The sequence below is a fragment of the Salvia miltiorrhiza genome, chromosome 5 (genome assembly GCF_028751815.1).
Source record: "Salvia miltiorrhiza cultivar Shanhuang (shh) chromosome 5, IMPLAD_Smil_shh, whole genome shotgun sequence".
Classification (NCBI taxonomy): Eukaryota; Viridiplantae; Streptophyta; class Magnoliopsida; order Lamiales; family Lamiaceae; genus Salvia; species Salvia miltiorrhiza.
In genome coordinates, this window is record NC_080391.1 from 44,819,156 (window position 1) to 44,891,244 (window position 72,089).

The 72,089-nt window shown below is 37.4% G+C and overlaps 1 protein-coding gene and 3 long non-coding RNA genes across 4 annotated transcripts; all 4 read left to right on the forward strand.

Moving 5' to 3' along the window:
• Nucleotides 1–6,605: 6,605 nt before the first annotated feature.
• LOC131026188 (uncharacterized) lies at nt 6,606–8,788 on the forward strand. Its single transcript, XR_009102208.1, has 3 exons — nt 6,606–6,795; nt 8,134–8,202; nt 8,296–8,788. It is a non-coding gene; the product is annotated as an uncharacterized LOC131026188 (long non-coding RNA).
• Nucleotides 8,789–23,086: 14,298 nt separating this feature from the next.
• Nucleotides 23,087–26,179, forward strand: LOC131026482 (uncharacterized). The gene is made up of 3 exons (XR_009102318.1): nt 23,087–23,370; nt 25,490–25,552; nt 26,063–26,179. It is a non-coding gene; the product is annotated as an uncharacterized LOC131026482 (long non-coding RNA).
• Nucleotides 26,180–33,828: 7,649 nt separating this feature from the next.
• Nucleotides 33,829–37,036, forward strand: LOC131026483 (uncharacterized). The gene is made up of 3 exons (XR_009102319.1): nt 33,829–34,112; nt 36,231–36,293; nt 36,804–37,036. It is a non-coding gene; the product is annotated as an uncharacterized LOC131026483 (long non-coding RNA).
• Nucleotides 37,037–43,122: 6,086 nt separating this feature from the next.
• On the forward strand, nt 43,123–44,041 carry LOC131024482 (uncharacterized). The gene has a single exon (XM_057953990.1). It carries the CDS (start codon nt 43,391–43,393, stop codon nt 43,844–43,846), a length of 456 nt encoding a protein of 151 aa, XP_057809973.1. The 5' UTR covers nt 43,123–43,390; the 3' UTR covers nt 43,847–44,041.
• Nucleotides 44,042–72,089: the final 28,048 nt, after the last annotated feature.

Here is a 72,089-nt window from a genome sequence, read left to right on the forward strand (position 1 = left end):
AACGGAACCCGTACACGAACAATCACAATGCACCATGGAGAAATCATCCCAATTTTCGTTGGAGGGATCCGGAGCAGAGGCAACAACAACAGCTACCAGCGATGCAACCGCCGCAGCAGCAAAACTACCGTCATCCACATCAAAGGACGGGGTATTAAGCTCCACAAACTCAGCAGCATCCTCCCGAAAAGCAAGGCAAGTCGCTTGAAGAGATGATGGCGGATTTGATAGGCAATCAACAATTTTTGCAAGGTAATGTTCAGCAGCTTCAACAATCTCAAGCCGAGCAGAAGGTGCAAATCGAGGGATTATCCCGTCAGATGTCTCAACTCGCTACATCCATGAATCAACTCAAGGGTCATCAAGGTGCTTTACCATTACAAGTCCAATTGAATCCGATGGAGAACGTTAGTATGATTACTTTGAGGAGCGGTATAGAGTTGAACGGACCAATACCCAAGAGCTCTCAAGATGGACCGCAGGCAGATTCTGGAGTCGAATTTCGTGTTGAGGAATTCGAGAGTTCTGTTGGCACAAAGGATTCAGTCATTCAGCAGGTTGAACAGCCCGGTTTGGCCAAACAGAACAAGTGCACCAGAGCAGAGATGCGCTGCAGAGAAATGGATTCCCGCCAGAGGAATCAACAGTCAGAGGAATCGCCAGAGGAATCAACAGTCAGAGCAGAGACGCGCTGCAGAGAAATGGATTCCCGCTCTGGCGACCTTCTCTTCTCTGCAGCGAACAGAGGTTCGACAGTTGATCAGAAGGGCAAGGGAGCAGCACTTGAGTCCACCGAGGAGGAGCAAACCAAGGTCTTTAAACCTTCGAGCCTACCTGATCTTAAGGTTGCAATATCAGTTCCCTTTCCAGGAAGATTGGCGAAGAAGAAGCCGAAGGAAGAGCTAATGGATTTCATGAAGATATTTGGAAGGTTGGAGATTAATCTTCCTTTCCTCCAAGCACTCAAACTCCCTTATCTGAGCAAGTTTTTGAAGGACTTCATCGATGGAAAGTCTAAGAAATATGGAAAGATTGTGATGGGCGAGAACGTGTCAGCAGTGATACGAAAAGAGTTGCCGCCCAAATGCAAGGATCCAGGTATGTTTTCTCTGCCATGTTACATCGGTGATACTAAGATTGAGCATGCTATGTGTGATCTAGGAGCTTCTATTAATGTCATGCCTTTAGCTGTTTATAATAGTTTAAATGGTGTGAAGTTGGTAGATATTAAAGTTGTGATTCAGTTAGCCGATGGATCATGTGTGCACCCTGAAGGTTTGCTTGAAAATGTCCTTGTGAAAGTGAATAATTTTGTTTATCCTGCTGATTTCTATGTGGTGAAAATGAGTAGTATGCAGTTGAAGGAGTCAGCTGGTGTTCTGTTAAGACGTCCTTTCTTAAGGACCACTAGGGCAGTAATTGATGTTTATAGTGGTACTATTTGTTTGGATTATCATGGAGAAAAGTTTACTTTCAACATTGATGATACCATGAAAAGTCCCCATGTTGTTAAAAATGTTTGTGCCTACTAATGTTACTGACCCTTTTGTCCAAGAACATCTTGAGACTAAATCTGTGCAGGATAAATTTCTTCATGTTGACCCGAAACTTGCAGGTTCTGGACATACGGACTGTTTGCCCAAACGGAAGCCACGCGACAGAAGTCTGCATTTTGATGTGGAACCACCCGACTTAAAAGATAAGTGTGTGGAGGAGCTTCGTCTTGAAGCTTATGATGCCGCGATGTGGTATAAGGATAGCACCAAGATGTGGCACGACAAGAACTTGCAAGGAAAAACATTTACAGTCGGCCAAAAGGTACTTTTGTTCCAGTCAAAGCTGCGGTTGATGACCGGAAAACTGAAGACGAAGTGGATTGGCCCCTTCGTGATACAGTCTGTTTGCCCAGACGGGGCGTTTGAGATTCGCAGTTTAGACACGGCTAAGATATTCACCGTGAATGGACAACGTTTGAAGCCGTTCTATGATGCCTCCTCTTTAGTTCCAGCGGAGTCTGTTTCGCTGTTGGTTCCGGGCATTTTTTGAGCACTTGAGCAGTCGAGCTGGCGACTTTCAAATCTAGCGCTTGGTGGGAGGCAACCCACCGTTGGTTTGTTTTTAGTTTTTATTTTTGTTTTTGTTGTTCTTGTTTTATTTTTAGTTGGTGTTTTGTTCTTTGTCCTCAGTTCGGTTGCTATGCGGATACTATGATTATGGAGGTGTTCATGTTTCTGCAGCCCTGCCAGCGAAATGACTCTCTACTCTGCCCTGCCAGCGAAACCACTCTCTCCTCTGCCTCGCCAGCGCCACCACTCTCTACTCTGCACAGACCGCATACTCCACTCTTCACCGCCTCTCACGATGCTTCAGTTTTTCATTACCGATAATCAGGGACGTTTTCTAAACTCGCCTTATTTCTTTTATGCCCTGAGGACATGGCATGCTCTAAGTGTGGGGGGGGGGGGTGTTTTGTTGTGCTTATATTTTCAATTGGGCGAGATTAACCTTTCTATGCTTAGTTTTGGTCTTTATCTCGTGCGAATTTTTATGAATCGGTGGAAGAAGAGATGGTTTTTGATGTGACTTTCGGGTATGTGAATGAATGGTAGTTATTCTTGTTTTACCTTCGATATATGTTTCTTGATTGTGCAAAGAATTATGAGTTTTGTTGCAACATTTTTGGAAGTTAGTAAAACGTGATTTGTCCGGTAGATGCTAGAAGGAGTGTTGTCATTGTGATTGCCTATGATCGTATCTTATTTGTGAAAATGTTGGACGAATTGCCAACTTTGAAATTGCCAGCTCTGAAACATCTGGCCTGCTCTGAAAATGTGACAGCTCTGAGTCTCTGCTCCTCTAGTTCAACTATGAGCATGGGAAACCACATGAAAAGACTTTGGATTACATCCAAATAGTTTTATTTCATGAATTATGGCTCAACTGTCGAAAATCTTAAGCACAAAAAGTGTGAAAAATGGTGATATTGATTATAAAGGCGATCACATTAGGGAATTCACTTCTAGCGGAGAATTGGGTCTGATCGAATTACTTGCATTACTCTTTTGTTGCTTCTTAAACTTTGAGTTACTTGCATGATCGAGAAGATGTGTGTTGATTGTAAAATCTTGACTTGACTTGTGAATGTTTGGATTGGAAATTAGCATTGTTGAAATCAATCTCTTCCTAAGATTCATATGGATTTTGCTTGAGGACAAGCAAAAGGCTAAGTGTGGGGGGGTTGATTGATGCTTACTTGTTCTAATTTTAAGGGTTTATATGAGCTTTATTTTAAGAGAATCTTCTGGAAATTGGTGCATTTTATGGCTTGTTTGATGCTTTGCAGGAGATTTTGGTTTTTAGATGGAAAAATACAATTTTGGAGATTTCGGGGCTAAAGAGGGTGTTTTTAGCATAAGCTCTGTCGCCAAAGCCCGCGCTCCAGACTAGACCAGAGAAGTCAACCAGACCAGAGGAATCGAAGCCAGAGGGATCGAAGCCAGAGGGATCGAAGCCAGAGGAATCAAAGCGCCAGTGCAGCGAAATCAAAGTCCAGAGCAGCGAAGTCAACTCTCCAGAGCAGAGAAACCAATCACCAGAGAAATCACCATTTCTCTGAAGAGACAGAGAAATCGCCATTTCTCTGGCGCGACCCGTTCCCCTGGCGATAGCCATTTCTCTGGTGAGGTCCGTTTCTCTGACGACAGCCGTTCCTCTGGCGAGAGCTGCGATTTCCGCCAGAGTGGAGATTACTTGCTGAGTACGCCAGCTGGAAGTTGCCTTATCTTGCACGATTTTATTGCCTTTAGAGTTCTACTTTGCATGGCAACTTCCATAGTGATCAAGAAGGATTTGAAATCTATAAATAGGGCTTAGTTTCGTCTTTCAGGAAAATAATTCCTTGCCCTAATTTTCGTCTTTGCTGGAGATCATCTTTCCCTTGGCAGCCGCAAACTTTAGACTTAGATTTATTAGTTTACTTTGATTACGTTCATCCTTTTGCTTTTAGTTTTGAGTGCAGACGATTTCTCTTTTCATTCCAGAGTGGTTATTTTATTTTCTTTGCAATTTAATTTATTCTCTTGTTCTATGTTTACTTTTATTTCTTTGCTTGTTCTTAATTTAAGCATGAGTAGCTAAGCTTTTAATTCGGCGAGAATAATGAAACTCTAATTTGATGATCTGTGAGACCTAATTGGTTTAAAATTGGTTCCTATTGATTTCGATTTATTTCTAGGTTCAATGATAATTCTGATTTTATTTAAGCCTGATCAACTTAGGTTTAATTGGATTATAGTCAATTAGCACCTCTAATCCGTAATTGTTGGAATAGGGCTGATTAGTGACAAAACTACCATGTTCGTAGTAGGAATTAATTGGTATATTAATTATTACTAGGTATCTAGGATAATTGATATAAATGGGGTTCCTTCACCTTAATGCTATTAGAATATTAAATCTAAGACTGGCGTATCCGGCTAGGTTATATTTTAATAAGGAAAATAGACAAGACTAGCGTATCTAGCTGTCTATCGACACAGTAAGTAGTAATTGGGGTATGTCAGTGCGTATCACGGTATCTTATAACTCGTTGGTTAATAGAGATTAATTAATTATTGCGTCGAGGATCAGAGATTAAATTAGTGTGGATTTATTTGAGCCGAATTACCTTTCTTATGATTTATTTCAAGAGTTATTTTAATTGATTTATTGCATTCTTAGTTTTAATTAATTCTTCTCAAAATTAAGGCGTGGTGGCATCACCGTTTTTATAGATTTAGGGATTTGAATGATTTTTAACTGCTCTCTGTGGGATCGACCCTACTTACCATTATACTAATTTATTTTGGTAATTCCGCAGGAATTATTTGGTGGTTGGCGACGTCCACCAACGGGTTTGATAAATTTGCCTTAGACTATCTCGAGTCGCAAGGCTTCACAAGAGTTCCCTTGATCACTCACACAGATGCAGGGACTTCCACTTCTAAAGCTGCCAAAGTGCCCACTGATGCTGCTCCTCAAGAAATATTTGATCCTGTTGCTCTTGATCAACAAACTCCGGTTTCTGCAGCCATTCCTCAAGAAACTCCTGTTTCTGAATCTGCTCTTCACGAAACCCAGTGTCTATAGCACCTGATCAACAGATGACTGAATCCATCAGTCGTCTAACTGAAGATGACACTACTGTTTCTAAAGCTCCAGATCAGCAAGCTTCACTGATCACTGAACCCATCAGTTATCCTACTGATGAAGATCCACAGCTAATGGATATTATTTTGTCTACTCTTGAAAGATTTGTAGAGGACGCATCTGAAGAATCCACTGATGCTCCTGATCAAGAAGAGGAAGTCACCCCCATCTACAGACACACATATTTTTCTCTCATCTCTACTGATGATGTGCAGGTCATTCCTGCCGATCAAGCATCCACCGATTCCTCCAAGGATGCCTCTGCAAACATGGCTTCTGGTCTATTTTCCAAGAAGCCAACTGATGCTCCCTCTGGACCCACAGTCCAAGTCATTGAAGTTGAGCCCTCCACTTCATCTTAAGGAGCTTCTTCATCTAAGAAGAAATGTCGGGCACCACACATTCCTCCGGAGCTGCCCGTCGAGCACATTGAGATCACTCACAAGCCTTATCTGAGATATGACTCTGATGAAGAGTCAGATGGTAGGATCACACACTGGAAAGGGAGAGAACCTCACAAAGTTGTCTTCGAGCATCCTGAAGGTACCAAAGATCCAATCCAGGCATTGTTGGATGTTACACTACTACAAATTTAGGCTATCTCTACACCCCTAAAACTACGGTTTTATAGAAAAAACGTAGTGTATTCGTATAGACTACGCTGTTTTTGGTGAACCGTAGTGTATGAGCGCCATTTTTAAATTTTAGACTACACTGGCGAACAAAACGTAGTCCCATTTGTAGTCTATAGTAGTCTATTACTACGATTCCCAAAAAAACGTAGTGTATGAGCGTGACTTTGATGTTTATCTCTACACTTTATGAATTACCGTAGTGTATGAGCGTGTTTTTGAAGTTTGTCTTTGTTGTGTATGAAGTTTTGACTACAGTAGTTTTATAGAGCGTAGTATATGATATGTATATTCACTTTTGTCTACATTTGCTTTTAAACCGTAGAGTATATGCAAGTTTTGACTACAATATCTAAATTTGTAGTTTATAATATCTGTTAAAAAATGTAGTGAAAATTTAATGCCGTTAAACTTATTATTTTAAAAAATTAAATAATTTTACATTTAATTAAATAAAATTTAACATTAAATTGTAAAAACTAATAAAAGAATCTTAAGAATTTAAATAATAAAATTTGAAAAATATTACAGAAAAATTTAATAATGCATTTTTTACTAAATATTATTAATTCCAAAATGAAATGAATTGCTTTAATTTAGTATTTAATAAATATATATAAGAATGTTTCACTTAAAAAAAATCAAAAGACCTTATTATTTAAAAAAGTGAAAATGACTAATATTTTTATTTTAAACAATGATTTATAATTTAAATAAATAAATGAAAGAATTTTACATATAAACTGTCTTCTCCTCTTCTCTACTTATGCTGCCCCACCCTCACAAACCCTACCACTACCACCAAAGGAAGACACAATATTATCACTACCGTGCCTCTCTCTCTCAACCAAACCAAGACCGTGAGACACCGCCGACGAGCAGGAGCAACTAGTTTCCTCGCCGCCGTGCCTCCATTCTCGCCGTTGTGCCTCCGTTCTTGCTGCCGTGCCTCCGTTCTCGTCGCCAAGGTTTAGAGGTGGGTTTTTCTTCTATTGTGGATGAAATTTGGTGAATATATACTAGGATCATATTGTTAGATTCTGTAAAATTTTCATTACAGTTCGATGACAGGAGGCCCATGAAATCGTCCCTCAAACTGATTATGTCGGACGTTTTCACTTATCTGAGCAGTAAATTTGTAAAAATCTGTAGTCATGGTAAATGGTGTCCGATTGAATTGAAATTTGGTGGTTATATACCAGGAACATACATATAGGTACTGCAAAATTTTCACTATGTTTTGATTATGGGAGGCCTATGAAATCGTCCATCAAACTGTTTCTTCTGGATAGTTAGTGAATCTGAGCAGTAAATTTGTAAAAATCTGTAGACATAGTAAATGGAGTCCGATTGAGTTGAAATTTGGTGGATATATTCTAGGAACAAACAGATAGGTACTGTAAAATTTTCATTCTGTTTTGATTATGGGAGGCCTATTAAATCGTCCACCAAACTGTTTCTTCTGGATAGTTAGTGAATCTGAGCAGTAAATTTGTAAAAATCTGTAGACATAGTAAATGGAGTCCGATTGAGTTGAAATTTGGTGGATATATTCTAGGAACATACAGATAGGTACTGTAAAATTTTCGTTCTGTTTTGATTATGGGAGGCCTATTAAATCGTCCACCAAACTGTTTCTTCTGGATAGTTAGTGAATCTGAGCAGTAAATTTGTAAAAATCTGTAGTTAATATTTTGCATTGAACATGTAGATCGCCATATTAACATAGATTAGTTCTCCAAATAATATTTATTAGGACTGGTGGTCTAGATATGTTCATAACAGAGAGAGAGCATAGAGTCTATATTGTTTTAGACATGGATATTTTAAGGCTATCTATCTTGAAAATCATATAAGTTTAGAATATCTAATTTTGTATATATATATTCACGAGTGGGGGAAGTTGAGTTTGTTAGTCTTGACTTCTTGATCTTTGGCTTTTCTCACAAGTTGAGTAATTTATATGTAGATTATATGCAATGGGTAACTGAAGGTGCAATTTTCAATTGACTTATTGTATGCATGCTGTCAGTGTTGTCATGTAATTGTATTTTTTGGGCAGTTGCACGAATGTCTGTATGGAAAGGGTGCAATTGATTCCACTCACAATCATTTTGTTTTTTGTTGAAAGGGCTATTTTTATATTCAATGCCAAATTGGAGAAAAGAGATAAAAAAAACAACCTATTTGGGATGTTATAAAGGTAATGAGAAATATATTTTTTGTATGTAATTATAATCTTTTACGTACTAACCCTTATAACTATTACGTAGTCTCCAAGACAACTTGATTTCAAGCAATGTGGATTTTTCAGGATGCGTTACATGAAAGAAATTATTGAAGAGCTTATGAAGAATGGTCGCTTTTGCCTATACATTCACATGTAAGTAATTTGTCTTAATTCTCAATTATACGTTTTTCATATAAAACAATAGTTTATCTTTTATAGTTTAACAATCAGAGTTATTCTAAATAGGATATTGATGAAGTTCGTGTTGAGTGGGTAAATCTCATTCTTAGTCACATATAAAAAGTAGAGGTAATATTCTACAACTTTGGTTTACTAATATGGATTTGTGTTATAGATATACTAGTATATGTTTATTTGGTCTATTGATTTTAATGAAAGAAATATACTTTTGAAATAATATATGTTGCAATTAGCTGGAATTTTGTTTGAAATGTAAGAAATGCTTTGTTGACATGATTGTTTTATATGTTTTCATGGCAAATATTGTTTTAATTTTGTGCCAGGATATGTTGGAAATGAAGCAAAAACAGGAGACTTTTGCTGAATTTTCCATGAAGATTCTTCAACAATAGACTACTAGATATTGTTTTGAAAAAAAATATTGTACTCTTTGTTTTGTATATTTAATCTCTTGTCGTTGTTAGCTTCATTTCAGTGTACATTAACAGAATATGAAATATTGTGAAATTATATATGATAATTATAATTTTTTAGTGTATCAATATTTGTATTTCATTTTTTGTTACTTTTAAATAAAATAACAATAATTTTTAGTTGACGATAGCCAACCACTACGACAATAGGCGTAGAGTAAGATCACTAAAAGTGTAGTCTTTAAATACTATAGACTATCATTTCTAGTTGACAAACCGTAGTCTATTCTTCCAATACACTACAATTTCGAACAGAATTAACTACGGTTTCCACGTGTAGTATATGATTACACATAGACTACGGTTTCCACACGTAGTATATGTGCGTCTAAAAATGTAGTCTTAAGTAACTATAGACTACGGTTATAAAACCGTAGTCTATATTGATGGGAATAGACTACATCATCTATCACTACGGTTATTAAATCACATAGACTACGGTGTTAAACTGTAGTCTATGAGCTTTTTTGTAGTAGTGTTATCTCAAATCAACATTGGAGATCGAGCAACTAAAGTATGAGAAAGAACGCCAAGACATCTACGGCGCCAAGTTCTTGAGAAAACTCCTTGAAGTCGAGTCCACCTTGACTGCTGATATGATAGACCACGATGTTCGACTAGGTGTTCTCAATCACAAGCTTCTCAAAATTCGTCAAGACCACTTCTCACATGTTCAAGAACTCATACCAATCAAGGTCGTGGTACCCAAACTTCGAAAGGACCTCAAGGCACTTCAAACGCAGGTGCTGGAAGCTGAACTTCAGTCAAAACAACAGCTTCTTGACTCTCAACATCGTCTCGACAGTCTTCACATCGAATTCATGAAGGGATTCATGATTACAGCCGACGCCCAACTTCTTATTGCGGAAGAGCTTCGACCAATCAATGTCAGAATTACTCAACTCGAAGGCGAACTTCGTGCAGTTCGTGAGTCTTCAAACACTGCTCTCATCTAGAAGATGCTCACCGACATCCAGGACCTTCAAGAGAAAGTTGGCTCTTTCCCTCGTGATGATGCCAAAAAAGGGGAAGAGTACTGGGGCCCTGAACTTCAGTTGGAAGAGTATTGGGGTCCTGAATTTCCTACACTTCCTAAATTTCCTGTACTGTCTCAGCTCCCATCTGAACCTGCAAAAGCTCCTGATCCCAAGTTTTTTTTTAACTATTTGCCGCCCCCTTCCAAACATGCAGAAATTTAATAAATTCATGTGTGAATTATTTAACAAAAAATATATATTATGCTACGATCCCAAGTTTTTTTTTACCTCGAATAATTAAGTTATTTTAGTTTGGTGCTCGGATTTGTAGAACCTGTTGGATTTGAATACTGAAAGCAAGAACTTTTATGCTTGTATACAATGATTCTCGAGTTCACTATCTAATCTCCTATCTGAATTGTTCATAATTACATATGTATGTCCAATTATCTTTATATAAGTAGATTATATGGTGTGTTGTAGATCACAGAAGACCATATAATTGGATTAACCTTATGAGATATAAAATTGATCGCAACCGAGATGACTCTAGGACGAGTTGTTGGTTTAGGATACAGTATATATGGAAGTAGTTTGTCTTGGCTACTTGTCTATACTGGTGCGTGTAAATGCATTGATAGGATCACAGTGAAATATATTCTTCTGTCTGACCTAAGTGAAGAATCAAGATCTCGGTGACTTAATGAGACCTAAATCCTAATAAGATTTAAGGTGTATATATAAATTTGTGTATCACTTTGACATACTATGGGTGAGAGTTACATATTAACTTGCGTACTCTGTATCTTGGGTAAGAGCAATTTATATATGACATTTGGTAATATGTATTAGGTGACCGTATCTAGTATAGGATGGTAACATCCTATTAAGGAGCTCAAAAGGTTTATTGCACTAAACTCTGTAGGTTGATTAAGTTCAGGTGCAATAATAAGGTTGAGTGGTACTACTTAAGGATTAATAAGAAATTAATTAATATAAGCTGTCAGAAGCTTTAATTAATTAACGGATGTTGGATATCTTAAATACAGGGGTTCGATAAGTCTAAATACTAGCCATGACTCATCATCGACAATAAATGGGTAAGTCAATATTGATTCTCTAGTGGAATGAATTAATATGTATGAATTAATTGTGATCTGGGCTGATCATAAGAATTAATTCATTTAAGGCTCATCTATTCCTTGTATTTGATCCTTAGGCTGGCCCAAAGACTCCTGAGCCCAGTAGAAGAAAAATAGACCAACTCATAAGTCTGGCCCATATCCTGTATTTATAATTATAAATACACAGCAGCTCTCAGAACAGAAATAAGATTCACGTAATTTCAGATTACAGAAATTAGGTTTTCTGTGAGAGTTGAGGGGCGCCTGTTGAGTGGGTGTTTTCTTCGTGGAATCCTCGAAGATCGTTGTCCATCCAACGTCAAGGATTGAGGGGGAGACAGTCCAGAAGATCAGAGCTGGAGTCAGAATTTCGCAAGAAATCAAGTTTTGCCAGTCTCCGAAGAACAGCCATAACTTTTTGTATAGAACTCGGATTAAGGCGAAACAGGCGGCTTTTTCGAAGATGAAGAAATCATATTTCTGGGAAAAATACGATTGGAGAACGTTTGATGCTTCAAACGAAGGGTTGAAGTTGGCTAATCTGTTCAGCGACGAATGAATTCTTAGGAATTCTTCAGGTATTTCTGCACTCCTCGGTGCAGTATTTAAATTAATAGGAGCATGTTAAGTTTAATCGATGTATGGTGAATTTAGATAATCCAAGAAACGATCCTCGGACAAATCGAGTGTTAATTAAGTTTAATATTCCTACAGAACCGACGGCTTGGAGTGGCTAGAAATGGCTATAGACGGTAATAAAGCTACGTCGTTCGTTTTCGTCCAATTCAAAATTCTAAAAAAGCCCTTATGTTTCTCGTATACGTCAAAACATAGGAATCGGAAAAGAAACATTGGTTGAAAGGTTAATAACAGGTGGCGAGAGGGATTGTACAATCAACGATTCTTCATGGCTCGAAATAGCTAAAACAACTTATCAATGCAGGTTGTCTATTTTTCACCTTCCCCAAACCCGACAAGTGCTTGTAATTTTTCCGTTCACGTCACAACATTGATTCAATTCATTTTTTTGGCGCCAAGCTTATTAGTAGAAGCAACGACTTGATGCGGCTATAACTTCTAAACGCGACTAAAAATGGTGATAGAGGGTAATAAAGTTATGTCGTTCTTTTCTCGACCTACTCAAAAGTCTAAAAAGGCCCTTATGTCTCTCGTACATGTCGAAACATAGTAATAAAAAAAACATTGGTTGAAAGGTTAATAACATGTGCCGAGAGGGATTGTACAATCAACGATTCTTCATGGCTCGAAATGAATAAAGAAGCTTATCATTTTATATAAAAACTAGCTTTACATATTATTTTTATTTTTTTTGGTAAATTAACAGTATTAAATAAAGAAATTTAAAGGCCGCAACATAGGGACTCGAATCAAAGGCCTTTGGCCTTAGGCATTAACCCTTTACCGCTTGGCAAAAATAAAAAAGTAAAATCACATTATTATAATAGAGTATTACACATTATTATAATAAAGTATTACGCATCATAATAAACATGAATATTTTAATATTCAAACATAAATAAAATATATATATATATATATATATATATATATATATATATTGTTGTGGTTAAATAAATTATTTCTTCAATTTAATTTGGTCATAAAATAAGATATTTTGTACTCCTTCCATCCCGACTATCTCGCGACCTTTTTTTTTTGCACGAGAATTAAGAAAGTAGTGTGTAGGTGAAAAAGTGAAAATATGAATAAATTGTAAAACTTTTGCGAAATAAGAAAATGTCTCAAGATAGGTGGGACACTTAAAAAGAAAAGTGTCTCAAGATAAGTGGGGCGGCGTGAGTATAAATTTTTAAAAATAAAATTGCATTCAACATTGATTTTTTATGAAAATTCTTGTCATTCTTTCGTTCACGTCACCACATTGATTCAATTCTTTTTTTTTTTTTGCACCAAGCGGATTCGTAGAAGCAACGGCTTAAAGTGGCTAGAAACGGCTAAAGGCGGCTAAAAATGGCGATTGAGGGTAATAAAGCTATGTCGTTTGTTTCTCGACCTACTCAAAAGCCTAAAAAGACCCTTATCTCTCTCGTACACGTTCAAACATAGTAATCAAAAAAAGAAACATTGGTTGAAAGATTAATAACAGCTACCGAGAGGGATTGTGCAATCAACGACTCGTCATGGCTCGAAATGGCTAAAACAGCTTGTCAATGCAGGTTATCTGTTTTTTACCTTCCCCAAACCCAATCTTCACCTTCCCCAAACCCGACAAGTGCTTGTCATTCTTTCGTTCACGACAACACATTGATTCAAGTCATTATTCGGGCGCCAAGCAAGTTCGTTGAAGCAACGGCTAGAAGCGGCTAAACATGGCGATGGAGGGTAATAAAGCTATGTCTTTCATTTTTCGTCCTACTCAAAAGCCTAGAAAGACCCTTATGTCTTTCGTACACGTCGAAACAAAGTAATCGAAAAAGAAACATTGATTCTGTCGGTATCAAAGAATAATACGTCAATAAAACTAATCACCGACGGACAATCAACGTCTGACATCTGACGTCGTGATCAAAATTGGTAGATAGTGTAGTGACGAAACAATACTGTTATCAGTGATTCCCGACGAAACTTGCCACACAAATAAATAATCCACAATTTCAGAGCAAAGCAAAATGATTTCAGATTTTAGAATAATTAAAATAAATCAAATTCACCAATACACCAATTTTTTAAGCATAATCTACATGATTCAACAACATACCAATTTTCTAACCAAGCAAACTAATTAAGCAATATAACAATTTTCATATTAATGCAAAATAAAAGAAAGAATTTAGATTTTCGAAAGATGGGTTATTGATTCAGAGGCAGATTTTCAAAGGGCAGAACTTTCAAGCTTTGGCTTCTTGCTGGTGGATGGAGGCTTCGACGGTGGTTGGCTGCGGTGGCGGCTGCAGGGAGGCTTCGTTTTGTTTTGCCGGAGGGAGGCTTTTCACCGGTGGGGAAAGAGTAGAGTGATTAGGGCATGAATGAAAGTGGAAAAAGGGCAACGATGGATTGTAAATTAAAAGCCACTGGCGGACTATCCATGGCCGATGTCCATCGATAAAAAGGCCCTAGCATTCCGTCAGTGTACGTGATAAATAATACTCCATCCGTCCCATAACAAGTGTCATAGTTTCCTTTTTGAGTTGTCACATAACAAGTGTCCTAGGTTCTAAAATAAGAAAGTGGGCTCCACCACCCTTTTACCGTTTTACCTTAAATAATCTCCACATTAATTCTATTCTTCTGACAAAATAAAAGTGGGCTCCACCACTTTTTATTTTTTTACTCTTTAATCATATTCACCTAAATTCTCGTGCCGAAACAAACTAGGACAATTGTTATAGGACATAGAGAGTAATAAATTTGAATTTAAGAATATTTACCTGACTTTATAAAGCGATCAGAGGTGTTTTCGTCGGCATCCCCGTTGATGAAATCGTCGGTAAAGGATGTGTCAAACTCTTGGAACAATTCATCGTTGATCACCAATGACATAGTTGTCATCGGTGATCCCGACAATGTCCGGCAATATTTCTTGTTGTGATCACAATAGACTTGTATATAAACTTTTTAGTATAAATTAATACACGCATAAATTTTTAGTACTCCCTCCGTCTAACAAAAACATGAATAAAGAGAAATGCACGGGTTTTAAGAAATGTTAGTTGAGAGTTAAATAAGTGGAAAATGGGTCCCACTTTAAAAGGTGTTGTGAGAGTAATGAATTAATTAAGGAAAAGTAGTGATGGGCCATGATGTACTAAAATGGAAAGGTTTATGTTTTTGTGAGACACTCCAAAATGGAAAAACGCTCATATTTTTGTGAGACGGAGAGAATATAATATTTATCGTCGTAATAAGTGTACGCACTCACAAAATGATATAAAATGAATGGGAAGGTGTATTAATTAAGGCGTACGTCTATATATAAATAATTGTACTTGTTCTATTGAGGTGGTTTTTTTTTTTTTTAATTAGGGGTGGATACAAGTCCATTTTTACGATCGAGACTGGGTAAGAATTTATAAATTATGTTCGAAGCTAAATAAAATTAAGTTTTCCTTGACCGGATTAGGATTGAAAGCTGGTACAGTAGATTTCTTCCACATCAAGTTATCAAATTATTTTTTACTGACAATTGTCATGTGACTCTTTGTGTACACTTCAATCCCGTGTTTCTTCCGAAGCAAAGCAAATTGCGGAGGTCAATCATACATAATTAATCTAACTAGCTAAATATGTAATTAATTGTCAATAGTTCCGCGTATACCATATTTCCACGTATATTTGGCCTTTGTCACCATTAATGTTAATTAATTCATGACAACATTCATGATGCGATGATGGCGATATGATCAGATTTGCGAATTTCATGTCGGAAACCAAATTAAATAATTTTAGCCCCAGAGAAGTTGCATTCGACGACAAATATTGGATATTAGAGTATTAGGTATTGACTCATTCATGTTTTGAGATCATTTATTAATTTATTCATGCTCTGAAATTATTTATGAATCAATATTTGCATCAATTTGATCCATCCTATTGTTCAGTAGTGGAGCTAGAAATTAATTTGGGAGGGGTTGAATTTGTTCGGGGGCGGTAGCCCTTGAAAAAAATTTTAGACATTCCGTATATTTAAGGTACTCCCTCCGTCCATGAAAGAACTTCATAGGAGGGAGTGACACGGGTTTTAAGAAAAATATTGTTGACTGTATTGAGAGTGAATAAAAGGTAATTGAGTGTATTGAGAGTAGTGAAAATGTATTATAATTAATATTGAGAGTTGTGAAAAGTGAAAAGTAAGAGGATTGTAAGTGGTGGGGTATAGTCCAAAAATAGGTAGGAAGTTCTTTTGTGGACGTCCCAAAAAGGAAAGATAAGAAGTTCTTTCATGGACGGAGGGCGTGTTTTTTTATTAAAAGACGAGTATGATAGTAATTTTAAAGAATAACATTTTCATAGATTATATAGTTTTAATATATAAAAAATTAGTTTCAATACATTACAATTTTTTTGGGCATTCTGTATTTTTAAGGCATTTTTTATTAAAACACGAGCACAATAGTAATACTAAATAACAACATTTTCATAGATTATATAGTTTCAATATATTACAAATTAATTTCAATACATTACAAACTTTTGTTTTTGTCATTTCGTACATTTTTTTGCATTTTTTTTATTAAAAGACAAGCATAATAGCAATAATAACGAACAATATTTTCATAGATTATATAGTTTCAATAAATTACAAGCTAGAATCAATAATAATAAAAGACAAGCATAATAGTAATAATAATGTATAATAGTTTTATAGATTATATAGTTTAAAATAACACAATTATCCTTAAATTAATTATATATGGAAGAATATAACAAGCAAATCAACTTTTGTAAAACAAATTTCGTTTATAATATATATATATATATATATATATATATATATATAATATGACATGGCTCAAATAAGAGCATTTCTTAAGATATAAAATAAGAATCATTTTCAGACCTTAGATCATCAATATCTACGGTTGATTCGTAATCCTGTTGGATGGATTTATGGTCCTGAGTTCGAATCCCAAAGGTAGCAAAAATTTATTTTTCACAATTCATACATTTATACAGCGAATTCATACGTGTTCTACATAAAATTCATACATTAAAAATTGCTCTTATTTCTTATTTTTGGGAGGGGATTCAGTCCCCCTAGGCCCCCTCCCCCCCGGCTCCGCCCCTGCTGCTGTCTCATATCCATTGATTTTAATTTTTATCTTTTTCATTTAATTTAAATGAAAATTTTAATTAATACAATTGTTAAAATTAACATTTCATCAATTTAAAATACTATAGATTAAAATTATATAAAATTAAAAATTCATAAATTAAAAGACATAATTAAAAATGACATACATTTAAAATTACTAGCTTAATTTGCGCCTCTATGCCTCACTAGAATCGCCGCCACACATTGTTAATGAAATTCGAGTTGCTTGGGTTCGACATATCTGTTATGTCCCTTGGGGTCTCGAATAGGTGTATGGGGGGATACCTGTAGGCTATTTTTCAAACGAAAACAAACTGACACAACATTTTTCAGTTAAAAAAGTTTAGCAAGACTTAGGTTGGCCACTGATACTGAATACTCTTCAGTAAGGAGTTATCAGTTAAGTCAAAGACTTTAACTGATACACGTTAGGCTTCAGTCGAGTTTGTAAAACAGAGGAGTAATATGAATTTCACTCAAACTCTCAATTCGGTCGATTGAAAAGAGGTTCGAAAACTTGACAACTAGATTACAAAGAATAGGTTCTCTGTAATCAATAATACTTAGGCTTTGGATATACAATATTTGCCTAAGTTCTAAGAGAATGTATGTAATCAGCAGTGACTGATTTTTGGCTTTATGATTCTCTTCTTCGATTCAAACTTTGGAATGACTTTGAATTGTTGAGTGACGAATTCGGCAGCGTTTCAGCTTATGTAGTTGAATCGGTGAATATTGAAGTGATCCTCGAGCTTTATTTATAGGAGAGGTCTTGAATAGATCCGTTGGCTGAAATGGTCTTCAAGAATTCATCTATTGGAGATAGATTTGAACTTTCCTGAGGCTTCAATCTTCAAGGTTCATTTGTTTGGTGAGAACGGCTACTTTGAGAGCAGGAGATTGGACATCTCTGAAAAGGTTAATAACCAAAAAAGAAGGCTCTGCAGAGAAAGGACGATCCTTGAAATCTCTGCATTTAATGCGGCTGTACTTCTGTAGTGCGTGGCTTCCTTTAAGCTTTGGAGCTTCAGTCCGAGGAAGAATGTTTAACTTATACTTGACTTTAGTATCAGTCCGCTGAATCCACGTGGCTCGCATTAAATAATCAGTCGTAACTGATTCCTGGACTGGTTAGTCAAATATCAGTATTTGACTCTGCCTTAAATCATCAACAGTTGGCAACTTCAGTCTTTAGTCTTCAGTCTTCAATCCTCCGGCTTCAGTCTTTAGTCTTCAGAACAACCACTAAACTAAAAAAGAACTCTAACACTTGAGTTCGAATAGTTCTAGTCTATTACAAGTGAAACTTATTGATTTTGGTATCATCAAAACTAGGATTAGGATATTTCATTAAGTTCCCAACAATATCCATGAACATGATACAGTCGTCATGGATCTCTCTCTTGAGACGATTCTTTGTCTCGTACTTGTCTGCAATTTTTTTGAAGGTGGTGCGTGTCGAGCCCGTAGATTCCACACACTGGGGCAGAGCCTCCGAGCTTTGCGACACCTTATCTTTCGCCTTGCCCTTCGCCGCCACTTTGTTTCCCATTGGTCGGGAAGAAAAAATTTCCTCGCCCGAGGCCGAGGTAGTGAAGTCGCCGTTTTCTGACGTCTTTGTCATCTTGGAGGAATGCATGTCTCCTTCGAGGTATAAGCTCTTGAACTTCCAATTATCCTGGAGAATCCTTGATGCAGTCCAAGGTTCATTGGTTCATGACCCGGTGCATGTTCCTGTTGGTCCGGTTACAAGAGCACGAGCCAAGAAGTTCAAGGAGAGCTTGATGGTCTTAGTCCAAGAAGTGTGGACTCAAGAGTTGATGAAGAAGCCAATCGGAGATTGTGGAGTTGGCGAATTGAGGCCAAGTTTGATTAATCTTATTACGTGCAAGTGGGCCGAAGTTTGAAGACTTCAATTTATTTATTTAGTTTTGTTTTTCGCAGCCCATTAGTTGTAGGGCTTGTTATTTTCAAAATTTTAAGAGTAAGGGCCTTGTTTGGCTGCTTAGGGTTTTACTTAAGTTGTTTCCTTATTAGATTAGGTTTAGTCTTTGCCTATATATATGGCCTCCTTATGTTGGACGAAAATCAACTTTATTATCAATGAAATTTGTGAGTTTTGTTCTGTCTTGAGAATTCTCGAATTCCTCTTGATTATTTCAAGACGAATTCATCTATCGACGTAACGGTGAGTCAACCAACCCTCGTCAATCGGGTGTCATTCATCGTTCTCGAGTTGTTGCGTCAACATAACATTGGGGTATAGGGATTTTATTCGCCTATATAATTCTGTGGGTTAGATTCAGAGGTTCTGAAATTTCCATCTATCGTTCGTTAATTCGTTCGTTTCTTTAGTCTTCCATTTGCGTGTTCGATTGAACGGTCTGGCAAGGATCGTATCAATCCTCTACGCGTTACACCACTTGAATGAAATGCCCTTGCTACGCGATGTGTACAACATTTGGGCCTTTTTTCGGATCATGTTGTTGAAGTGCCCGGATGGCCACTTGGCGTTGGCTTCGACCACGTAGCCTCCCACAACTTCACCTCCGAACTAAAACGGGCCCAATGAGATTTTATTTGTCGGAGGGTAAACGTTGCGTTCAAAAAGGCGTTCACTTTTTCAACGACTCGCCCCCAATAGTGTTCACCTTTTGATTGACACCACAGATGAAATTGTTAGTTTTCTCAACCCACACACGAGCGATGAGATCGGTCCCATCGAGAGTGTAAGAGTGGCACTTCTTATCGCATTGTGGCTCTGCCACCTCCTTGAATGCCCAAGCCTTCCGACGATGTTGCGGTTGTGGTTCCGCCGCGGGTTCGCCTTCGCCCATGCCTTGGGTCTCTTCGCTCAAATTGGTCGCCGAAAGGTCGGGATGGTAGTATGGATCGAAAAGACCACCGGTCCAATTAGGCGAAAAATATTTGGGGGTATTGAGATCGTTGGGATCAATTTGAAATTAGAGAGAAATTGAGAAAGATAGGAAATAGGAATGTGGAAGAATGAATTTGATTGAGGTAATTGGGGGTATTTATAGAAGAAGAAAAAAAAAAAATGAAAGGCAAAAATATCGAGTAAAGTAAAAGAAAAAAAAAATCATTTTTTTGGAAAGTTGACCGTTAAAAAAAGAAAAAGAAAATAAAAAAAGTTCAAATTCGCATGTAGTCGTTGAATTCAAATTCTGATTTTTTTTAATGACGCATGTATAACACGCGCTATACATAAAAGGGATATGAGCCAGAGCTCGAGCCGCCCCAACTTGCATCGGTCGACTTATGATTTGGGCTGACCACCGATGTAGATGCTTTTAGTAGTATGTAAGTAGTTCTTATTTCAGAAAGCTCGTATATGTGGTTATGCACGCACATATAAAATTGGGGTGTTTGGTCTTATATATAAATAAGTGTTAATATCTCTACATAACTATTTTATTTAACAAAAAAATTAATATTAATCATAGAAATAAAAGTATATTAATTCTAAGCACTTTTTATGTAAATAGACCACTTTATCCTTAATAAAATACATAGAAAGAAAAATAAAATTAAGAAAATATAACGAAAACAAAATTGGAAAAAATAAGGAAAAACATAACAACTAAATAGAAAATAAAAAGATGTAAACAAACCCCACCCCCACTCTCATCCCTAGCCCTAGCCCCAGCCCCAATTATTCGTAAACCCTTCTGCTAGAATTGATGGAAGGTTATGCGTTCAGCACGTCGAATTTATTTATGCGATCGGTTCTTCGTAATAATAGGTTTACAATTCTCATTTTGGATGATGTTACATTGTTGAAACTTTGATTTAGTTTCTATTGTTCTGATGTGCTATATGAGAATAGTACACAGTTGGTGCTGCCGGTGGAAGCAATGTAGATGGGTGCCGATGGTGGCGATGCAGGCAGCGATATGGCCGATGAAGAGGGCGCGAGGTCTGGATAGCAGAAGGTGGTGGGGGATTGGATGGGGGAGGCGACAGGAGAATTGGGTGAAGGGTTCTTTAAAAAAATATATATCATTTGATTTTTTAGATTTTAATTTTTATAATTTAAAATTTAAATTTTAAAGATTTTAAATTATGGATAAATTTTAAAATAAAATTAATAAAAGGATATTTTAGTAAAACTATTTATAAATAATATATATTATTATTTTTATGACTATAATTAACTTTTACTTAAGTTAAATGACTAGGTTAGTATTTGCCTCTATTTATATAAATATCCAACTTGAATATTTTAATGTATTATATATACATAATATTTTGGTTTTTGTAGATATGTAATGATTTTGACGAGTGAATTGATAATTTAATAAGGGCTCATTTGCTACGTGATATGTGATAATGTATGATATTTTTTATTGAGAGTTTTTTTAATTTATAAAATACCAATATCATATTTAATTAATAAGATATATAAATAAAAAAGATGTGAACAATAAATAATGCGACATTAATTTATAAAGAGCTTCGATTTTTAAAGAAAACAACATATTAAAGTGTTATAGGTATCTATATCATTCTTGTCATTAGGGGTGAGCAAAATATCCGAAATCCGAATATCCGATCCGAACCAAACCGAAATTTAAAATTTGGTTCGGATTTTTCGGATTTTCGGATCGGATCGGATTGAATTTTAGGCAAATTTCGGATTTTCGGATCGGATCGGATTGGCACCTTAAAAATCCGAAAAAATCCGAAATCCGAATTATATTTATAATATAATTAATATTATAATATTATAAATAAATATATATAATTATTAGTTTTTAAATAGATAAATATTTCTAAATTCTAAACCTATACTCCCATTTTGGTTGATTATAATTAATGACTTGTTAATTATGACCTTAATTTGATTGTAATTATCTAATATGTTAGGTTGACATCTATTTCGGATTTTTCGGATTTTTTCAGTTTTCGGATTTTTTTTTGACATTTCGAATTTTTTTTCACATTTCGGATTTTTCGGTTTGGATCGGATTTTATTCGAAATTTTTCGGATTTTCGGATTCGGATTTTCGGATAATACGGTTCGGATCGGATTGAATTTTAGAAAAATTTCGGATTTTCGAATCGGATCGGATCAGATAAAAATCCGATCCGAAAATGCTCACCCCTACTTGTCATACATAGCAAACGAGCCAAGACTTCTAGTCTGAGCTAATTGTTAAAACATGACTATAACTTTCAGTGTGTTTAGAAATCTTTATATATATGAAACACCAGTTTTTGTTCCCGGCAAATTCTCTATTTCCTGCATTTCTTCACATTTTCTCTTTCCTACATTTCTTTACATTTTCTCTCTCCTGTCCCTATTACACGTTTTTTACTACTCCCTCCGTCCCAGCTTTTAGTATCCAACTTTTCTTTTTTGGTCGTCCCACATTTTAGTATCCATTTCTATTTTTAGTAAAAGTAGGTGGGGCCCTTACTCCACTTTAATTATTTTAACTCTCACATAAAATGTGGGACCATTATTCCACTCACAACACATCAATCACTTTATTAAAACCCGTGCCGTTTTCAACTATATACCAAAAGCCGGGACGGAGGGAGTATTTTTTTCATACAATTTATCTATCTTCCATTCTCTCTTTTATATTTTAGTAGTTTTCTAAAAAAAATTTGATATATGAAAAGATATTCTATATGCATCTTATATTAAAGATAATGACAAGATCTTTAATTTAGTATAAAAATCTAAAATATATATTTGAAATAAATAAGTTATTGTAATTAAAAAATTTATGGTAATTATTTTTCTCTCTCCTCTTTCTTTTTCTCTATTCTTTTATATTTTGATCTCTTCCTTTTTTACACTATTTTTTTTAAGGGTTAAGTATCAAATTGCCCCCTATCGATGGCGTTCATATAGCTTTTAGCCCCCTAAAATCAGGGGGGAGAGCTGCTCACTACCTTAACGTGGCTTTTTGGCACCAATTTCCTCCCTATCGATAGGAGTACCCCCCTCGCGTTTAGCCCCCTAAAGTCAGGGGGGAGATGTAGTGACCCGCTCTTTTATATATTTTAAATCCAGTAATGAGTGTTTATTTTTGTTCATCAGTGAATGAAAACGGTTTTTATCCTAATATGAATTCAGCTTATGATCCTGAATTTATATTGTTAAAGCAGTTAATGATATTATTTCAGAGTTATAACTGACTTAGCAAAGTCACGTTATTTATTTAAGCGAGATGAAATTTGATTTTATTTTTACTCAGATCGTGAATTATTTCCGACTCAGGAAGTTAATTAAATCTGCGGATTTAATTTAGATATCAGAACAACGAACGAATTAAATCTACGGATTTAATTTAGATTCATTTTATAATTTATCGGTTTTAGTGAGAAATCACATGTCGAAATACGAGATTTATTTAAATAAACAGTATCAAGCATATACGAGCACACGATCCATCTTACAGTTACAGAATCACCGAGACAGAGAAAATACATCAATATTTCTCCTCTACATTTTTTTTCCTTTCTTTTTCTTCTCTTTTTCTTTCCATTAATTTTGTTCCCCACTCCATCAACTCCACTACCCTATGCTCCCCACCATCTCCACTACCTTTGCTCCCCATCAACTCCAACACTTCACCCATTCCTTCCATTTCGCACCAGCAATCACAAAGAGAAGGAAGACTTGGCTTAACTACTTTGCCAAGATTTCAAGCTGCTCCAGTCCAGTAGTACCCCAACACTCGAAGCTAGAGTTTATTGGGTGAAAAACCGTGCATGAGGTAAGGCAGCGAATCTGCCATAAGCACACTGCTCCGGCAGTGTTTTGCAAGGCGATTCCAGCCATCCAAACGGTTCCCAAAAATTCCCAAATTAATTGTGTATCATCTTTCATACATTTTCTATATTTTGGTAAAATTTCAGAATATTTAGAGCTCGCATGATTTATTTATGAATTTGTAAACATCACTGCCCATCTGGAATACATTTTTTGGTAAACAATCTTTGGGAGATCATAAGTAAATTTTCACTCGGTGAAAACCTTTGAAACTTGAATATGTCACTCTAGACTCCCGTATCTTTCTTTTGACATCGGCCTCACCATTTTTGAGTAAGGGAAACAACCGGTATAAATTCTTGAAATCTAGTTCTTATTCCATGTACCATCCAGTAGATTTTACAAACCTACGACTTTGAGGTGGAAAAGGCCGACTTAAATATTTGATTCTCAAGCCTATCTTTCTACTGAATATTCACTGACATGTTGGGAACTTACTTGTTCAGTTTTAGAATTTTTGGTGAAGCTTAAAGTGGTTTTTCCGATTTATGTTCTGAATCTGCCAAACTTGAACTCTTTTTGTGCACTGAACTTTAGATAGTCATATCTTCTAAACCATGAAGGTTCTTAGAGTAAATCCAACTGGAGAGTGTTATGATCTCTCCCTAGTTTCCAGATTGACCTTTGGGGTTCCCAGTGGAGTTTTGTAAAGGGAGATATGAATTTTTAAAGAAAGCCCACTGACTTGGTTGTAATCTGGAAATATGAAATTTATAGATTTTTGCTTGTTAAATACCCATCTTTGAGAGGGCATATCTTGCTCGTTTGAATTGTTTTTCATTCGATTCAAATTGGAGAATGATCCTTGAAATGTCTAGTTTCCAGAATGTCTTTTGGAGCCTCATTTGGAGATCCGAGGTAGATTTGGTGTCTGTTGTAAAACAACCCCTTAAGAGCTCAAGTTGTTGAATTATTTTCTATGTATCAAAGTTTATTTTAAAGGATGTTTCGTGAAAGATTTAGTATATGTGCGTAACAAGTTTGGGACTATTTATTTTAAATGAGGTCCGTTCTTTATTTAAATTAGGATGGACTTTTAATGAATATTTTTGGGATTAAACTATTATTTCTTGATTTATATAAATTATTTTTAAGGACTTATAAATATGAATTTCGTAGGCCTACTGACCTACTGTGATCGACGGTTTGTCGATGTCTAACAGCTTTGAAAATTTTATAGCAAGTCCCTACATGAGTCTTGAGTACCCTGGTAAAATTTCAAGCCATTCCAACTTCGTATGATACTTCTTTAAAATGCAAAACCTAAACTGCACATTACTACTGAGAATTTCAGAGAACAGAGAAAAGAGTCATTTATTTCAGTAGCTTCCTGGGTGATCTAGCTTTCCAAATTTTTATGGTATTAACCTTATTGTGTTATTTAGATATCCACCAAAGTTGAGCCCAGTTTGACAACGTTTACTATTTTTCAAAAATACAAGTTTTCGATTGTTCAAAACTGCCGAACATGGTAGATCGTGGTAAAAACGTCATATCTCTCAAACCACTTGGAGTTTTCGACTCTATTTTTTTTTTATATGAAACTAGACTCGAAGATCTTTCTTTTCGGTATGAGTCTCGAGTCCAGGAGATGTCGGAGTCAGAACAGATTAAATTTTGAAGTTGAGTCAGTGTAAAAGCAGAGCATGTTTTGATGATGTTTGATTGTGATTATTAGGCTGCCTTATGTTGAGCCTTTTAATTATTTAATCTTATAACATTACTTATTCCTATTTATTAAGCCCGATTAATTATGAGATTATAAAGCGAATAAGTTGAAGTATTTATTTTCTATTGACTACGAGGAGCGGGGTTTATTTAATTGACGGATTAGAACACCCCGAAGAGAACGGATTAATTTTTGTTAATTATCCGGCTTCATGAGACGAGACTTAGCTTTTGTTTAAATCCGATAGCCTGGATTAACAATAGAAATTCCCTGATTATTATCTCAGAATAATAGTTCATGCATACGAGATTCATGCATAGTTTAATTACGCATTCTCATTTAATTGAGAATTTTCCCTCGATTTAAAGTCTTACGTTATTTTCTCGGATTAAAGGTCGAGCGCAAGAATAAGAGCTCGTCAAGGAGTCACTAATCTGTAGCAAAGCTTTGCTATCAGGTGGGCATTACTTTCATATATATATCAAATGAGTTTAAATGTTACGTTCAAGCAAGTTATTTCATGACTAAATTAATTGAAGTTATTTCAAATATTGTCTTGCCATAAAATGTTTAAATTTCAGTATGATATCTATCTGATGTGACTTTAATCATGTAATCGAATTCGGGTCTTGAGCAGTTGATAGCTATCCTGCCAGGGCTAGTGTACACCAGTGACCGTGAGTCATCTAGCGGGTTGGCCGGTCAAGTGTCCGTGAGAGGTGGCCACCTCTCCGGCACACAGTTCCAGATATGATAGATTACAAGAGAACTTAGTCTGCAGACGAACTTTAAGAATCACAAATGAATTTAGTAAGCTTGGGCCTTTTTAGAGAAAAACTCCCTTGCTGTACTGTTTATGATGGCATGACAATTTACAACTTTACGAAGCATGTTATATTTCATAGTAGGCATATGTGCCCACTGAGTACTTTTGTACTCAGCCCTGCATATATTTCTAAATGTGCAGGTTGAGCAGCTGCCGATGGTGATGAAGTGACGAGCGGGACTCTTTTGTCTTATTATGTATTAATGAACTCTAGGGTTACATGTCTTCATACATGTAATCAGAACCTTATTCCGCTGCGTACTCAGAAGTTTTATGTTATTTTGGACAAGTCGGAGTTATCCGAACTTGTTAGTTATTTGAGTCTATACGACAAAAACTCTGTTATATTATAGATATCTATGTTGTTAACAATGATGAAATACGATCCTTTCTTGTTTGATTATTCCCCTTTCTACCCCGCTTCTAATCTCCCTCCATTAGCCACGATTTCCCGGCTTAATTATCCTTAATTAGGACCGGTCGTGACAGAGTGGTATCAGAGCAGTTCATTTGCTCTGAACCCTAGAGTTAGCCCATTTTTCTAGTATGATCACTAGTATATATGAGTCAGTCAGCCAAAGCTCATCACTTCATCACATCGTCATGCTCAGCAAGAAAGAAGGTGGTAATGATTTTAAAACATTGAGAAGTTCACGTTTTATATGAATGTACTGATGCTTACATTCAAGTTTTATGCTTTATTGATTGATTAGATATCTCAATGAACTTAGATGCGTTAAGAATGCATGATCACTGTTACGAGAAGAACAATAGAAGCTAGAAACTCAGTTATATTTCACTATAGCCATGGTGAAGAGCTAAGAAAGAAAAAGAGAATCCCATGAAAGCAGTGCAAGCGGAGTGCCACGCACGAATCACTGAAGCAGGCATAGTTCTTCATTCAGGTTGTTCACGAGTGACAGAACACCGAATCGACTATTGCCTTATTTGATGATAGATCACGTGAGTCATTGCTCGTAGCAACGAGTGTGACTTATGTAATCAGCTAGCTATCGCATAATGAGCTAAGACTCATTACTAACTCTCGATTATCACCAGTTATGGCATGAAGAGAACCTTCATGATTTATGTTTGAACTTCAGAGTCGGACTCATATGCAGTTATAACACTTTGTGTATGATGTTATAGCATCGCGATTAGAACTGCCAGCTTACAGTTTCAGATATTCAGAACCTTTATGATTACAATTACCTATTATATTACACGTGAGCATGACTGAGAATCTCTATTGATTACGATCACCTACTATGAATCGGAAAGACGAGATGTGCCATGGGTAACTAGAAGTTACCAACCATTATGATTGACTAGAAAAATCTATACAAGTGCGTAAGACGGGAGGAGTTCCTGAAGATGGTTTGGAGTTTAACAAGAGCTAGAAATATCGACAATGGTTCGATGTTAAAGTTAAGAGATTGAGATTATGATGAGAGACTAAGCAGGTTAAGTATGCATACCTTAGTCGATCAGAGACATTCCCCAGTTAGAACATTTTAAACCAAACATTCAGTTTAGTAGCCAGAATGCAAGCATTGACTAAGGTCATTCCATGACTTAGAATTACATATGGGGACACATACCCTATAAAGGTACTCAGATGAGCAAAAGCTATTTCCTTATTGAATGCGTGATGATTCAGAAGGTCTTTTGCAATAACACGGAAGAGTGCTTCAAATTATATGGTTGCATTTCAAGAGCTATGTGAAGGAACACTAAGTACTAGAAGTACTACATTAAGATCATATAGAGGAACATTGTTGAGTAAGGTAGAGCCTACCTTATTTCGCCTTTAGAAGATGTTTAATGATTGCAGTAAACTAGGAGGCAGACTCCAAGTTTGAGAAGCTCTAGAATATTCTCAAGGACATGTTCAAGATATTAAGAAGAAAGTGGTGATTTTAGACCAAATATACCTTTTGCAGCCAAGGAACAAGAATTGCCAAGTTCGGAAAAGTATTTTCGAATGACTGAGAAGTAGTTGTGTCGGACCTGGCCAGTCCACATGGCCAAAATCTCAGTAGTCGTCATATATGGGTCTTTAAACCTATATATTTTAAACCTTCATCTGAAAAGCCAAACGGGTTCAGACTATTAGGTCATTTCGTTTCGACCTTTCAGTCAATTCATTTCTACCCTATGGTTATTCATTTTCAATTGTTTGGCAAATTATTGAAACACTTTGCCTAATTTCCATTTGTGATTTGAATCATTGCGATCTACTAGCTATTGGTAGATTTTCTGTGATCCAAGGACAAACAGATACTTATCTGATTAAATCAGTCAAACACATATGCTTCAACCCAAGGGTCAAGCACGTAATGCATACAGACAATCTCTTGTGCATTTAGTAGGACCTTATTTGTGTATTTCAAAAACGATGATCATTTCGATGCTTTTGTATGCCCCTATGTTGGCTTAGTTATTTTGACTAGTATTAGTACGAAAATGCTGGTTCATAGAGCATTTCGGAACTGAGCTCTTTCATGATGACCTTGCTAGATAGCTAGTTCATCGTATAATGCTTGGATAGATCACCAGATCTATATTCAATTGTTGATGAAATAGTCCTCATTGATACTAATTTCCCATGTCTATGTAGCGACCCTATCAGTCTTTTGCGGCAAGTTACTTCCGCTTTGTTATTTATATACTTTCATGAGGAAGAGTATGAGCGAGATTTGAGAATCAAGAAAATAATTTACAGAATCGATGATATGCATCTGTGTATTACATTGGTGACTATATGTCGACTCATCGGAATGCCAACAAAGCAAAGGCGTCCGAGAGAAGTTGGATAGAACAATAGTATGCCTTGTGATGTTGCATTAACAACTTGTGTTTTGACCTAATAGAATGCCGTCAAAACGAGGACGACCAAGAGGAGGGGGCAGGATTCCCCGAAATGAAGGAAGAGGCCCAGAAACAGGGCCAGAACCAGAAATAGTTCAATCACCTGTTCAGCCAGAACGACGGATTGAAGAATTATTCTTGCGATAGAACCCACCTACCTTCAACGGGACAGGAAACCCGGCAGAAGCTGAAACTTGGGTTCGCGCTATTGAGCGCATTTTCAACTTCCTGCGTTGCACCAACCAAGAGCGCCTGACTTGTATGTCCTTTCAGCTGACTGGGTCAGCTGATTTCTGGTGGGAAGCACGGATGAAAACGATGACAGCAGAGCAGTTAGAAAACCTGACTTGGGAACAATTTAAAGCCGGTATATATGACAAGTATATACCCAAGAGCTACCGCAAGAAAAAGGAGGCTGAATTTTACAATCTGAAACAAGGGAAGATGTCGGTAACTCAATACGATAGGATGTTCTGCGATATGTCTAGATATGCGCCGGAACAAGTTGACACAGAAGAGAAGATGGCTGAAAAGTTTTGTGCCGGTCTGAGGCACGAGATTAGGATGGCTTTGGCAAGCCACGGAGGATTGTCTTACACTGAGTCGCTCAGCCGAGCGTTAGACATTGAGGCAGCCATGCCTGGAGAAAGACCTGCAACTGTACCTGCGCCAGCACCTCCACATGATCAAAGTTATAATCCGAATTTTAAAGGAAAAAGGAGATGGGACAACAGTAACCCGAACCAAGGCGAGAATAGGCCATGGCAGGGACGGGTCTTCCAGTCACAGGGCTATGGAGGCCAGAGTGCACCGAAACAGATGGGAAATAACCAACAGAGGGCCCCACATTGCCCCAAATGTAACAAAAATCATGTGGGAATCTGTAAGGCCGGCAATGATAGTTGCTATATCTGTAACCAGAAGGGGCACTATGCAAACCGGTGCCCGAATAAGCAAAACGGAACGAGTTCAAGGCCGAACCCACCTATCCAGGCTCCGCATCTGCGAGCAATCCAAGCTTAACCTCAACAACCGTATCAGCAACAGGCCCGCCAACAACAGCAGCGACAACAGAAACAACATGAAAAACCTCGTCATGCTAGAGCCTATGCTATGAGGCAGAAGCAGCCGAGAACAACCAGGGAAACCTGGCAGGTATGGGCATGCTACTCAATACTCCTGTTGTACTTCTATTTGATACGGGCGCATCGCATACTTTCATTTCAAGTACATGTGTTGATACATTAAAACTTAAAATGGAAAGAGCTGACCAGGAGTTGAGTATATCATCACCTATAGGAGGGATGACGACAGTAGATCATGTGTGCTTGAACCTAGAACTGAACATAGGGTCACACAAGATTGTAGTGAACAACTCCTATGTTATACCGATGGGAGATGTGGACATAATCCTAGGAATGGACTGGCTAGCCGAGAACTATGCCACCGTCCTTTGTAACGAAAGACGGATATCGTTTCGACCCCCAGGAAGGGAGCCGTCACATTTCCACGGAATTAGTATGGGAAGAAGAAAGATGATCATCTCCGCCCTGCAAGCAACGAAAATGATGAAGAAGGGATACTCAGCTTACCTCGTATACTTGCACGGAGAACTAGGTACTGAAAAGAGTATAGAAGATGTAGCAATTGTACGGGACTTTTCAGATGTATTTCCAGAGATTCTGCCAGGGCCACCACCGGACAGACCAATTGAGTTTACCATTGATTTGGAGCCCGGGGCAGCTCCCATTTCGAAGGCACCATACCGAATGGCTCCTAAAGAGTTGGAAGAACTCAAGATACAACTGCAAGAACTTTTAGAACTTGGATTCATTAGGCCAAGTGTATCACCTTGGGGTGCACCCGTACTTTTTGTGAAGAAAAAGGATGGCACATTGCGAATGTGTATAGACTATAGAGAACTGAACAAAGTGACACTGAAGAACAAATATCCTTTACCAAGGATAGATGATCTCTTCGACCAGCTCAAGGGAGCAAGCGTGTTCTCGAAGATTGATTTGCGATCTGGTTATCACCAGCTGAAGATTCGACCAGAAGACGTACCTAAGACGGCATTTCGAACTAGGTATGGCCACTACGAATTTGTAGTTGTGCCATTCGGACTAACCAATGCGCCAGCTGTGTTCATGGACCTCATGAATCGAGTGTTTCATCCGTACTTAGACAAATTTGTCTTGGTGTTTATAGATGACATCCTGATCTACTCGAAGAACGAGAAAGACCATGAGGAACATCTGAGAATTGTCCTAGAAACGTTGAGGACGGAGCGCCTTTATGCCAAATTCAGCAAGTGTGAGTTTTGGCTCAGCGAAGTCACGTTTTTAGGACATATTGTATCATCAGAAGGGATTAAAGTGGACCCTGAAAAAGTGCAAGCGGTGCGTGAATGGAGATCGCCTACTAACCCTATTGAGATAAGAAGTTTCTTAGGATTGGCAGGTTACTATCGGAGGTTTATGGAAGGATTTTCCAAAATTGCAAGGCCAATGACGCAACTACTCAGGAAGGGAATAAAATTTTCTTGGACAGAGGAGTGCGAGAAGAGCTTCCAAGAACTCAAGGAAAAGTTGACTACGGCACCAGTGTTAGCCGTCCCAACAGCTGATAAGGAATACGTGATCTACACAGACGAGTCCAAAAATGGACTTGGTTGCGTGCTGATGCAAGAAGGAAGAGTGATAGCATATGCGTCACGATAGCTTAGGCCACATGAACTGAATTACCCGACTCATGATCTGGAGTTAGCTGCAGTGGTGCATGCGCTGAAGATTTGGAGACACCACCTATATGGAGTTAGGTGTGAAATATTCACAGACCACAAAAGTCTGAAATACTTTTTCGAGCAAAAGGACCTTAATATGAGACAAAGGAGATGGCTCGAACTAGTGAAAGATTATGACTGTGGTATTAACTACCACCCAGGCAAGGCCAACGTAGTGGCTGATGCATTGAGTCGTAAGACTCAATCTAAATTGGGAGCTCTCATCACTCGAGAGACGGTGCTCATAAGGAAATTTAGCAAAATGAGCATAGAAGTGGTTAAACCACCAGGGACGATAGCAAGCGTTGTGGCAACGGTACCTAACTTGAGGAAGACGATCGTAGAAGCACAAAGAAAAGACGGGAAGATGGAAAAACTACGGGAAACAGTAAGGAAAGGAGGCGTCAAGAATTATCAAGAAGCATCAGATAATGCTATCCTCTTTGAGGGAAGGATATGCATCCCCCACGATGATGAGCTTAAGGATAAAATCATGAGTGAGGCTCACGATACCCTTATACTGCCCACCCAGGGAGTACTAAGATGTATCAGGACCTAAAGAAACACTTTTGGTGGAAAGGCATGAAGAGAGACATAGCGTCATTTGTGGAGAAATGCCTAGCTTGCCAACAAGTGAAAGCCCTACACCAAAGGCCATATGGAAAGCTACAACCATTGGAAATCCCAGAATGGAAGTGGAAGCACATAGCAATGGATTTTGTGACCAGTTTGCCCAAAACAAAGAGAGGAAATACTGCCATTTGGGTAATAGTGGATCGACTCACAAAATGTGCTCATTTTATACTAATACCGATCACACACGGGTCAGACAAGCTAGCTCAGTTGTATGTTCGAGAGATTGTACGCTTACACGGTGTACCCGTGTCAATCACATCAGATCGAGACTCGAAGTTCACATCTAGATTTTGGATGAGCTTACAGAAGGAGTTAGGCACGAGGCTAAATTTCAGCACCGCCTTCCACCCGCAAACAGATGGGCAGTCTGAAAGGACAATTCAGACCCTTGAAGATATGTTGAGAACAGTGGTGTTAGACAGAGGTGGAAGTTGGGAAGCAGTGCTGCCGTTGATTGAATTTGCCTATAATAACAGTTACCAGGCAACTATCGATATGGCACCATATGAGGCATTATATGGAAGAAAATGTAGATCACCGCTTTATTGGGATGAAGTGGGTGAGAGAAAAGTTTTAGGACCAGACATGGTCAATGAGATGGTTGAGATAGTCCGCCAGATCAGAGGGCGAATAAAAGAGGCACAAGATAGACAGAAATCTTACGCTGATGCACGTCGAACTGAGTTATGTTTTGAAATAGGAGACAAGGTCTTCCTAAAGGTATCTCCTACCAAGGGGATAACTAGGTTGGTGTCAAGGGAAAACTTAGGCCCCGATTCGTAGGACCTTATGAGATTTTGGAGAGAATAGGCCCAGTAGCCTATAGGTTGGCGTTACCGCCAAGCTTTGGAAACGTTCACAATGTTTTCCACGTATCACAACTCAGAAAATACGTTTTCGATCCTAAGCACATAATCCACCAAGAAGAGATGATCCTTTGCCCAGACTTGAGCTATGAAGAGAGACCAGAGGTCATTCTAGATCGAAAAGTACAACAACTCAGGAATAAGGCAATCACATCAGTGAAAGTCTTATGGAGACACCACGGACAAGAGGAAGCCACGTGGGAGCTTGAAGACAAAATGAAGGAGAAATACCCCGAACTGTTTTAGAAGAAATATGCAAATTTCGGGACGAAATTTTTGTTAAGAGGGGTAGTATGTAGTGACCCGCTCTTTTATATATTTTAAATCCAGTAATGAGTGTTTATTTTTGTTCATCAGTGAATGAAAACGGTTTTTATCCTAATATGAATTCAGCTTATGATCCTGAATTTATATTGTTAAAGCAGTTAATGATATTATTTCAGAGTTATAACTGACTTAGCAAAGTCACGTTATTTATTTAAGCGAGATGAAATTTGATTTTATTTTTACTCAGATCGTGAATTATTTCCGACTCAGGAAGTTAATTAAATCTGCGGATTTAATTTAGATATCAGAACAACGAACGAATTAAATCTACGGATTTAATTTAGATTCATTTTATAATTTATCGGTTTTAGTGAGAAATCACATGTCGAAATACGAGATTTATTTAAATAAACAGTATCAAGCATATACGAGCACACGATCCATCTTACAGTTACAGAATCACCGAGACAGAGAAAATACATCAATATTTCTCCTCTACATTTTTTTTCCTTTCTTTTTCTTCTCTTTTTCTTTCCATTAATTTTGTTCCCCACTCCATCAACTCCACTACCCTATGCTCCCCACCATCTCCACTACCTTTGCTCCCCATCAACTCCAACACTTCACCCATTCCTTCCATTTCGCACCAGCAATCACAAAGAGAAGGAAGACTTGGCTTAACTACTTTGCCAAGATTTCAAGCTGCTCCAGTCCAGTAGTACCCCAACACTCGAAGCTAGAGTTTATTGGGTGAAAAACCGTGCATGAGGTAAGGCAGCGAATCTGCCATAAGCACACTGCTCCGGCAGTGTTTTGCAAGGCGATTCCAGCCATCCAAACGGTTCCCAAAAATTCCCAAATTAATTGTGTATCATCTTTCATACATTTTCTATATTTTGGTAAAATTTCAGAATATTTAGAGCTCGCATGATTTATTTATGAATTTGTAAACATCACTGCCCATCTGGAATACATTTTTTGGTAAACAATCTTTGGGAGATCATAAGTAAATTTTCACTCGGTGAAAACCTTTGAAACTTGAATATGTCACTCTAGACTCCCGTATCTTTCTTTTGACATCGGCCTCACCATTTTTGAGTAAGGGAAACAACCGGTATAAATTCTTGAAATCTAGTTCTTATTCCATGTACCATCCAGTAGATTTTACAAACCTACGACTTTGAGGTGGAAAAGGCCGACTTAAATATTTGATTCTCAAGCCTATCTTTCTACTGAATATTCACTGACATGTTGGGAACTTACTTGTTCAGTTTTAGAATTTTTGGTGAAGTTTAAAGTGGTTTTTCCGATTTATGTTCTGAATCTGCCAAACTTGAACTCTTTTTGTGCACTGAACTTTAGATAGTCATATCTTCTAAACCATGAAGGTTCTTAGAGTAAATCCAACTGGAGAGTGTTATGATCTCTCCCTAGTTTCCAGATTGACCTTTGGGGTTCCCAGTGGAGTTTTGTAAAGGGAGATATGAATTTTTAAAGAAAGCCCACTGACTTGGTTGTAATCTGGAAATATGAAATTTATAGATTTTTGCTTGTTAAATACCCATCTTTGAGAGGGCATATCTTGCTCGTTTGAATTGTTTTTCATTCGATTCAAATTGGAGAATGATCCTTGAAATGTCTAGTTTCCAGAATGTCTTTTGGAGCCTCATTTGGAGATCCGAGGTAGATTTGGTGTCTGTTGTAAAACAACCCCTTAAGAGCTCAAGTTGTTGAATTATTTTCTATGTATCAAAGTTTATTTTAAAGGATGTTTCGTGAAAGATTTAGTATATGTGCGTAACAAGTTTGGGACTATTTATTTTAAATGAGGTCCGTTCTTTATTTAAATTAGGATGGACTTTTAATGAATATTTTTGGGATTAAACTATTATTTCTTGATTTATATAAATTATTTTTAAGGACTTATAAATATGAATTTCGTAGGCCTACTGACCTACTGTGATCGACGGTTTGTCGATGTCTAACAGCTTTGAAAATTTTATAGCAAGTCCCTACATGAGTCTTGAGTACCCTGGTAAAATTTCAAGCCATTCCAACTTCGTATGATACTTCTTTAAAATGCAAAACCTAAACTGCACATTACTACTGAGAATTTCAGAGAACAGAGAAAAGAGTCATTTATTTCAGTAGCTTCCTGGGTGATCTAGCTTTCCAAATTTTTATGGTATTAACCTTATTGTGTTATTTAGATATCCACCAAAGTTGAGCCCAGTTTGACAACGTTTACTATTTTTCAAAAATACAAGTTTTCGATTGTTCAAAACTGCCGAACATGGTAGATCGTGGTAAAAACGTCATATCTCTCAAACCACTTGGAGTTTTCGACTCTATTTTTTTTTTATATGAAACTAGACTCGAAGATCTTTCTTTCGGTATGAGTCTCGAGTCCAGGAGATGTCGGAGTCAGAACAGATTAAATTTTGAAGTTGAGTCAGTGTAAAAGCAGAGCATGTTTTGATGATGTTTGATTGTGATTATTAGGCTGCCTTATGTTGAGCCTTTTAATTATTTAATCTTATAACATTACTTATTCCTATTTATTAAGCCCGATTAATTATGAGATTATAAAGCGAATAAGTTGAAGTATTTATTTTCTATTGACTACGAGGAGCGGGGTTTATTTAATTGACGGATTAGAACACCCCGAAGAGAACGGATTAATTTTTGTTAATTATCCGGCTTCATGAGACGAGACTTAGCTTTTGTTTAAATCCGATAGCCTGGATTAACAATAGAAATTCCCTGATTATTATCTCAGAATAATAGTTCATGCATACGAGATTCATGCATAGTTTAATTACGCATTCTCATTTAATTGAGAATTTTCCCTCGATTTAAAGTCTTACGTTATTTTCTCGGATTAAAGGTCGAGCGCAAGAATAAGAGCTCGTCAAGGAGTCACTAATCTGTAGCAAAGCTTTGCTATCAGGTGGGCATTACTTTCATATATATATCAAATGAGTTTAAATGTTACGTTCAAGCAAGTTATTTCATGACTAAATTAATTGAAGTTATTTCAAATATTGTCTTGCCATAAAATGTTTAAATTTCAGTATGATATCTATCTGATGTGACTTTAATCATGTAATCGAATTCGGGTCTTGAGCAGTTGATAGCTATCCTGCCAGGGCTAGTGTACACCAGTGACCGTGAGTCATCTAGCGGGTTGGCCGGTCAAGTGTCCGTGAGAGGTGGCCACCTCTCCGGCACACAGTTCCAGATATGATAGATTACAAGAGAACTTAGTCTGCAGACGAACTTTAAGAATCACAAATGAATTTAGTAAGCTTGGGCCTTTTTAGAGAAAAACTCCCTTGCTGTACTGTTTATGATGGCATGACAATTTACAACTTTACGAAGCATGTTATATTTCATAGTAGGCATATGTGCCCACTGAGTACTTTTGTACTCAGCCCTGCATATATTTCTAAATGTGCAGGTTGAGCAGCTGCCGATGGTGATGAAGTGACGAGCGGGACTCTTTTGTCTTATTATGTATTAATGAACTCTAGGGTTACATGTCTTCATACATGTAATCAGAACCTTATTCCGCTGCGTACTCAGAAGTTTTATGTTATTTTGGACAAGTCGGAGTTATCCGAAGTTGTTAGTTATTTGAGTCTATACGACAAAAACTCTGTTATATTATAGATATCTATGTTGTTAACAATGATGAAATACGATCCTTTCTTGTTTGATTATTCCCCTTTCTACCCCGCTTCTAATCTCCCTCCATTAGCCACGATTTCCCGGCTTAATTATCCTTAATTAGGACCGGTCGTGACAGGAGAGCTGCCTCCGTCGAAAGGCTGGGGGGAAATTGGTGCCAAAAAGTCTTAACCCCCTTGACTTTAGGGGGCTAAAAGCCATAGGGACGCCATCGATAGGGGACAATCTGATACTTAACCCTTTTTTTAATTACCTTTTTCACACTATTATTATTGTTTTTATTATATATTTTTATTTCTCTCTCTCTCTACTACAAAATTTATCTTTTATCTTTCCTCTTTTCATAAAAAATTAATATAGAATGAATAAGTTATGATAATTTAAATTTTTAAAATATATTTTGTTATTACCTCTTTACATTAGTGAGTGTTAATTTTCTCTTTAACGACATGTTTATTTTTTTTCTATTATATTAATTTGATTTATTTTTCTATTCTTTTTCTATTTTTAGATAAAAAAATAAGTAAATATCATTTGTTTGTGCTTACATATATATTTTTTGAATATAATAGTTTAAGTGTAATAGGGGTGAAGGAAAATATATTGGTTCATTTTATAAATTTTTTAAAAAATATATTTTTTTTGTATTAATTTTAATATAACTTTGTAGATGAAATTAGTATATATATTATAAAAAATATATATTTTCAATTTTTTTATATTTGTGAATTATTTATTTATTTATTATGATGCATCATAGTACTTTATAATTATAATAATATATAATGCTCATTTTTATTATTAATTAATTTTTAATAACTATAATTATCATTACACTTTATACAAAGTTGAAAAATTATGTTTTCAAATTCAAAATTTTATTGAGTAACTGATGTCATTTAATTTCGATATTCGCCGTGCATCGCACGGGAGATCGTACTAGTAAGATTATATGTTACAAAATTTAAAAATGATGTCTATAGCTTCTATTTTTTACATTTACACTCCTATTTCGGACCCAAAATAAATTATTTGGGTTTTTGGTGACACCTAAAGCTCGTTGTTGACGCCACGTCACCTTTTTGGCAATTTTTTCTTCCTTTTTTAGTATTATCAATTTCTTTAGCACATTTTAGCCTATAATAAAAATAAAATTATTTTTTCCTTTTTTTGAAATTACGCCATTTTTAAAAAAAATTGACACTTAATATTTATAAAAAAATCTAATTATTTAACAGTTCAAGTATGTAAAATTGTCTCAACAATAATACAAAATAACCTATTTAAATAATATTCGTATTTCAATATAGTGCCCATCCTCTTCTTATTTATTTATTAGTTAAATTAATTAATCCGTTCTAATTAAAAAAATCTAACTGAAAATGATTGAATTTTAATTAAATTTTATTTTTGGCTTAAATGTGCAAAAAATATCGATAAAGAAAACAAAATTGCCAAAAAGGTGGCATGACACGGTCACGTCAATAACGGCCTTTAGGTGTCACCAAAAGTTCAAATAATTGGTTTTGGGCCCGAAATAAGAGTTTTAATGTAAAAAAATGAAAGTTATAGTCATTATTTTCAAATTCCGTAACGTATAATCCATTTTCTGAAACCATTGATGTCACAGCCCGCAATCCCTAAGGATGGTTTAACCGGAGTTATGACTCGGGAAGGGGATTAAGAAGCGGGGAAAGAAAGGGGCATTTACTTAACAATCAAACATTTTACGAAAAGAGACATTTATTATATAACACTAGGATCATAACTGATCACTTGGGCAAAAACAAGACATTCGTTCAGGAAGGCCCGTTGAAGTGGATTACCCAACAAAAGAGTATCATACTTAAAATAAAACATTAACATAATCAGAGTATCTTTCAGCGGAAATACGTGTGAGTTATACATATGAAGATGTATACTCAAGGTTACATTATTGTTCTATGTCAAAAGGTACATCCGCTCAACTCCACTCCATTCCATCACCCGCTCAACCTGCACATTAGGGAAAACAACATGCAGGGCTGAGTAAAAATACTCAGTGAACATATGCCGGAAATATAACATTTTATATCATTTATTGTACTGCCAACAGTAACACACAGGGTTTTACTTGAAGGACCTGTGCTTACTAAACATTTTCTTTCATTTCATAAAGTTGGATGCGCATCCCATTTTCAGTCTATATGATCCATATATGTTCCTTTTACACGCCGGGAAGGAGGCCTCATTCCACAGACGCTAAGACCGGTCGCAAGCGACACACAGTCTCCATGAGTGTACACGTTAACCCTTACTAGCAAACCTTCGTCTAGCGTAGGGTCCGAATTCGATTTCCTTTATAGTTGGCGAACCAACACAGATAGGATACATACATAAAACATAAACATTTTTGGCAGACAATCATTTCATAAACATTTCCTTTCCTTTCATAAGAACCATTCATCAATTAATCATTTCCATAAACATTTCATTTCATAATAATCATTCATCATTTGAAATATCACAGTTATATCATGTCATTCATTTCATTTCGTATAAGAGGCCTGTATCCAGGGGATCTCTATATACGTGTTTTAAGAAAGCCCACCTCATTCCGTTCCCACTAGGGGCGTAGAGTTACCTCCTTCTTTAGCTTTCACTTCCCGTCTGGACCTTTATTGACGAAGAATCGATAAGTTCGAGAAGAAGTCGTGAAAGAAAGGAAGATAGGTCTCTAAACTAAACTATCTCCTTTTTAATGATTTTAGGGTTCTAGCATCCATATTAATCTTGTCTCGTTCAAAACCTTAAACTCAAAACATCTATCACATAACTAACATTTAGGTTCGAAATCGTTTATTCGAACATCAACATGCGCATCAATCATAACTCATTCTACTCATGCCATCAAGTCAAATATTCTGTCATTTAATAACAAATCATTTAACATATCACATAGACAAATTATATCATCATAAATCATGCTTTCTCATACGTAATTCATTTAATCATTTTCAAATAATCCATAATAATAGGTCATTTGAAAAGAATTCAACAATTAAGAGTTTAACTCAAAATATTTTATTTTAAAGTCCATTTATAAATACTTGAATTAAAAGAACTCTATTTATTTAATTAATTTAAAGGTTAATATATAATTAAATTAATCAAGCTCAATTTAAATTAATTATTAAGAGCTCAAATAATTTAAATGGATATAAGCCCAAATTAATTAGATAAATTAAGTCCATCATATTTTTCTTTAAAAACAGCCCAAACAATTAAATTGTAATAGGCCCAGATTTTTATTATAAAATAAGCCCATCAGATTTTTTTTTTTGTCAAAGGATCGAGTCCAATAAACAAAGAAAAAGGCCCAGCAGTTAAATAAAAGCCCAAGTTTATCCCAAGCCCATCTTAATACTTAACCTAGTTGCACACACATTAAAACACCTTCATTCACACACACATCAGCCCACATCTCACCACCCTCTCTCTCTCTATCGGTGCTTTGCCGCCGCCGCCCCGACGACGGTGCCCGCCGGACGGAGGCCGGCGTCGGCCCCTCTCCTCTCTCCCTGAACTCTCTCGCCCTCTCTTCTCCTCTATCTCTCTCGCTCTCTCGGCCGCTGGACCCAGGCGCAGCAGACACCACCACCGCCATGGCCGGGCCGCCGCCTGCTCCCTCATTCTCGCGGCAGATCCGCCGCGACCTGAAGACCACGGCGCCGTCGCTCACCTCGCCATCTCCCTTTCTCCCTCGTTCTCACCTTCTCTCTTTCTCACTGACTCACACACATACACACGCAGACACGGCGTAAGCCGCCGCTGCGCCTGGTTCATCTTCTCCAGCCGAAGGCCGGAGCCACCACCGGCGCCGCTTCCGTCATCCGGCAGCTTAAGGTAAGCCCTAATTCCCTATTCTCCCTTTTCTTTTTTCCTTCCCTCATCTTTTCCCTTTTTCTAATTTCTAAATTAAAAATCTAAAATACTCATCTCCTTTTTCCCCTCTTTGGCAGATCGGAAGCCACCGCGGCTCCGTCGCCGACCGTCGACCGCCGGCAACCACCGCGGCTACCGTCCCCTGACCTCGACTCACACACACAGCAGGGTTCAAGCCACAGTTCAGTCGAACACTTGGCAAATAGGATTTGAGCATAAATCAAATACTGTAAATGATCAATTGTAAACTGTATACAAACATTCATTCATGTAAATTAATCCTTCATGTAATTTCAGTTTCAAAATACATGTGTAAACGTATTGGTGATTGTTGATTCCCTGTAAAAGTGAAATAGGGGAAAACCTTGGATTGGTGGTGAATGTTGCTTGTCTCTGCAGAATTGATATATCACATAAGTTAGAATTTTTGTGAAGAAGAATTGAATGAGACGAATAATCTTCACTCTATTACCTTATAATGTGTTGGGGTGAAACTTGCTGCAGAGGTGGGAATGGGTGAGGTGAGATAGTGGAATAGGTTTTAAAGAAGCAAAATTCTATTTGGAGATTGACTGCAGAGGTGAAGAAAATTGTGAAGTAGTGGGTGAAGAAAATTGTGAACGTATTGGTGATTGGTTTAATAGAAGAATGAGAGGGATGTGGATGAATGAGAAGCATGTGTGCTTAATCTCATTTAGCAAAATATCTAAGGTTTAAATAAAATATATAAAGATTAACATACTAATCATCCATATAAGTAAACCCAATCTCATATAAACACATTAAGATATATAAGCCTAATTCTCATTGAAGTATAAAATTCACTTAGGCTTGCCTCTAACATAAATTAAATAACTCATGGGCTCACTTTAACAATCAATTAAAAGATCTATATTTAACACTTAAATGTTAAATCCTCGGTAATAGATTAATGGACTCAAAATATATTTTGAATGCATCATCCATTGAAAATAAAAATGAAAATAAATCATCACGTATATAAATCATCAAATTCATATAAGTTCATATATTATTAATGGATGCCGAACCCTAATTGTCATAATAAATCCTTAATCTGTCATTAGAAGATTTTAAATCCTCAATTAAAAGTCGGGTCATTACAATTGAAAATTACGATCATGTTTTAACAATTAGCTTATAAATTTTAGCCTATACAAGTATGCGGAATGAAAATATATGTTGTTGATTATTTTTTTCAATTTGAATTCAGGGTGCTATGAACATAGAAATTGATGAAGACAAGAATATGCATCCCTTGAAGACCGGAAGATTAAGGCCAATCCAACGATGACAATACTTTGATTGCCTAGCAGCCCTGATTATTCGGGATTTGGAGCTATCTTGACGACCATCACATATTCGATAAAGAATGAGATTATCACGAAAATATGGATAAACATGAAGAATTATAGTCGTATATATTAGAAGTACAAAAAGGAGCCTATTCCTATTAGAATTCTTAGTATTTTGCCTATAAATAGGGGCATATATTCATTATTCAAGTAATAACTATGTAATTGTAAACTCCAACCACAAATAGTGAATATAGATCTTTACAATCGAATCACGTAAATTCATGCGTTCTTTTAGCCTTTGATTAGAGCTGATTTTTTTTTGGGCAGAACAGAAATATTATTGTGGTCAATATGAAGTGGTAAATATTTAATTGATGCATGGGCCTTAATGACATTATAATATAGTATATGTTTGTTATTGATAGAATTGAATGCTATGAGCAAGTAGTAGATATTAAAAATAACTAAAATAAACGTGTTTTCAATATTTTGCATATCATATGGCTGACAAAGAGGGATGGAAATAAAAATAAAATAGACATGAGAATTCATATGACGTCGATACAACTAGCTAAGTTAATTTATCAATCTTTTTTCTTTTCTTTTTTTGTGATTTGCGTGGAAAAGTAGTCGCAACATGTCACCAAAGATTTCCAAGGATCACATTATCAACGGAAAATAGGGAACCTAAGTTAAGAGCCAAAATTAATGATCGAAATCACACAATTAAATAATTGTAAAATATTTGCATATGGGTCCCGTTGACACCATCACTAATAACGATGTCAATTAATCACCAAATGACAATGTATAAAGGATTGAAGAACTCAATTAGACCGACGTATATATTAACTAGAATTTGGCCAGCGATGCAATGAATATTTAATTGAGAGACATGAAACAACCATGAACACGAACACATATATATCCATCGCCATCTCATTTAATGTTAAAGTTGAACCAAAATTAAATTTCAGTATGTCACCACCATCTTCATCTACACCTTGTGGTCTACATTAACAAAACGTGAAATTTCAACCACCATATACACCCCCATCTCTCCAAAGCTACTAGAATCGATCTACTTAATTTTCCTCCAAAAAAAAGTGTATGATATATGGAGAAAAAAACTCAACCCATTTTACAAAATTCGATCACGAATCCAAAGCATGGTGCAGTGTGGGACTGCGGCAGCTCGCTCTACGACTCGTTCGAGTTGAAGGCGTTTGAGAGGCAGCTCGACTCGGCCATCACTTCAAGAACCATGTCCATGCCCCACTTGTCCGACCGCCGCCCTCACCCGCCGGCGGGGCTAAGCAAGAAACCGGCGTCGAAGATATCTCGGTCTCTGCAGAGGTTGATCCGGTCAGTTTTTGGACTCAAGAGCAATAACACTAGTAAGTTGGGTTCGGGAGAACGGTTTTTCGTCGTTTATGATAAGTCGGCGGCGCTCTCGACGATCCCGGAAGCGCCGGAGTTCGACGGGCTGTCGCCGGAGATCAGGTCGCTGGTGAGAAGGACGGCGTCCGACAGATTTAGTGCTACCACGGCGATTGGTATTTCTTGTGCTTGATTCGTATATCACTAATCATGTTATGTATAGTAGTTTAATTAAAATATATATGTGTTTAGAATCATGACTTGATAATTATATATTGTGTGTTGTTTTTTGTGAGTCGATGCAGTATGTTAGAAATTTACAGATTGTTAGGGTATGTATGAGTTTTACAGTGTATGGATCTATATAAAATTGTTAATTAATCTCAAAGAGTTGGTGTTTGATTTCCATAATTATTACTTTGACTTTTTTAACTTTTAGGGTGTTCTAACTCTAGGTTTTCCATGTCTCTCTCTCTGATGACCTGGGAATTCATGCACAATTAAATTGCACATGGTGAAATGTGCTTATCAGATATCTTTCCCATTTTATATTATAACGTCTATTTAAAGTGTGTATATTGAGAAAATGAACATCGAATTAAATATATACACATATATTGAGTGTGGTATATGTACCATGAGAACTATATATTTTTCATGAGACCGCGTGAAAATATGAGAATAATGTATATTTTTTAATAAAATTAATATGTTTATTGTTAAATTTAATCTTTCCGAAAAAAATAGTTTTGTCGCTTTCTTCATAGATTCGAATTTCGGTGCTGCATTCATATATCAAGATGATGCATTCATCGTACGTAAATCAAACGATTGTGAATAATTATCAGTTCTCATTTTTAATAAAGATTTTCATTTGAATCTCTCCCGATATTTATAAATATATAAATTAATACTCCTTCTGTTCCACTTCAAATGACTCAATTTCTATTTTGGGTTGTCACACTTCAAATGACGTCCCACCTCAAATTTAGAAATAAAATTAAGCATTTAGCACTATTTTTTGAGTTGTCTCATCAGCACTTACACCTTTATCACACATTTCTTAATTTATGTGCATAATTTATTTTTGTATCATTTAAAGCGAAGGAGTACTATACTTCTCGATGAGTTTTGGACATTGCTTTACAAAAATTGATGTACGTCGCCCCTAAAAATATCCCATCATAATGAGGAATCATAGAAAGGCTGTTTACGACAAATACATCCTCCCATTTTCGTTCAGTGTCATTTTGGATTGTTTGAATTCCTTAACTTTGATATTTGTCCTCAGCTTTCTACAGTTATTATTATTATTATTATTATTATTATTATTATTATTATTATTATTATTATTATTATTATTATTATTATTATTATAAACAGGTTTATTCCAAAGTATATATGATATTATTATATATTCATTATTTCAACGTTTATATAAGTTTATGTGTGTTAAGTATCAAATACGCCCCCTAACATAGAGGTCCTTATCACGTCTAGCACCCTATGGTCGAGGTCGGTTCAACTAAACCCCCGAAATCCTTAATTTCGTGCAATTAGCCCCTTCGACTTAACAACCGTTTAACACCGTTTACTATTTTTTTTTCGTTGGTGGTGGGACCTACGCCTTTTTCTTTGCCAAGCTCGCCGAAAACACGTCTCCGCCGCCGCCGCCGCAACGTCAATGTCAGCAGCATCGAGCTCTAACTCGTGCAGCTCCCAATACTTCTCCTGGCTGATGAAATCCTGCATCCCCAACCCCCAGCAGCCCCACCACCCCTCAGCCCTCTCCACCACCATTATCGACGGCCCCGACACCACCATTTCGAGCCTCCCTGATGACCTTGTCCTATAATGCCTCTCTAAAGTACCTCACTCCACCCTCCATTCTCTCCCTTTCGTCTGTTGCCGCTGGGCCTACCTCTTCAATTCCCCCGCTTTCCACCTCCTCCACTGTTGCGGAACAACTTCCAAAACACACGAAACAAATCGCAGCAATGGAATAGTTGAATCACCTCTCTCAACTCTCAAGAACAAACTCACTCGATTTGTAAAACTATGAAAAAACAGAAATGTAAAAGAGACTCAGGAATTACGTGGTTCGATCTGAATAGATCTACATCCACGGACACACAACCAAGAAGTTTCACTATGAACAAGAGGAAGAGATTACAGACTCCACACTCAACAACAAGATTAAGAAAAACTGCAGCCTAACAAGCTAACTTCAAAGCTACTGCACACACACTTCTTAACCTCTATTCAGCTGAGAAAACTCTTAAACCTATTCTCTTATCTTCAGAGAATATATATACAAGAATTGAGAGAAAACTAATGAGAAACTTGAACGAGAAGTAAAGCTGAAGTTGGCTCGATTGAACAGAATTCTGTTGTAACAGAATTTCTTCTTTCTTGCTTTCTTTTCAGTTAACTCCTTGCACTTCTCATATTTGCTCCCAAGTCCTTCATCTATGTAGTCATCAAATAACATTCTCCACCTTGACTTCATAGTAGCAACTCCACCTGCAGCTGTGCATCACAAAACAGAAAAGAATCAAATCACACAGACAAGCTCTCTTTAAGAGAGCAAACATTTATCAACTTAAGACAATAATTGAACTTGACTACTGGTAATGATTTAGTTAGCATATCAGCAGCATTGTTCTCAGTCCCCACTTTAACAACCTTTACAGTGCCCTTTTCAATGATATCCCTCACAAAATGTAACCTCACATCTATGTGCTTAGAGCGTTCATGAAATGCTTGGTGCTTTGCAAGATGAATGGCACTTTGACTGTCACAAAGTATAGAGACTGATTCCTGCTGAAAACCAAACTCTTGGATCATCCCTTTGAGCCAAACACTTTCTTTTATTGCCTCAGTTAAAGCTATATATTCTGCTTCTGTAGTTGAGAGTGCTACAACAGATTGGAGCATTGATTTCCAGCTAATTGCTGAACCAAACATTGTAAACACATAACCAGTTTGTGACTTTCTTGTATCAATACTGGTAGCATAGTCAGAGTCTACAAAACCAACCAACACCTCACCACTTCTAGTAGAAACTTGCTTGAACATAATCCCAACATCAGGAGTTGATTTTAAGTATCTGAGTATAACTTTCAAAGCTTCCCAGTGAGCTTTACCAGGATTTGCCATAAACCTACTAGTGACACTAATAGAATGAGCTAAATCTGGCCTTGTACAAATCATAGAGTACATAATACTTCCCACAACATTAGCATAAGGAACTTTACTCATCTCCTGTTCTTCTTCCTTAGTACTAGGTTTCTGCTGTTCAGAAAGTTTAATATGTTGAGCTAAGGGAACACTTACTGTCTTAGCCTCATTCATATTGAACTTCTTGAGTACCTTGTGAATATAGTCAGATTGAAGTAGCATTAACTCACCCTTTTCTTTGTTTCTCGTAATATCCATTCCCAAGATTCTTCTAGCCTCACCAAGATCCTTCATATCAAATTCTGCACTTAAGGCTTGCTTAACTTCAACAATCTCTGTTAATGACTTGCTAGCAACTAACATATCATCAACATATAACAATAAACACACTAGGCCTCCATCTTTGCCCTTTTTCAGATACACACATTTATCATAAAGAGATCTGCAGAAACCAATGCTCAACATGAATTCATCAAACCTTTTATTCCACTGCCTAGGGCTATGTTTCAAACCATAAAGAGACTTCTTTAACAGACACACCTGAGATTCTAAACCTTTAACAACAAAGCCCTCAGGTTGATTCATGTAAATTGTTTCATCTAGTTCTCCATTCAGGAATGTTGTATTAACATCTAACTGATGCAGTTTTAATCCTAATTGATTAACTAAAGACAGTAAAATCCTAATGGAACTATGTCTTACTACAGGAGAGTAAATTTCAGTAAAGACTATACCTTCTTGTTGTGTAAATCCCCTAGCTACTAGTCTAGCTTTATACCTTACCATTTCAGTGTTTCCAACTACCTCCACCTTCCTTTTGTAAATCCATTTACAGCTGACACACTTTTGTGTTTTCACTCTTGGTACTAATTTCCAGGTCTTATTCTTTATTAAAGACTCAATCTCTTCCTCCATTGCCTTAATCCATTGTTTACTATCCTTACAACTGACTGCTTCCTTGTAGTTCTTTGGCTCCTGGTAAGTAATCTTTTCAGCAATGTTAAGAGCATAAGAGACTTGTTCAGCATCAGCAAATCTAGCTGGTGGCCTGATCTCTCTTCTGACCCTATCTCTTGCCAAGTGATAGTCACTCAAACTATCCACAGAAGTGTCTTGATACTCTGATTCTTCCTCTTTTATACCAACATGATCAGTAGCTCCTTTTTGAGTATCAGAGTCAGCAGATCTGGTAGTGGACTCCACCTCAAGTTCAGCACTTGATAACTCTTTCTTATATGGCATGACATCTTCCTTAAAGATGACATCTCTACTCACAAGAGCCTTTCCTTTTCCTAACTCTATACACTATAATTTGTAACCCTTCACACCAGTGGGATATCCAATCATAATGCATTTCAGAGCTCTAGGTTCTAGCTTATCTTGTCTTGTGTGGGCATAAGCAAGACAACCGAATGCTCTTAAATGAGAATAACCTTCTGACCTGCCATTCCACATTTCTTCTGGAGTTTTCAAATTAATAGCAGTAGAAGGACACCTATTAACCAAATAGGCTGTTGTAGTAACTGCTTCTCCCCAAAACCTTGCAGGCAGTCCAAAGCTACTCAGCATACACCTTACTCTCTCAAGTAAGGTCCTATTCATCCTCTCTACTACTCCATTTTGTTGTGGATTCCCTGGTATAGTAAGATGCCTTTTGATTCCATTAGCTTTACAAAATTCACTGAACTTTTCAGATATGAACTCAAGGCCATTGTCAGTTCTTAGGTGTTTAATCCTGCAATCTTTTTCATTTTCTACTTCACTGCACCATTGAACAAACTTGTCATATGCATCAGATTTATGTTTAAGAATGTACACCCATACCTTTCTGGAATAATCATCTATGAGGGAGATGAAATAACTTCCTCCACCTATAGTGGTAGTCTTTGAAGGACCCCACAAATCACAGTGAATATTTTGTAATGGAGCAGTGGAAAGATGTTTACCAACAGGAAACACTAATTTCTTACTTTTGCTTAAAATGCATGATTCACAGTTATTAATACTAACTTCATGTTTAGCATCAATAAACCTCTGCTTCTTAAGCTCTAATAAGCCTTTTTCACTAACATGACCTAACCTTGAGTGCCATAACAAAGATTCAGAAGTTGAAACATGCTCAGTTTCTCCTATTACAGTGGATCCCAACAGATGATAAAGGTTATTCTTCCTTACACCTTTCATAATGACTTTATCATTTTTAACAACATGCAAACTGAGGTTTTCAGATTTAAACTCATAACCTTTTGACTGCAGAGAGCCTAAAGATATTAAGTTTCTCTTTAAACTAGGAATATACCTGACCTCAGTTAGTAGCCTTAGTGAACCATCATGTAGTTTCAGCTTGACTGATCCTATCCCTTTCACAAGGCAGACTTCATCATTGCCAAGAATTACTGAGCCAAGCCCCTTTTCCTGCAAATCAACAAACTAAGATTTAGTTGGACACATATGAAAAGAACAACCAGAATCTAGTATCCACTCAGTTTCATTTGAATTTGAAATTATGTTCGAGGCTTCTGCTTCTTGATATTGCTCAGCAACATAAGCAGTGTCTGGAGTGGATGATTTCTTGTCACAGCCCACTATCCCAATGACGGGTTAACCGGGGTTATGACTTGGGGTGAACAATGTAAAATAGAATCTAAAGGGGGTTTGTTAAGTAATCAATATTAACAACAACAAACTAGTGATATATATATATATATATATATATATATATATATATATATATATATAACCGCTTGGGTAGTTTACAAACGAGCTTGCCATAACGACTAGACCTCAAATGGAAATTAAACAAGCTGAAGTAGTAATAAGTTCAAGTAGAACCGATAAATAAGTCAGAGTGTTTGCAGCGGAAAAACGTGTGAGTTATGCATATGGAGATGCATACTCAAGGTTTCATTACATGACCATAAAAAGGGAATCCACTCAACACCGATCCATTCCATCGCCTGCTCAACCTGCACATTTAGAAATACATGCAGGGCTGAGTATAAAAATACCCAGTGGCATAAGCCGAAAAAAAAAACATACATACATATATAAATTGAACTGCCAATAGTAACACACAGGGGTTTTCTTGAATAGCCTGCGCTTACTAAAATATTTCTTTCATTTTCATAAAGTCGATCGGCCGATCATTTTCCTTCATATGATCCATATCTGTTCTTTTCTGTCACGCGCCGGGAAGGAGGCCTCCTTACCACGGACGCCAAGACCGGTCGCAAGCGACTCGCGGTCTCCATGAGTGTACACGTTAACTCTAGCTAGCGACCTTTGTCTAGCATAGGATCCCAATTGGACTTCCTTTAAAGTTGGCGAACCAACACAGATAGGATACATATAAAAACATAAACATTTTTGGCAATCAATCATTTCATAAACATTTTCATTTTCATAATGGCATTGAACATATAAGCATTTCATAAAAGCTGAATAACGGTTAAAACTTGTCATGCACATATATTCGTATATGAGGCCTACATCACGCAGGGGATCTCTATATACGTATAGTAAAAGTAATGCCCACCTCAAACGTTCTTAAGCTAGCGTGGAGTCGCTTCTTCTTCGACTTCACTTCCTGTCGCCCGGACCTTTATTGATGAAGAGTCGGTAAGTTCGCGAAGAAAATTGTCACAAGACAAAGTCTAATTCTACGTGTCTAGGGTATATTTTAGTGTTTTAGGATTCTAGCATCCATAATTCGTTCCATTAGAGATAGTCAAAAACCATCATACCTCGTATAATCTCATTCAAACACATAGGCAACACTAACACATAAGGCACATAAGAATCACAATCAAACATCATCAAAACATGCTCTGATTTTACACTGGCTCAACTTTAAAATTTAATCTGTTCTGACTCCGAAGTCTCCTAGACTCGAGACTCATACCAAAAGAAAGATCTTCATGTCTAGTTTCAAAAAAAGTAGAGTCGAAACTCCAAGTGGTTTGAGAGATATGACGTTTTTACCACGATCTACCATGTTCGGCAATTTTGAGCAATCGCAAACTTGGATTTTTGAAAAATAGTAAACGTTGTCAGACTGGGCTTAACTTTGGTAGATATCTAGCTAACACAATAAGGTTAATACCATAAAAGTTTGGAAATCTAGATCACAGAGGAAGCCACTGAAATGAATGACTCTTTCCCCTGTTCTCTGAAATTCTCGGTAGTAATGTGCAGTTTAGGTATTGTATTTTAAAGAAATATCAAACGAAGTTGGAATGGCTTGAAATTTTACCAGGGTACTCAAGACGCATGTAGGGACTTGCTATAAAAGTTTCAAAGCTATTAGATGAAAGATAGTATGGACTAGATTAGGATATATTTGATATATTCTAATACTAAGTAAGACAGTTCAAGTGTGAATTCCTTAGTCGTAATTGTTGACTCAAGTGTGAATTCCTTAGTCGTAATTGTTGACTAAGGAAGACAATACAATTTAGAATTGTCTTCTTCGCTTATAAATAAGGGAGCTTGGTCTTACGAATCGAATATGAAAATATACGAAAACATTAGAAGAGAAAAACACCTAGAGAGTACTATGGTTTCAATCGGAGATTTCCTAGCTGTCGAAGATTGAAACATGCACTGGGAATTGTTCCTGCATCGAATCGACATACACGTGGATACCTCTAGTGGTGGATTCAATTCGCAGGAATCGAGACGCATGTTTACTACACAACGAGTAAGTTAATTTTATTGTTGTGTACGTTTGCCTATCTCTACACATGATGCATTTGTAAATCTAGATCTAATCCTTGACTGTTATTTCCGCTGCGTATCATTAGATGATGTCAAGGATATCCAACAGTGGTATCAGAGCCCGGGGCTCGATTTACAATTGTGATTGTGTTCTAATTGTTTATGGGTTAAGAATATGTGATTTTAGAAATCTGATTTCGAAATTGAAATTTAATTTGGAATTAGAAATTTTCAAAATTTGTTCTTGAGAATTGGTTTTCTGGATTTGGGTGTAATGTTGCTGGGCAACGTGTTCTGAAAATTTTAAAACTTGGTTTTGGAAAATTGTTAAGTCTTACAATCTGAAGTTGGTTCGAATCGCCGGACGACCGAACCGCCACCGGAGGCTGATGACACAGAGACAACGGCAGGTGATTCGGGGCTCGCCGGTGTGCAGCGCCCGACCACCTGCCGGCAGCTGCGTCATGGCTGCAAGCCGACGCGCCGCTGCATCTGTGGCAGCCCGCCATCTCGGACTTGGAGTCCGGCGGTGGAAGGCGAAGGCAAGGTCGCGAGACGGGTTGGCGCGCACCGGCGCGCGATGGGAGGACGATTGCCGATGGAGTTCTCGCGAGGTGGAGCTGCTCTGCTGCGGCGAGAACTCCTGTGCTTCCTCATGTGAAGACGTCTTTCCTCGACGCTGGTTTGGACGCCAATGCATAGGCGACCGGTGGGAAACCGTCCAGCGAGATCGCGGGACGTCGTCGGCGTCATGGCTTCGAGCAGCTGCGGCGTGGCTCCGGGGCTCCGGGCGTGCTGACGGGATTTGAAGGGAGGCAGCTGCTGTTGCAAACCTTCCAAACCCTAGCGCTGAACTTGGATGTGGGCCTAGGATGTTGGGCCCTAGTCTGGGCCTGGGGCAGCTGGGCTCTGTTTTAAAGGGCTGGGCCTGCGAAATTTTAAAATATAAATGGCCCTTTTGGGCTGAAACTGTTTTATAAAAAAAAAATGTTATTAATTTAGAATTAATAATATTAATCCCAATTTCAGAATTGAATTTATTAATTAGATTAATAAATCTTGTTTATTATCATTTTAGAAATAATAATAATCATTGTGTGTTTATATTAATTTGGAATTAATATAAACTAATTAGATTAATGAATTTTATTTAGTATTATTATTTTGAAATAATAATATTGAATGCATATTTATATTAATTTGGAATTAATATAAATTGACTAATTCATTAATTTGATTTGCAAATCATTAATTATTGTTATTTTTGAAATAATAATATTTGATGAGTTTCTATATTAATTTTGAATTAATATATGAAATTATTATTTTTGAAATAATAATGTTGTATTAATTTGGAATTAATACAAACTGATTAACCCATATTTTAATTGGAGAATAAAATTTTAATTGGATTAAGGAATTTTATTCGTAGAGATTTTATGTTGTTTTGTGATAAGCATGCTATTTGATTTTATGCTTATTATTTAACTATAGTAGTTAGAGACCGCTTTAATACTTGGGTAGGCGGCGCCCTGTATATGTAGTCCGCGTTACTATGTATGGGTAGGCGGCACCCAATACGTGTGGTCCGCATTTTGTATGCCTGGGTAGGCGGCACCCAATAACTGTTTTGCTATTTAATATTGGATATTAAATATAAGCAATTAGTATCACATGCTAAATCCCCACTAAATATAAGTCTTTGTGTAAGCACAAAACGCGTCGTCCATCATAATTGTTTGAGCAACCCATCCTTTTCGACCAAGAGTATTTACACCCAAGTGTTTGCTCTAATCTACAAGGCCAAGGCTCATGCATAGGTTGGCACCGTGTGATGGGGTTGACTTGCTTGATCATTTGTGGCGTGAAACTCGACCAAAGTGATTAGAGGACGCAGATTAATTGGATTAATCAACCAAGAGTTGCAAAATGGTTGTTGCAATTGGCTTAGAGGCCTACTAAGTAATATTATTGTAGTCATCAGCCCAAGCAGAGGCTGCATAATATTGACTTGGATCTTGGACCACTAAGATTTATATTGATTATAAATCCGTATTTTATGTTGGGGGCATAAGATATGTTAAAATTAGTGGGAGCTAATCAAAACAAAATGCCGTGTTTGATTAGTAAAATAAATGTGATCTTATTTGATTCGATTCTTTTTATCGCTTTCTTTTATCTCTGTTTTATCTGCAACTGTATAGATATCTTTGTTGGATACGGTAAATTGACTAGGTCAAACTTTCTGGATTGACCGCGCAAGTTGCGTTTGGTGCTAAGGCTAGATAGGATTGATTATGTCTTAGAGAAATCAATCCACATCATCTTGAATGTGACTTTAGAAACTTTCAAAATGTTGACATTGAAAGTTATAAGAAACATATGGATGATGTAACTTCTGCTAAATGTGTCATGATTGTGTCTATGGGTTTGGAACTGCATAAACAACATGATCACATGTTTCGATTGAGATGTTGATACACCTGAAGAGTGTTAATGCTTTAGAAGCTAAGGCCATAAAGTATAAGATACTCGTGGATCTCTTAAGGATCAATCTACATGGAGTAGACAAAATCTCTATGAATGTCTTGAAAAAGATTGAGTTAATTGAGAGGATGGCCACGATTGGAACGAGACTATCCAATATTTGTCTCAATCAACTTAATCTTGCAGTAATGATCTGTCTCATTTGTGAACTTCATAGTGAATTCAAAATGAACAATAGGATAGTGACACTGCCATAAGTTTCATGACATGTTAAGAACGATTTTGAATCGTCTTCCACTAAGGACAAATAAGTTCTTATGATTAATACTTCTGCCAATTCTAACCCAGAAGGAAAGAAAAGGTAGAAGAAGGATCAAAGAACTAAATTTTGCATCCTAAGGTGGAAACCAAAAGAAGCAGAAGTTACCCAAAGATAAAATACTTTTTGTCAAGAAAATGACACTGGAAGGGATACTGCTTGATGTTCAAAACATTGGATGTTTTGATAGCAGAATTTGGTATATTTTTCATTGAGGTGAACATGTAACAACTCATACTCCTGGGTATTAGATACGAGTTATAGTTCACACATTTTTAAAATGTGTGTTGTCTAAACTAAAAACAGGAGAGTGGGACCAAGGAAATTTGACTTACGCATTTGTTTTGAGCAATAGTTGCTGCTAAATGCATAATGTCTTATGGATTTGATCTATCTCTGGGTTTGTGGACATGTTAGATTGTTATTTTGTTCTTGGAATTACGAGGAATATAATTTACATTCTCGTGTTAGACATTGAAGTTTTTCTATCCATTTTACTTATAGAATTTATTCTACTTTGCTTAATGGAGATGAAAATATTTCACTTGAGAATACTTTATATTTGCTCAATGCGAACAAAATATCCTCAGTGTGTAAAATAAACCATCACAAGCAATGCGAATAGTCCGACTTAACTTTGGCATGTAGGCTTGATCACTTAATGAGAAATGATTAACAAGATCGAGAAAGTTAGACTATCTCACACTTTTTGACGTAAAGTCTTAAAGTGCTTGTGAAATCACATCTCAAGGTTAAAATGACCAACGAGCCACTTTCTAGGAAAAGAATACAAGCTAAAGTACTTGAGTTGATTCACATAGTGATATGTGGACTGTTTCCAACTTAAGCACAAAGTGAATTTTCGTACTTCACAACTTTCACAGACGATTTCTTAAGGTATGGAAATGTGTATCTTATGAAACACAAATCAGAAACTTTGAGAAATTTATGGAGTTTAAGTTAGGAGTCGAGAAATAACTTGGAGAAGTATTTAATCTCTAAGATTAGATCGAGAAAGAAATACTTAAGCCATGTGTTCGTCGATTGCTTGAAGTCATATGGAATCCATCCACAATGGACTCCTCTAGGGATACCTTATCTGAGTTGGGTATCCGAAAGGAGAAATCGAACATCATTAGATATGATTCGATCCATAATGAGCTTCTCAAAACTTTCAGTGTATCTTTGGGACCATGCCTTGTTTATTATTGCTTATATTCTGAACCAAGTTCCACTTGAATTAGTTGAGTAAATATCATATGATTGTGGTATTGAAAGAAGCATAGTTTTACACATATGTGAACCTTGGGTTACACTACATATGTAGAGAAAATGCTCACTGATTAGTTGGAATCAAAAGTGAGAAGTGTTACTTTGTGAGATATCCGAAGAAAACACGAGAATACTACTATTTTCTTGGAAAATATAAGTTCTCAGTTTTAGGATTGCGATGTTTCTTGAAAAGACTTGGTCTATAGAGAACAAGATCGTTATGACTTAGATCTTGACAAGATTTGAGAGCCACAAAGTCAACATTGAGGAAGAAAACTTGTTAGATGGTCTAAACAAGGATTTAGTGGGAGCTGTTCATGATCTTATTGGTACTGATGCACTACTTAGAGCGTCAGACACATCCAATAAGAGCAGTATTGAAGATTATGCAGAAATGCAAGATTCTTCAATACGGGGGGGAGATGTGACATTGGATGTCGAAGATTCTTCATCATGATATAACATACCAACTTCCTCAAGTTCAGAATCACGAAGAGCCTGCACAAATGCAAAACTCAGCGTTGTACATAAGTACTAGAGAATGTTAACCAACTAAAGAATGTATCTATTGATCTAGGATCAAGATGATAAAGAATTTGGAATTGGTGATGAACTTAGAACTTATGCGAAACTATGATAGTCATAGGTTCCATGATGGTCATATATTCTTAGAAGTGGCAAAAAGCCATAAAATCTAAAATGGATTGGTTAGACCTTAACAATGTGCAAACCTGCAAGGCGAGGTTAGTGGCAAAAGGTTATATAATCACTGTGAGAGCATTGATTATGATGAAATCTTTTCACTAATTGCTAAAGTCAAGTCCATTGAGATTTTGCTTGTTGATATGAACTAAAACAAGCTTCTAGAATATGGAACAAATGTTTTGACAAAGAAATCAAATCGTTTGATTTTGGTCAAAAGCAAATAAAGTATTGTGTTTATAGGAAACACAAGAATGAGAACACAATTTTCATCATCATTTATGTATGACATATTGAAAATGAAAATTATTGTACTCATGATGCAATCCATGAAAGACTAGTTGTAAATTTCCTTCATGGTGAAGGATTTGAGTAAAGCCTATTATATCCTTGGGATCAAGATCTATTGAGTTTGAGCTAATAGATTGTTAGGCTATCAAAATCCACTTACATAAGCAAGATGTTAAGGCGATACTCCATGAATAAGTTCGAAAGGACATCTACCGATGAAATATAGCATCTATTTGTAAAGAAAGGATTGTCCTTCTAATGACAATGAGATTTAACGCACAAAGGATGATCCTAACGCTAGGGCAATAGGATGGTCATGAATGTCATGATTTTCACTACACAAGGTGTAGTCTGTGTGCTTAACATCGTTGACAGATTTTAAGAGATATTAGAAACAAAAGATTATGTTAGATCAAGTTCCCACATAAGAGGACATAGCTAATCCTTTTGACCAGTTGTTATGCATTATGAATCATAACAAGCACTTTGAGTGTTTGGGCATTGGATATCTTTGAGACTGGCTTTAGTCAGTGGGAGTAAAAAGTAATATGTCTAGAAATAATCTGTGTTGAGACTTATTACTTGATCACATTTATGACATTTGATGTCACTAATGGCATTATGCATTTATTTGATTGAATACTTTGATTATTTGTTTTCATTCAATTAAATGTTCCCATAAGTTTATATTGTTGCTAATTTAGTGGGAGGTTAGCAATAGAGTATAACTCTTAAAGAGCCCCAACTAAGGATCATCAAGATTGGGATATTGATGATATATTATAAGTTGGCATGCGATCTGTATCACATTCTTAGAGAATATAGTTGTTCCCACGACTATGAGATATTAGATACTCGTGATAGATGCATGGATACTTTAGAGAGTATTGGCATACCCAACCAATATATCATTTGTTTTGGTGTCTATGATTATTGGTGTGTGGAGTTTGTGACAGTCCTTTGACTTGAGGGCAATGCTTATCTTACTTATTGAATGGTATACTTTGACCAAGTACAATGCTTGCACTCCAACCAAAGGGGTAGATACGGCTTGTGTTGGGTATATCGGGATATAAGGGAAGGTGGTAGTTGTGCCAAGATAGGATTCATTCCTCGATTTACATTTCGAGAAGAACACTCAGTTTCTCTATATTACTTGACCGTTAAGTCACTGGCCAGTGCAATTGATATGTTCGAACTTTAAAAGTTGAACATGATCGATGGAGGTCATTTAATAAAGATGAGATAAATTGATAGAGCTATTAGAAAGACACAATGGCAAATTCTAGGCTCTATCGAGTGGTTCGTGAATGAAAGGATGTTACTATATCTTCGCATAAAGGTTTTGTTTACAGAATCCACGTAAACGTTCTTCATATATCGAGTTCGCTACACAACGCAGTCTAGGAGTTTTGTGTAGACTTTAATTTGATTATCGACGATAATGGAGGCCTATTGGGTCACACTTTATGTGTATTGTTGATTCGCTTAAGAGTGCAAAGTTAGTGCTTGGTGTTTAATCTAATGCTAGTCCAAGTGGGAGATTGAAAGATATTATGGACTAGATTAGGATATATTTGATATATTCTAATACTAAGTAAGACAGTTCAAGTGTGAATTCCTTAGTCGTAATTGTTGACTCAAGTGTGAATTCCTTAGTCGTAATTGTTGACTAAGGAAGACAAGACAATTTAGAATTGTCTTCTTCGCTTATAAATAAGGGAGCTTGGTCTTACGAATCGAATATGAAAATATACGAAAACATTAGAAGAGAAAAACACCTAGAGAGTACTATGGTTTCAATCGGAGATTTCCTAGCTGTCGAAGATTGAAACATGCACTGGGAATTGTTCCTGCATCGAATCGACATACACGTGGATACCTCTAGTGGTGGATTCAATTCGCAGGAATCGAGACGCATGTTTACTACACAACGAGTAAGTTAATTTTATTGTTGTGTACGTTTGCCTATCTCTACACATGATGCATTTGTAAATCTAGATCTAATCCTTGACTGTTATTTCCGCTGCGTATCATTAGATGATGTCAAGGATATCCAACATTAGACATCGACAAACCGTCGATCACAGTAGGTCAGTAAGCCTACGAAATTCTCCAATTTGTACTTAAAACTCATATATTTCAAAAACATTTCTAACCTGAGTATAACATCATAATTCTCAACAACAAACTCATACCAAAACTCATTTCATCACTTCTAATCATCAATCTAAACCATCACTTAACATCATAGCATGCTCAAGAACTCATATAACCACTCAATTTTCACTTTCTTCACGAACTTCAACTTTCCAACCCTAGTAATTTTCGAAATTTACCAGCTTGAATTAGGAGTTATTTTCATGCTTTGATCCTCCATTTACATGCTCACAAAGCTTAGATATAAGTAGATTCATGTGTTTAGAAGCTTACTTTTATGATTTGTGTAGAGAAAAGTATAACTCCACCTTCTTGATTCCTAGCTCGAACCTTCAACCCAGCTTTTGTTCTATGGATCTAAAAGTGTTTTCAGCTTGATTTAATCGGTGGTTATGGCATACAAGTTGCTTGTGAAGCTTTTTACTAACTCATCAATGGTATTGGGTGAAGACAGTCGAGAGAGAAGAGAGAGAAGAAAGAGGAAAGAGAGAGGAAAAGGACGTCTGTTATGAGGAATGAAAGAGAAGGGTGTTATTTATATAACCCCATTTACTTAGCCATCAAGTATTGGATAAATAACACATGTTTAATTATCCATTTCCATAAAATATCTTATCCGTTAACTATGTTTATCCACTTGCTTTGACTCCTCTCTCTCTCACGTCAGTTCCGTACCAGAGCAGAGAAATGAAAAACTCGCCAGAGCAGAGGAATCAAAACTCGCCAGAGCAGAGGAATCAAACTCGGCAGAGCAGAGGAATCAAACTCGGCAGAGCAGAGGAATCAAAACTCGCCAGAGCAGAGGAATCAAACTCGGCAGAGCAGAGGAATCAAAACTCGCCAGAGCAGAGGAATCAAAACTCGCCAGAGCAGAGGAATCAAAACTCGGCAGAGCAGAGGAAACGCACTCCGCCAGAGGGATCGCACTCCGCCAGAGGAATCGCACTCCGCCAGAGGAATCCCTCTCCGCCAGAGGAATCGCACTCCGCCAGGGGAATCACACTCCGCCAGAGGAATCGCACTCCGCCAGGGGAATCGCACTCCGCCAGAGGAATCACACTCCGCCAGAGGAATCACACTCCGCCAGAGGAATCGCACTCCGCCAGGGGAATCACACTCCCCACTAATTAAACTTTATGCACTATAATGATAAAAATATTTTTAAATCTCAAACGGATTCAAATATTAATAAGAACTAAGCACATCAAAACACATGTATAACGATTAAAATACACCTAGATAAATCAAACCAGTTTTATTATTAATGGATGCCGAACCCTACTTATTAATAATTAAGCCTTTAATCAGTTATTAAAAGCCGGGATATGACATACTATCCCCCTTAAAGAAATTTCGTCCCGAAATTTGTACCTCAGGGAATAATTCTGGGTACTTCTCCTTCATGCTAGATTCGAGTTCCCATGTCGCCTTTTCTTGATCATGGTGCTTCCAAAGGACTTTTACTAAGGGTATCGACTTATTCCTTAGTACCTGAAGTTTCCGATCTAGAATAGATTCGGGTCTCTCTTCATAGCTCATATCTGGGCTAAGAATAACGTCGTTCCTTTGGATCATGTGCTTTGGATCATAAACATATTTCCTCAACTGCGACACATGAAACACATTATGCACATTGCCAAGGTTTGGCGGCAATGCCAGCCTGTAAGCTACGGGGCCCACCCTTCCTAGGATCTCATAGGGTCCTATAAAACGGGGTCTAAGCTTACCCTTTACGCCAAATCTTGTAATCTCTTTAGAGGGAGAAACCTTCAAAAAGACTTTATCCCCACACTCAAACTGTAAGTCGGTTCGACGTTTGTCGGCATAAGACTTTTGTCTATCCTGGGCCTCTTTAATACGTTGTCGAATCTGACGGACGATTTCGATCATCTCGCCTACTGTATCTGGCCCCAAGATTCTTCTCTCGCCCACTTCATCCCAGTAAAGCGGCGATCTACATTTCTTCCCGTATAACGCCTCATAAGGTGTCATGGCGATAGTTGCTTGATGGCTGTTGTTGTAAGCGAATTCGATTAGTGGCAACACACGCTCCCAATCTTCTCCTCTGTCTAGTACGACAGTCCTTAACATATCTTCTAGCGTTTGAATTGTCCTTTCGGACTGACCGTCGGTCTGCGGGTGGAAAGATGTGCTGAAATTCAACCTTGTCCCCAATTCCTTTTGCAAGCTTATCCAGAATCTGGAGGTAAACTTAGAGTCTCTGTCGGACGTGATTGTCTTCGGCACCCCATGTAAACGCACGATCTCCTTGATATAGAGTTGGGCTAACTTATCTGATCCATACGTGATAGGGATAGGCAGAAAGTGTGCACTCTTCGTGAGTCTGTCAATAATGACCCATATCGCCGTGTTACCCCGTCTTGTTTTTGGCAATCCTGTAACAAAGTCCATTGCAATATCGTCCCACTTCCATTCTGGAATCTCCAAAGGTTGTAACTCACCGTAAGGTCGTTGGTGTAAAGCCTTTACTTGTTGGCAGATTAGGCACTTTTCAACGAATAAAGCCACATCTCGTTTCATTCCTTCCCACCAGAAATTCTCTTTTAGATCTTGATACATCTTAGTGCTTCCTGGGTGGGCAACATAAGGAGTGTCATGGGCTTCGCTCATGATCTTGTTTTTGAGTTCTTCATCATGAGGGATGCATATTCTCTTTTCAAAGAAAATAGCATTATCGACTTCTTCGTGATAGTTCTTGAGATTTCCTTCTCTTATCTTTACTCGTAAATTCTCCAACTTTTCATCTTTCCTCTGAGCTTCTACCACCATTTTCCTCAAATTCGGTATAATCGCGACCACCCCCGCTATTGTAGCAGGTGGTTTTATCACCTCTAATCTCATCCTATTAAAATCTTGTATGAGCTCTTCTTCCTTTGTAAGGATGTATCCCAGTTTCGATGGGACCTTGCGGCTCAACGCGTCGGCTACTACATTTGCCTTCCCTGGGTGATAATTTATACCACAATCATAGTCTTTCACTAATTCGAGCCACCTTCGCTGTCTCATGTTGAGATCCTTCTGCTCAAAAAAGTATTTTAGACTTTTGTGATCGGTGTAAATCTCACACCTGACACCATATAGATGATGTCTCCAGATTTTTAGTGCGTGCACTACCGCCGCTAGCTCCAGATCATGGGTCGGATAATTCAATTCGTGTGGCCTAAGTTGCCGCGATGCATATGCAATCACTTTGCCTTCCTGCATCAAAACGCATCCTAGTCCATTCTTTGATGCATCCGTGTAGACCACATACTCCTTGTCTGGTTCCGGAATTGTTAGCACTGGCGCCGTAGTTAGCTTCTCTTTGAGCAGTTGAAAACTCTCTTCGCACTCGTTAGTCCAATTGTACTTAATTCCTTTACTGAGCAACTGCGTCATCGGCCTTGCTATCTTGGAAAATCCCTCAATAAATCTTCGATAATAGCCAGCCAATCCCAAGAAACTTCTGATCTCGTTTGGGGTAGTTGGCGACCTCCACCCTTGTACTGCTTCCACTTTGGTGGGGTCCACCTTGATACCTTCTAAAGACACAATGTGTCCCAGAAATGTAACTTCTTTGAGCCAAAACTCACATTTGCTGAATTTGGCATAAAGGCATTCATCCCTTAGCGTTTGCAACGCAGTTCTCAGATGTTCCCTGTGTTCTTCTTCATTCCTGGAGTAGACGAGAATATCATCAATAAACACCACGACGAACTTATCCAAATAAGGATGAAATACTCTGTTCATGAGATCCATGAATACAGCTGGCGCGTTTGTTAGTCTGAACGGCACAACTACGAACTCGTAGTGACCATATCTTGTTCGGAATGCCGTTTTGGGTATATCTTCATGTCTAACCTTTAATTGATGATACCCAGACTTCAAATCGATTTTGGAGAAAACACTCGCGTCCTTGAGTTGGTCGAATAAATCATCGATTCTGGGTAATGGATACTTGTTCTTAAGCGTTAGCTTGTTCAGCTCTCGATAATCGATGCACAACCTCAAGGTGCCATCTTTCTTCTTGACAAACAGCACCGGCGCTCCCCATGGGGACACACTAGGCCTGATGAAGCCTAGGTCCAGCAACTCTTGTAATTGGATCTTCAACTCCTCCAATTCCTTCGGAGCCATTCTGTACGGTGCTTTTGATACTGGCGCCGCTCCTGGCTCTAGATCGATGGTGAATTCTACTTGTCTGTCTGGTGGTAAACCTGGCAAATTTTCTGGGAAAACATCTTGAAAATCCCGCACGATCTCTACATCTTCCATTGTCTTTTCGGTCTCAACTTCCCTGTTCAGGTATACGAGGAAGGCTTGGCAATCTTTCTTGTTCATCATCTTTCTTGCCTGTAAAGCTGAAATAATCGGCACTCTGTTCCTCCTGCATATTCCGTGGAAACTTAAAGCGTCCCTTCCTGGAAAGTGGAAAGCGATTCTCCGTTCTTGACACAATATCGTGGCATAGTTCTCCGCTAGCCAGTCCATCCCCAGGATTATATCAACGTCCTCCATCGATATGACGTGTAAGTTATTCGCTATAACCTTAAACAATCCTATGGTTAGCTCTAGGTTCGAGCAAGCATGTGTTACTACTGCCATCCCTCCTATTGGTGAAGAAATTCTCAAGTCCTGATTAGTCTTTTCAGGTTGGAGCTTTAAAGTTTTTACACATGCACTTGCAATAAAAGAATGCGAGGCACCTGTGTCGAACGGAAGTATAACAGGTATGTCGAGTAATGTGCCCATACCTGCTAAATTCCCTTGGTTGTTTTCTTGCTTATTCTTGTGCAGGGCATAGGCTCTTGCTTGTGAAATTTGCGGTGGACGTGCCACAGGTCGATGCTGTTGTTGTGGTGGTGGATAGAGTAGCTGTTGACCTTGAATAGCCCTGAGTGGTTGTACTTGGCCTGGCTGATTCGGCCCTCTCATTCCTCCCTGTGGTTTTCCTTGGCAGTCTCTGGCAAAATGGCCCTTCTGGTCACACTTAAAGCAGGTATTGCTACCAGCCAAGCATATGCCGTGATGTGACTTGGAGCATTTGGGACACAAAGGTGCCCTGAGCTGGCCCTGATTGTTTCCAGCTGATCCTGGATTGACTGGTCGTCATTGCCACTGCCCTTGTGGCATCATATTTCCTTGCCATGGCCTCTTGTTATCTTGGTTGTTGTAGTAACCCCTATTATTGTTGTTGTTGCCTTCCCATTTTCTCTTCCCACGATCGTTGTTTCCCGGAGCTTGAGTCTGGGTTGAGCGGTCTTCAGGCATAGCTGCCTCAACATCCAGAGCTCTGCTAAGTGCCTCAGAGTGGGTGAGATTACCATGACTAGAAAGTGCCATCTTGATCTCGTGCCTAAGGCCTGAACGGAACTTCTCGGCCATCTTTTCATCAGTGTCGATCAAATGAGGGGCATAGCGAGACATGTCGCAGAATGCGCGATCGTATTCCGTCACGGACATCTTGTTTTGCTTTAGATTGAAAAACTCTATCTCCTTCTTCTTTCTGTAGCTCTTGGGGATGTATTTATCATAAATCTCCATCTTGAGTCTTCCCAAGTCAGGTTTTCCAGTTGTTCGGGGGTCATTGTCCTCTTCTTGGTTTCCCACCAAAAATCTGCCGACCCAGTGAGTTGGAATGCAACACAAGAGAGTCTCTCTTGATCAGTGCAATGAAGAAAGTCGAAAATCCTTTCCATCGCCCTAATCCAGATTTCGGCATCAGTCGGGTTGCCGGTCCCGTTGAATGTTGGCGGGCTCTGTTTAAGAAAAAGTTCTTCAACCCTTCGTGGGGGTTCATTTCCTGCACCCATGTTGTTTCTTGGGGCTCTTCTGGGAGGCATTGTGTGCTTCAAAGACCAAGACGATCATCAATAACTTCTGATGTGTAGTACAACGGTAACGATAATAATCTATAAGGGTCATACTATCATACTAATCAATTTGCAAAGTTATGGTTTGGGTGATATACTAGGTCAGTATACTAATACTTCTTAGTTTTATCCATCAAGGAAACATACTATAACAACTCAAAAGTTGAAAGGCTCAAAATCATTACATCAACAAGCAAGGTGTTGTAGAAACTGTTGAAACACATGGGTTTTCAACCCAAAAGACGTCTATTGAGATTTGGATCATGTGGACTGGCCAGGTCCAACATCATCACCTCCCAGTCACACGGGAAACATCATCCCGAACTTAGAAAGCCGTGGACAACTATTCATAATATCTATCGTGTAGTAAAAGTCAATTTGATGTTCCGTCGCATGTAAACATTCGAACGTAGAGACTATGCTCAAACCCTTGATGCAGTGTTTGCCTTGAATTCGTCTTGTATTATCATTCCGTGCTTTTCCTTCAACGCGTACATGTCTTTTCATTCCTCTTTCATTCTTCTAAATCATTACCTTAAGAATCTAGATTGTAGAGATATCCTACTAATCTAGTAGTCTATGTTCTTTTAGAATAGTGATCATGCCATTTACAGCAATCTATGTTTTCTGGGAAAGCATGTGTCAATTCTCTATCATTCTTCATATCATAACATCATAACTGCAATGATATGTCATGAAAGGCAAATCATTCAACATTTCATCACAGCATGCTCTTTACATAAACATATTCATAAAACATCTTAGAACAATAACATCTTTAAAACGTTGAACTATAATTACCTTCTTTCCTTGATTGAGCACGATGCAATGGAGTGTTGAGCGGTGTCTTATGAACCCACATATGTCTAGTGAATCAAACTAGACTTGACTTTTAGAGTAAGGTTTCTAGGGCCAGAGCGAACGAACTGCTCTGATACCATTATGTCACAGCCCACTATCCCAATGACGGGTTAACCGGGGTTATGACTTGGGGTGAACAATGTAAAATAGAATCTAAAGGGGGTTTGTTAAGTAATCAATATTAACAACAACAAACTAGTGATATATATATATATATATATATATATATATATATATATATAACCGCTTGGGTAGTTTACAAACGAGCTTGCCATAACGACTAGACCTCAAATGGAAATTAAACAAGCTGAAGTAGTAATAAGTTCAAGTAGAACCGATAAATAAGTCAGAGTGTTTGCAGCGGAAAAACGTGTGAGTTATGCATATGGAGATGCATACTCAAGGTTTCATTACATGACCATAAAAAGGGAATCCGCTCAACACCGATCCATTCCATCGCCTGCTCAACCTGCACATTTAGAAATACATGCAGGGCTGAGTATAAAAATACCCAGTGGCATAAGCCGAAAAAAAAAACATACATACATATATAAATTGAACTGCCAATAGTAACACACAGGGGTTTTCTTGAATAGCCTGCGCTTACTAAAATATTTCTTTCATTTTCATAAAGTCGATCGGCCGATCATTTTCCTTCATATGATCCATATCTGTTCTTTTCTGTCACGCGCCGGGAAGGAGGCCTCCTTACCACGGACGCCAAGACCGGTCGCAAGCGACTCGCGGTCTCCATGAGTGTACACGTTAACCCTAGCTAGCGACCTTTGTCTAGCATAGGATCCCAATTGGATTTCCTTTAAAGTTGGCGAACCAACACAAATAGGATACATATAAAAACATAAACATTTTTGGCAGTCAATCATTTCATAAACATTTTCATTTTCATAATGGCATTGAACATATAAGCATTTCATAAAAGCTGAATAACGGTTAAAACTTGTCATGCACATATATTCGTATATGAGGCCTACGTCACGCGTATAGTAAAAGTAATGCCCACCTCAAACGTTCTTAAGCTAGCATGGAATCGCTTCTTCTTCGACTTCACTTCCTGTCGCCCGGACCTTTATTGATGAAGAGTCGGTAAGTTCGCGAAGAAAATTGTCACAAGACAAAGTCTAATTCTACGTGTCTAGGGTATATTTTAGTGTTTTAGGGTTCTAGCATCCATAATTCGTTCCATTAGAGATAGTCAAAAACCATCATACCTCGTATAATCTCATTCAAACACATAGGCAACACTAACACATAAGGCACATAAGAATCACAATCAAACATCATCAAAACATGCTCTGATTTTACACTGGCTCAACTTCAAAATTTAATCTGTTCTGACTCCGAAGTCTCCTAGACTCGAGACTCATACCAAAAGAAAGATCTTCGTGTCTAGTTTCAAAAACAGTAGAGTCGAAACTCCAAGTGGTTTGAGAGATATGACGTTTTTACCACGATCTACCATGTTCGGCAGTTTTGAGCAATCGCAAACTTGGATTTTTAAAAAATAGTAAACGTTGTCAGACTGGGCTTAACTTTGGTGGATATCTAGCTAACACAATATGGTTAATACCATAAAAGTTTGGAAATCTAGATCACAGAGGAAGCCACTGAAATTAATGACTCTTTCCCCTGTTCTCTGAAATTCTCGGTAGTAACGTGCAGTTTAGGTATTGTATTTTAAAGAAATATCAAACGAAGTTGGAATGGCTTGAAATTTTACCAGGGTACTCAAGACGCATGTAGGGACTTGCTATAAAATTTTCAAAGCTATTAGACATCGACAAACCGTCGATCACAGTAGGTCAGTAAGCCTACGAAATTCTCCAATTTGTACTTAAAACTCATATATTTCAAAAACATTTCTAACCCGAGTATAACATCATAATTCTCAACAACAAACTCATACCAAAACTCATTTCATCACTTCTAATCATCAATCTAAACCATCACTTAACATCATAGCATGCTCAAGAACTCATATAACCACTCAATTTTCACTTTCTTCACGAACTTCAACTTTCCAACCCTAGTAATTTTCGAAATTTACCAGCTTGAATTAGGAGTTATTTTCATGCTTTGATCCTCCATTTACATGCTCACAAAGCTTAGATATAAGTAGATTCATGTGTTTAGAAGCTTACTTTTATGATTTGTGTAGAGAAAAGTATAACTCCACCTTCTTGATTCCTAGCTCGAACCTTCAACCCAGCTTTTGTTCTATGGATCTAAAAGTGTTTTCAGCTTGATTTAATCGGTGGTTATGGCATACAAGTTGCTTGTGAAGCTTTTTACTAACTCATCAATGGTATTGGGTGAAGACAGTCGAGAGAGAAGAGAGAGAAGAAAGAGGAAAGAGAGAGGAAAAGGACGTCTATTATGAGGAATGAAAGAGAAGGGTGTTATTTATATAACCCCATTTACTTAGCCATCAAGTATTGGATAAATAACACATGTTTAATTATCCATTTGCATAAAATATCTTATCCGTTAACTATGTTTATTCACTTGCTTTGACTCCTCTCTCTCTCACGTCAGTTCCGTACCAGAGCAGAGAAATGAAAAACTCGCCAGAGCAGAGGAATCAAAACTCGCCAGAGACAGAGGAATCAAAACTCGCCAGAGCAGAGGAATCAAACTCGGCAGAGCAGAGAAATCAAACTCGGCAGAGCAGAGGAATCAAAACTCGCCAGAGCAGAGGAATCAAAACTCGCCAGAGCAGAGGAATCAAAACTCGCCAGAGCAGAGGAAACGCACTCCACCAGAGGGATCGCACTCCGCCAGAGGAATCGCACTCCGCCAGAGGAATCCCACTCCGCCAGAGGAATCGCACTCCGCCAGAGGAATCACACTCCGCCAGGGGAATCACACTCCGCCAGAGGAATCACACTCCGCCAGGGGAATCACACTCCGCCAGCGGAATCGCACTCCGCCAGAGGAATCACACTCCGCCAGAGGAATCGCACTCCGCCAGGGGAATCACACTCCCCACTAATTAAACTTTATGCACTATAATGATAAAAATATTTTTAAATCTCAAACGGATTCAAATATTAATAAGAACTAAGCACATCAAAACACATGTATAACGATTAAAATACACCAGATAAATCAAACCAGTTTTATTATTAATGGATGCCGAACCCTACTTATTAATAATTAAGCCTTTAATCAGTGATTAAAAGCCGGGATATGACATTTCTGGGCTTGCTTCTTCTTCCAACTGAAGCAATCTTTTCTGATGTGGCCTGGGTTTTTACAGTAGTGACACTTTCTGGTCTCCTTTCCATCTTCATCTTTGGACTTTGATTGAGGGCCTGACTTTGCTTTCTCTTTCCATGGTTTCTTGGTTTTTCCTTTCTGAGATTTGCCTTTGACATTCAGGCTTTCATTTGGTGCTTCTGACTTTGAATCTGCAGCTCTTTGAAGTTCTTTAGACTTCAAGGCATTGATAACTTCATCCAGAGTGATTGAAGCTTCTCTGCCATATAACATGGCATCTTTCAGATTGTCATAGGACTTAGGCAAGGCATTAAGCAGTAAGATTGCCTTGTCTTCATCTTCCAACTTCACATCTATATCAGCTAAATCATCAAGAGTTTTATTAAACTCATCTAGCTGCTCAAGAATCCCTTTATCCTCTGTGATCTTGTATGAGTAGAGTCTCCTTTTCATGTACAGTCGATTTGCAAGAGATTTTGTCATGTACAAACTCTCCAATCTTTCCCAAACTCCTTGTGCAGTATCTTCCCTTGCAACCTCTCTCAATACCTTGTCTCCGAGATAAAGTATAATTGCACTGTGGGCTTTCTGCTGCATTTCTTGGTGTTGTTCACTCTCTTCACTTTCCTTCTTAGGAGTTTTACTTGGCTTTAAGGCCCCAAGCAACCCCTGCTGAGTCAAAATGGCCTTCATCTTGAGTCGCCACAAAGCAAAATCATTTTTCCCACTAAACTTTTCGGTTTCAAATTTTGCCATCGCCATTGATGGTAAAAATCACAGACTAAAAAATCAAGTCTGCTGCGAGCTTCTTGATCTGAATTCTGAGATTGATTTTAGCCGATCCTCTTCGTCGTGTAAAACGGTTCCCACAGACGGCGCCACTTGTTGCGTAACAGCTTCCAAAACACACGAAACAAATCGCAGCAATGGAATAGTTGAATCACCTCTCTCAACTCTCAAGAACACACTCACTCGATTTGTAAAACTATGAAAAAAAATAAATGTAAAAGAGACTCATGAATTACGTGGTTCGATCTGAATAGATCTACATCCACGGACACACAACCAAGAAGTTTCACTATGAACAAGCGGAAGAGATTACAGACTCCACACTCAACAACAAGATTAAGAAAAACTGCAGCCTAACAAGCTAACTTCAAAGCTACTGCACACACACTTCTTAACCTCTATTCAGCTGAGAAAACTCTTAAACCTATTCTCTTATCTTCAGAGAATATATATACAAGAATTGAGAGAAAACTAATGAGAAACTTGAACGAGAAGTAAAGCTAAAGTTGGCTCGATTGAACAGAATTCTGTTGTAACAGAATTTTTTCTTTCTTGCTTTCTTTTCAGTTAACTCCTTGCACTTCTCATATTTGCTCCCAAGTCCTTCATCTATGTAGTCATCAAATAACATCCACATTCGCCACCACACCCTCTTCCACACCGTCCCTACTTTCTCTCTCTTCTCGCATTTTCGATTGGTCTCAATTGACCGGAAAATATACATCATCGATCGGATGGCGATGTTGCGGTGCGACACGTGGACAGGGATGCTGGTTCCCAAGGTTGGGATGACCTTTTTGAGGAAGAAGTTCGCCGCCGCCACGGCCGACGAAAAGATACTCGTATCACATATAGCACCTTATACTCGACTTGGGTTCAACTAAATCCCCCAAAGTTCTTAATTTGGTGCAATTACACCCTCTGCCCTAACGGTGTTAAATGGTCGTTAAGTCGGAGGGGCTAATTGCACGAAATTAAGGACATCGGGAGTTTAGTTGAACCGACCTGGACCATAGGGTGCTAGACGTGATAAGGGTCTCTATGTTAGGGGCGTATTTGATACTTAACCCTAAATTTATATGTATTAATTTTAGTGTATCGCTTGATGACCATGTGGATAATATCTAAATTAATGATACTTAATAATAAATGGAAGGAGTAATTGAAGGTGTAATATAACAAAGAGTGGAAATTTAATTATATGTCATTTTCCTTAAGTTTGATATGAAAAGTACCCTCATTTGTAAATTTAGGCATTTTATTCCCAAAGTACTAAAATAACCTTCAAATATCACTATTTATTTAACGTAATTGATTACAATTTCTTACCATCGGTTTTACTTTTTATGCAGCCCAACAAAAAATATTGAGTTGACCGTGTAAATTAAAAATAATTCTCCACGTTTTTTAAGATGAAGTCAGCCGCTATTTATTAACCTTTAGTAAATTTATTCTTTTGTTATTTAAAATAAAGTCAACGGATTTTCAAGAATAATTTGTGTGAACTTTTTCTTTTTGTAGAATCATTATATAATTGTGAATAAATTTGAAAGATATATAATGATAAATGATTTAATTCAAATCTTCCATTAGTTTGGTCGAGAGTTCTTGAGTGGCCGAACGTGAGATTCTCTCGTGGCACGACTTAAAATTTTTCTTTTTCAAGATACAATAAAAAAAAATCTTTACTTTTTTTACTAAAAACAAAAAACATCCGATAAAATAATACTTCCTCCGTCCACAAAAAATAATCAATTTTTGTCATTTTAGAACATCCACAAAAATTAATTAATTTCTATTTTTGAAAAATATCTATCATATCGTAATTCCCTTTCTCCACTCACAATATAATAAATTAATTATCATTATTAACACAATTTTTTTTAACTGAGACCCCTTACTCCACTCACAATACATTCAACTATTTTTATTAAAGCTTGTGTGGTCCCTTTTTAGAACTATTTTTATGGACGAATGAAGTATACATTAAAGTCGATATCACTTATTTTTTCAAGATTGAATTCACATGTTTTTTTTGTTGAGCTTTCCACATCATGTGGACCCCACTTTTGACAAATGAGAATCAACTTTTGACATTTGCAGTCTTCTTCAACAATTTGCTGCAGCCCGCCAAATTGGAAGAGCAAAGCAGCAAACTTCAACAAACAACAGCTCAACTTTCCTATAAATAGAGCTATGTATTCGGCAAATGTAGAAGTGCAGAGTGCGAGAGAAAAGTGAGGCAAAACAAGAGAGAATTTGGTGAGTGCATTTTGAGAGAAGAAAATTGTGAGGAAAAATTATAGGATTTTTCATCTCTCTTAAAATAGTAGCTCAGTCCTCTTGTGTTTTCCAAGTTATTAAACTTGAGATTTGTGTTTCCCCTATTTTGTGTAGGGAGAATTTTTTGTAAGCCTACTATATACATAGTGGAAGATTTCTAGACTACGGTCTCGTGGTTTTTCCCAATTTGGGTTTTCCACGTAAAAATTCTTGTCTCATATTTTCTTATATTTTGCACCAAATATTTTTCTTGGTTTGGATCCCAT

Excerpts from the sequence above, each read along its gene's own strand:
- LOC131024482 (XM_057953990.1), top strand. The coding sequence starts at position 43,391 with ATGGAGAAAAAAACTCAACCCATTTTACAAAATTCGATCACGAATCCA.